At 46.8% G+C, this 60,948-nt stretch overlaps 1 protein-coding gene and 1 long non-coding RNA gene across 3 annotated transcripts; one reads left to right on the forward strand and one right to left on the reverse strand.

Moving 5' to 3' along the window:
* Window positions 1-10,706: 10,706 nt before the first annotated feature.
* Window positions 10,707-25,755, reverse strand: LOC128108326 (uncharacterized). 2 transcript variants are annotated; one of them, XR_008217430.1, is made up of 3 exons: window positions 25,541-25,755; window positions 25,067-25,328; window positions 10,707-16,043 (listed from the first exon to the last, which is right to left on the reverse strand). It is a non-coding gene; the product is annotated as an uncharacterized LOC128108326 (long non-coding RNA). The 2 variants fall into 2 exon arrangements; XR_008217431.1 differs by having other exon boundaries at window positions 10,707-13,177; window positions 13,454-16,043; window positions 25,067-25,755.
* Window positions 25,756-25,942: 187 nt separating this feature from the next.
* Window positions 25,943-59,921, forward strand: Slc1a4 (solute carrier family 1 member 4). The gene is made up of 8 exons (XM_052734749.1): window positions 25,943-26,706; window positions 39,773-39,815; window positions 42,294-42,356; window positions 47,713-47,879; window positions 52,402-52,635; window positions 52,981-53,175; window positions 55,035-55,169; window positions 57,516-59,921. The coding sequence occupies exons 1-8, from the start codon at window positions 26,180-26,182 to the stop codon at window positions 57,748-57,750; spliced, it is 1,599 nt and encodes a 532-aa protein (XP_052590709.1). The 5' UTR covers window positions 25,943-26,179; the 3' UTR covers window positions 57,751-59,921.
* Window positions 59,922-60,948: the final 1,027 nt, after the last annotated feature.

The following is a 60,948-nucleotide window of genomic DNA, read 5'->3' on the forward strand; positions in this document are numbered from 1 at the left end:
ATGCCACCAACCACCCAAGTCTCCACCTAAGCGCTCAGCTTTTGACTATACTTGGGTTCAAACCCATCTTGTGGCAGACACATCATCACCCCTTGCGTACAACCTATAAAACCTCCCTGCCTTAGCTCAGGTGCTTGACTTCACTGGCCTCATTCTCTGAGACCAGGGAACCTGTCCAGGAGTTGCTTTGCTCAATATACCTGCTGTTATACTTTTCCAGTTTGGCTTGATCTGGCTTACTGCATCATCAGAGAAACTTATTGGGTGGGGAGGTGAAAAACCTGTTATTTACCTTTGTCTGGTATTTTGTCATAGAAACAACGCAAGTAACTAATACCAAAAATTGGTACGAGAAGTGGGGCTATTGCTATGATAAACCTGACCATGTGGTTGTTAGGCAATTGAGAGGAATATGGATGAGTTTGGAAATTTGGCTTAAAGAAACCCTAGAGTGCTGTGAGCAATATTTAAGGTACCATTCTGGTGGGAGTTTGGAAGACCAGAATGCTTAGAGAAATGTGAACAGTGTAGCTAAAGCTGCAGACCCCTGGAGCAGAAAAAGCAGCTGGACTTGATAAAGAGATCAGCACCTTTGTCCTGGCTAGTTTTATGTCAACTTGACACAAGCTAAAGCCATCTGGGAAGAGGGACTCTCAATAGAGAAAATGTCTCCATAAGATCCACCTGTCGGCATTTTCTAACTAGGGATTGATGTGGGAGGGCCCAGCCCGTAGTAGGTGGTGCCATCTTTGGGCAGGTGGTCCTGGGGTGTGTAAGAAAGCTGGCTGAGCAAACCACTGAGAGTAAACCAATAAACAGCACTCCTCTGTGGCCTCCGCATCAGCTCCTGCCCTGGAATGACAGAGAAGGTGCCTGAGGGTAAGATGCCACCCACTAAACTCTCCATCTTTGAAAATCCAAATTGATTTGAAAAGAGGCTTAACAGGACAAGTGAACTAGATTTAGAGGTGCAGTTGCTAATTAATGCTTTGTTAAGAATCAATAACAACCAGCCAGGTAGTTATATTTAAACCCAAGTCACAGTTTCCTATATGGAAGACCCATTGAGAGCTCCCCCATTTCCCTTGGTACAGTCTGATAAAGTGCCGGGTGCTGTCCTGTGCTCAGTGGCCACCATTTGTTGCCCAGTCCACAGCCCTTCCCCACCCTCATTGGCATTTTCCTCCTGCTACAGGATTTGTTATCTTTCCTTCCAGTGGCCATGTGTAGATGTTTATGTCAAGTTTCAAACCCAGGACAAAGAGCTGAGGTGCCTATTTAACACACCCAAGAGGACCTGGCCTCCAGGTTCTCCCAGCATCCCTCAGTCTCTACCTGTTACTGGGTATGGCCAGCATGCCTTGCCCTCTAACCGGAACTCTCCAGCCCCGGGGCTGGGCTGCCCTTCCCCCAGCGGCTCTTCCCTATATAATCCAGATGTTGTGGTCACCCACCCTTTTGTACCTTTGGCCTCCTGGCTGCTGTATCAGGTTCCCCTCTCTCCCCTCCCCTTCTCTCCACATGGCCCAGCTCAGTCTGGTCATGTCCACTCTGGGCTCTCCCAGGCGGCTCTGCCTCTGGCTCTGCTCCCCCACATAATTACCATAAACTTTCCCCTCCACCATAGCTAGGAGCAATCACATCCTGTCCTTTCTTGTTTTCATTCAGTTGAAGGAAGTCAGAGGCTCTGGGTGACTTGAGCCTATATCCTGCTGACTCACTCCTGGCTCCTGAGTTCATTTTTTTTTTTTTTTAATTGACAAGAGCTCAGTCTGTAGCTAGGCCGGCCTGGGATTCGTTATGTAGCCCAGGCTGGCCTCAGACGAACAGCAATCTTCTTTCTGAGCCTCCCAGTGCTCAGTGCGCAGGAGTGAGCTGCCAGCCTCAGGTTCTACAGAGGTAATTCTGAAGACTTCGTCATTGAATAACATTGATTTAATGATTCCCCAGAAAAATGTTTCATTTTTCTACTGTAAGCTTCAAAGTTGGGTAAAACCTAAATTCCTGCAAATTCATTTCAACGTTAAAAGTCTGGAAACACTGTTTGGAGCGACTGGAGTCCCTTTCGTGGGATAACAGCAAATTCTGGATGGGATGGGGAAGGTCTCCGATGTGGGGGGACAGATCTGACAGAAACAAGCCAACATATGAGACTGTGTCTCCAAAGGCTTTAAATTGTTAGATATTTAACGTTATTATTGTGTGTGGACACACACATGACAGCACACATGCCCCTGACCATGTGTGGAGGGTAGAGGGACAACTTCTGGCAGGTAGCTCTGTCCTTCCTGCAGGTGGGTTCCGGGGACTGAACTCAGGCCGTCACGCTTGACAGAAAGTGCCGTTACTCACTAGGCGATCATGGCGCCCCCTCCAAGTGTCTTTCATTTATGGATTTATTTACTCAACATTTTAAAGTCTTACAAGGGAAGAGAAAAAAAAGATTTGAGAAATGAATGCTTATAAAACTCTTCTAAAACGAACAGGGGACAATATGACTGTCAGAAAGAACAGACCTGATGAATTAAACGTATATTGGAGAGGGCCAGTGAGATGACTCATTGGGTAAAGGCTGCATAATACTGGCGACCTGAGCGCAATCCCTGAATCACGCATAAAGACGGAAGGAAACAAACTCACAAAGCTGTCTCTGAGTTGCATGTGTGCACCATGGCACTTGTACCCACACTCACACACACTATACACTCTTGCATGCACACATAATAATAATTAAAAATGTTAAATGTATACTAGTGAGATGACCATCCAAAGGAAGTGTTACTGCAAATTAGCAAAATATAAGCACTTATATATTAATATGGAAAGATATACAGGATGTGTTACAGGGCAGAAATTGCAAAAGTGCCTGTTGATGTAGGGTTTCCAGAGATAAAAGAGTTATATAACTGATCTGACAGGAGAAAAGATATTTTAAACAAGGCACTTGCACTAGCAGACTTTTGAAACAATGGTTCCCAAAGAATTAAAATTTCCCCAGGAATCTCATTTTGGGGGAGGGAAAGGCTGAAGCCTGGTGGCAGCCAGAGAAGGAACGAGAGATTCCACACAGTTCTGACAACTTATTAGACCACTTTGCTGAAGAGGCCAGAGCTGAGACCCCTGAGCCACGACAGTGATGGGCAGGAGCCCCTCTTGACCGGAATACTTAGTTATGCACACCTCTCACACTCTGCTTAACAGGATACAGCTTATGTTCATAGTTAAACTATCTTTCTACCCTTTCTCTCCCTCTGTCCCTCCCTCCATCCCTCTGTGCTGTGGGATGTTCTGTATGGCAAATGTGTTGCTGATTGGTCAATAAATAAAACACTGATTGGCCAGTGGCCAGGCAGGAAGTATAGGCGGGACAAGGAGGAGAGTAAAGCTGGGAAGTAGAAGGCTGAGTCAGAGACACTGCCAGCTGCCATGATGAGAAACAGCATGTGAAGATGCCGGTAAGCCACGAGCCACGTGGCAAGGCATAGATTAATGGAAATGGATTAATTTAAGCTGTAAGAACAGTTAGCAAGAAGCCTGCCACGGCCATACAGTTTGTAAGCAATATAAGTCTCTGTGTTTGCTTGGTTGGGTCCGAGCGGCTGTGGGACTGGCAGGTGAGAGAGATTTGTCCTGACTGTGGGCCAGGCAGGAAAACTCCAGCTACACCTCTGTCCCTTCATTCATTCATTATTGTGTGTCCTGTGTATACGTGTTCATTGGGGGGGGGCGGGGGAGGATGCCTGTCTGCCTGCCGGCCATGCAAGTGTGTAAAGGTCAGAGCACAACTTTGAGGAGTCTGTTCTCTCCTTCCACAGTGGGTTCTGGGGATTGAACTCAGGTCCTCAGGCTTGGCCATCTTGTTGGCTCTTGACCTCTGTTTAAACTTAAACCTCATGTCAGTACCCCAAATATAGACTTGTGGGTGTAGGGAGTGAGTGAAGTCCCAGGTGAATGTGTATTGTTTTATATGGGTTGGCCATGTCAGGGACCCCAATACCTCAGACCCATGCAAGTGGCAAAGCTTTCCCTGGGTGAGGCGGAAACAAAGCCTCCCTCTGGTCTGAGTGTAAGTGTTGACTGCGTGGTCACTAAATGTCCTCTTAGGGCCTCCCCTACCTGTATTTACAGCCTGAAGACTGCTCCCCTGCAGAGACACCCCTAGAGCAGTGGTTTTCAACTCTTCTGTTACTGCTACAGTTCCTCAGGTCGTGGTGACCCCCAGCCATAAAATTATTCTTGTTGCTACTTCATAACTGTAATTTTGCTACTGTTATGAATCGTAATGTAAATGTCTGTTTTCTGATGGTCTTAGGCAATCCCCACAAAGGGTTTACAACCCACTTGTAAGAATCACTGCCCTAGAAAGATTAGTCTCCATGTTTATCTGCATTAATAACCCCCTCCTTGTTCAGCTATATGCAATAACTCCGTATCCTTGTCCAACTGTATAGTATAAACATGCCGAGCTTCTGGGGGTGCTGTGGCTTAGACCACCTGACTCCAGCTTTTCTGTGTATGTATCACTCTCAATTCTTCTTTTGCTTACTACCCTGGTTAGGTCAATCCCTGGAGCCTTCCCGTAGAGCATGGCGGGGGTCACTGGGCCTTTTCATTTTTTCCCCTTCCCAATGAGGCTACATTGATAAGCCTCTGTTCTCTGTTTCTTACTATATTTGTCTCTTTAGCTGGCCGATTGGTGTAGGTTTGCAAGCCTAGCTTGTTAGAGCAGTGAGGACCCAGGCTATAACCTAGTCTATTAACCACCCAGGAATGTTCAGTTTTAAGAACTGGAAAGTTCCATTCAACAAAGCAATCAACCTAGGCAATGAGATTAGACTTCTACACACACACACACACACACACACACACACACACACACACACACACACACACGTCAAGTTGTTGTCAGCTGCAGAACTAAGAAGATCATGGCTTACCGACATGAACAAACCATCTTCAACTACGTCCTTACAAAAAGTCTGTATCCAACAAGTCCGCTAGGTTTCCCATATAAACAGGATGCGGTTCAGATGAAGCAGCATCCAGTTGAGGACCAGTGACTGCTTCTCCTTTGTGGGATGAAGGTGATTTCCCAGAAGTTACTGGTGGACTTATTTTTAAGTCTCTTATTGACCAGAATTGCCTCATCTGCCTTTTCTTAAGCCAACCTGTGGTACACAAAGAGTAGTTTCCTAACAGTATGTGTTTTCAGATGTCATGGGTGGAGCTGGATTTTAAGAGACAGGGAGGGGATGTTATGTCAACAGTTGATAATCTTTATGTGTGCTTTTTTTAAAATGTATTATACATATATACACGAATTGATAAAATATGAGAACATAAGTAAGGTCATTCTTTTCTGTGTGAGTGGACCTGTGCAAGCTAAGATAAAAATGTTAGCAATGCTTTTTATATTTTTACAACAAGCATGTAGTATTTTTGTAAGTGACAGGCCCTATCTTTATATTTAAAAATAAATAATTTAATAGCTGAGATGGCTGAGAGGTTAAGAGTCCTGGCTGCTCTTACAGAAGACTTGGTTTCAATTCCCAGCACCCACATGGGGCTCACAACCATCTGTAATTACAGTTCCAGGGGAATCTGATGCCCTCTTCTGGCCTCTTCAGGCATTGCATTCATGTGGTGCACATACATGCAGGTAAAACATATACACATAAAAAGAAATTAACTAGTTAAGAAAGGAAATCATTTAGAAGTGAATGCAGGCAAAGAGGACTAACCCCCCTCAGGATGTGGACCAACACTGATACAAAGAGTAAAGGCTGTGACTGTGGAAGAAGTCTGGGTCTGTACTGAGGGAAAAATCTTTTCCAGGCTGGGGAAAGTTCGGTGGTAAAGCAATTTGTTACACACACACACACACACACACACACACACACACACACACACACACCCCTTTCCAAGAAGCCCTTCTAGGTCAGATCATATGTTGTTTAAAACAAAACGAAATGAAACTAAACTAAATATTGTGAAACCAGGTGTAATGGCCTAGCTAGCTTAGGGTACCACATTCAGAGGCTTAGGCAAGAGGATCATGAGTTTGAAGCCAGCCTGAGTCATATTGTGGGAAGAGTTATCCAGTAAGTGTGTAGTGTGTTTCTATTTATTTCCTGGGAATTTTGAAGTGAAAATTAGCAGTCTAAGCAGGAAGCAATAGATTCAAAACTGATATACATAGTGTTTACTATAAAATTTAAAATATTTACTCTAAAAAAAACCCAACAACAACAACCTCGAACTTACTTTTTGGGTTAGTTTCAGTTTGCTTTGTTTAAAGACAGGGTCTCACATGACCCAGGGTGGCCTTGAACTTCAGATCCTCTTGCCTCCGAATTGCAAGTGCCGGGATTACAGGGGTCCATTACTACATCCAGATCTTGTATGTTGTTTTTAATTCATAAAAGTCAGTTTATGAAAGTAGGTCATGTGTGTTGAAAGAAAGCCAGATACAGTAGAAGCATGTCCAATCCTCCCTGCAGGACAGAGCCTACCTATCTTTTCTACCCCTGTCTCTCTGCTCTGTCCTGTTGGCTGTTTTTGATCCTTTGGGTCTTTAGCTCTTTTGGGGGCCCACCACCCAGCTCCCAAATAAATCACACACACAGGCTTATCCTTAATTATAAATGCCTGGCCTTAGCTTGGCTTGTTTCTTGTCAGCTTTTCTTAAATTATCCCATCTACCTTTTGCCTCTGGGTTTATACCTTTTTTCACTTCTGTATATCTTACTTTCACTCTTACTCCATGGCTGGCTGGGTAGCTGGGTGACTGGCCCCTGGAGTCCTCCTCCTTCCTCTCTCATTCCTTGACCTTTTTTCTCCTCCCAGATTTCTCCTTCTATTTATTCTCTCTGCCTGCCAGCCCTACCCATCCTTTCTCCTGCCTTGCTATTGGCCATTCAGCTCTTTATTAGACCAATCAGGTGTGTTAGACAGGCAAAGTAACACAGCTTCACAGAGTTAAACAAATGCAACATAAACAAAAGTAACACACCTTAAAATAATATTCTACAACACTGTCCCACACCCATTAGGGGCTCAATAGGCCAGCTCTCAACCCTCACCTCCTTCCTCTTCCCAGTGACAACCACAGTCAACAGACCAAGGTGCTTCACTGTCAATTTCTCCTGGAGTTTTAAAAACAAGAATTTCAATTTTAGGATGCTCTTGGATTCATTTAAAATTTGCCAAAACTACAAAGAATTCCCATACTCCCACACTCACTTTCCCTGTCATCAGCATCTCATGTGGGTTTGATCTCCTTTTTAGTTAATGAGCCAGCAGTAACTATACATACTCTATTTGCATATCCTTCAATTATACTCAGTGTTCCTTCTGGCTCCAGGGTCCATTTTGGGATCCCACTCTATATTTGTTCACTCTATCTCCTTAGGCCTCCCTTGGCTGTGATGATTTCTCAGATTTCCCATGCTTTCGATGTCTTTGAGCACTGATTTTGCAGTTTGTACCCCCTCCGTTGGGATATGCCTGCTGTTTGACTCATGCTGAGACAGGAGTCATAGATTTAAAGAGGAAACTGTGGGACTAAAGGTCGTTCTTAGCTTATTAGGCTGAGGATACACATTTTCATCATGACTCCACACTACTGATGCAGACTTGGCCTCCCCTGCAGATGCATTGCTCTTTACACATGGCCAAATGACTTTCCTGTGCTTTTTCATGTTCAGGTAAGGATCTGGGGGCTGGGTGTGGCCCTGGGTTTGAGGCCCAACCAATGCACCATCCATCATTATCTTGTAGACATGGATATATACATGCACGAATAAAGACAAAGATTTGGTTTTAGCTCACAACAGTATCTTAGTCAGCATGACTTGGGAAGTCTAAACATGCAAGTGATTTAAAAGAGAGACCTGTGACCTTCCTGCTGGCTGTGGGCGTGGGAGGAGGATGTGGGGTAGAGTGGAATCAAGAGAACCTGCCTACATCCACCACATGCCAAACTCACAGGAGATGCTTGCCAAGGACCAAGGTCAGCTGCCAACAGGGCTAAACACCCAGACCTCTTCCTGATGAACAGCAATGACCTTCCATGGTAAAACTTGGAGTTTTGAGCTCCTGTCTCTTGCAAGTGCCTGCCTGTGCCTGGTGACTCATCCCCAGTGTTCACCAAGGCAGTGAGAGTTCAGAAAGACTCAGCTAAAACACAAGGAATTAGAAAAGAAAACAAGGAATTAGATCTAAAAAGTTCCTCATTACACGGTAAGGCTTGCGTGGATTCTTCCTTGCATTATTCAAATGAATTATGAACCAGAATTCAAATTATTTTTCTTTGAATAGAAGAATCAGGATAAGGGTCTCCCCACCCTTATACTAGCCAATTTGAAGTAACTCAAATAGATGACAGAAAATAATAATAAGAGCATAGAATTATTTAATACTTATTAAGCATTTTACCATATTAAAGGAGCATTGTCTGAGGCTATCTTGGACTATGTAACTACCCAGCCGGACCTTAATTTATAAGAAAAAAAGCGTGGTAATTAGTTTATGTGCCTGCCTCGTTTGATCCTCAACAATACAATGGAGTTGTTAGCCATATTTTGTAGATAAACAAGGCACCCAATGATTAAATTAACTGAAGATCACAGAGCACAGGTGTGGCGCAAAGGGCACAAACACATCTCCCTCCTCACTCCAGACTGTGCCCCATTCAACAAATCATCACTCCACACTGTGCCCCATTCAACAAATCGTCACTCCAGATTGCTGCCCCATTCAACAAATTGTCACTCCACACTGCTGCCCCATTCAAAAACCAGCCACACCACAGCTCCACTGGTCAATAAACTACCACACCCTCTAGGTACACAAGCAGCTATGGTCCCCACACTATCTACACAGGGGGTGGGACAGGAAGCCATTGTACAATTCTACTACACTGCCCAATCACTCCATGTCATAAAGTAGTGTCAACAATGCTCCCAACAGCTTTGCCAAGTGCTAAGAACTGGAGGCTGGATGGTCCCAGCAAAAGGACTCATTGTTGACTCACTTATGACCCAGAAGTACGGGAAACTCAAAAGTTCTTGAACATGAACAGCCCCACGGCTGTTAGAAGAGCACTGTCAAAAGGAGGCCTCGCTGACAAGGATAATAATCACTCCAAATGAATGGTGATTTGAAGCTAGAGAACTCAGCATAGGATATGACCATGATCCCAAATAGCCAATAATATCCAAAATGCTTAATTAGGTCAGTCTCAGTCCATCAGAAAAAGACCTCCACCCATCAGGACCCATCAGAACAGTGACTAACAACAAAGAGATGTCGAACAGCAACTCAGCCAGTCCCAGAGGCAGAGTAGCCCATGGGGCCCTGCTCCCCATAGATTGGCTAGTCGCTCTTCTGAGGCCGTCATGGTGGGGAGAGCGGTACTGGGTGAACTTCCAGGATCCATGGAGTACTCTCCATGGCAAAGAACACTTGATACTATTAGTCTTTGTAAAAGCCTTTATTTATTTATAGACCTAGTAATGTCTTGTGCTAAAATAAAGCATATTTCCACTTTATTTTTAGTTTATATTCAATAAGCTTGGATATTTGATAGATTTTTGCCCCTAAAATAGTCAACACATTTACAAACTTGATTAAATTCCTTTAGAGATTTTAAACCACAGGCACAAATGTAACATAACTAAATTATCTGAAAGAACTTCAAACATCAAAAGCAGACTTATAAATCTAGTGAGCAAAACCTCATGAATGTAGGAAAACTGATTTACAAATTTTATAAGTAAACCAGGTTATCTTAATAATTTAAAGCCTCATTAAAAACACAATAGCTGGGGGCTGGAGAAACGGCTCAGCGGCTAAGAGCATTTGCTCCAACTATTCGGACCAGAGTTCAGATCTCAGCACCCACATAACGAAGGGGTAATAGTCCTTCACAAACCTGTATCCCCAGTACTTGTGGGGAGCAAAGACAGAAGGGCCCATAGGCTTGCCAACTTACTTAGCCAAAAAACATGAGCTCTGGGTTCAAAGAGAGATCCTGCCTCAAGTAATAAAGTAGAAAGTAATAGAGGATACCCAATATCCCTTCTCTGGCTTCTGCACATACACACAGAAGCACGTACCTATGCATACACATGTACGTATATACCACATGAGAGAGAGAGAGAGAGAGAGAGAGAGAGAGAGAGAGAGAGAGAGAGAGAGAGATTCATATGAGTAACACAAAGATTAAAATGTTACTTACATAGCTTATCAATGTTTTGGGTTTATTGCTTCATCCTAGAGTTAAGATTATTTGTGTAACCAAAGGGAACAGAATGATTACTTTAAGCTTGTCATGTCAACTGAATTGATGGACTCTAGATAGTGAAGTTCCCTAAGGCTCTGTCCTCGAACTTTCTATTGTCTCTGTACTTCCTGTTCATCCCCACCAGTCCCATGACTTTACATGTAGTTGTTGATTTTTACTCTTACTCTTTTGGCTCTTTGTTCTTTTGGGGGGCCCTCCACCCAGCTCTCAAATAAATCACACACAGAGGCGTATTCTTTTTTTTTTTTTTTTTTTGGTTTTTCGAGACAGGGTTTCTCTGTGTAGCTTTGCGCCTTTCCTGGAACTCACTCTGTAGTCCAGGCTGGCCTCGAACTCACAGAGATCCGCCTGCCTCTGCCTCCCGAGTGCTGGGATTAAAGGCATGCGCCACCAACGCCCGGCAAGGCGTATTCTTAATTATAAATGCCCGGCCTTTAGCTTGACTTGTTTCTAGCCAGCTTTTCTTAACTTTAAATTATCCCATCTACCTTTTGCCTCTGGGCTTTTCTTACTTCCGTATATCTTGTTTTCACTCTTACTCTGTGGCTGGCTGGGTTGCTGGGTGGTTGGCCCCTAGCATCCTCCTCTCCTGTTCTCTTGCTTTTTTTCCTCCCAGATTTCTCCTTCTATTTATTCTCTCTGCCTGCCAGCCCTGCCTATCCATTCTCCTGCCTTGCTATTAGCCATTTATTAGACCATCAGGTGTTTTAAACAGGCAAAGTAACACAGCTTCCCAGAGTTAAACAAATGTAACATAAAAGAATGCAACACATCTTTACATCATTCAACAAATGTTCCAGAGCATAAACAAATATAACACATCTTAAAATAATATTCTGCAGCTGGGCGGGCGGCAGTGGCACATGCTTTTAATCCCAGCACTCGGGAGGCAGAGACAGGCAGATCTCTGTGAGTTTGAGGCCAGCCTGGTCTGCAGAGTGAGCTCCAGGACAGGCACCAAAACTACACAGAGAAACCCTGTCTGGAAAAAAAAATTAATTGATTAAAAAAGCATTCTACGACATTAATTCCTGTGTGGTGGTGATTCCCCATCACATATCTCCATATCCAGTAGATGCTAGTGTTATTTACCCACATTTCTGGTCCTTCTTTCCCAAACACCTAACAGAATAGCCCTTCCTCGTCCTCTTAAAATTCACTGTGACCACGTGTCTGACTTTGGCTAAGACCTGTATTTCATTACCAGGGTGTGACTGCACCTCTTCCTCTTGCCGTGGTTCAGGTAATAAAGCCCCTCTTAGTCTGCATCACAGAGGGGAACCAACACAGAGCAAACCCTCCTATGAGAAATAGTTAAGTGAGACCCCAGGGAAGACCTCTTCCTCTACAAAGACTTCAAATGCTAGCTCATCATCCCCAGCGAGATGACTAGATAGGCATTTCAGAACTAATAAGTTCATAGCTCAATTTCTATTCTCCCCTCCCACCTTCCAAAAATCCCTGCCACATTCAACCTCCCTGTATCCGCAGAATATCAGTTCCGTCTCTCTAAGGGCCCACGCTCCAATCAGTCATCCTTATCTCTAGACTTCCTCTCACACCCTATAACCAATCTTTTCCAAGTCCTGGTGGCTCTATCTTACAACTACATTCAGAGGTGAGTGGTGCATCACCATCTCCTATCTCCCTGACCCCAGGCTCCTCTCCCTTTGATAATCACAACACTTCCCGGCAGATCTCCTTGTTTCTACTCTTGTGTCCCTTACAGCCTAGTTCTTTAAGATCAGTCAAGAAGACTCCAAATTCTCAGATAGCTCTCTATGTCAGTCGTAGTGAAATCCAAAGTTCTTAGAAGATCTCTAACATCCTCTCCATATGTCTCTAACCACAGACATTTCCGAAATGCCCCTAGGAGGCAGAACTGCCCATATGAGGGTGGTTGGTGTACAGTGAGTAGACACGTGCCCATATGTTGAACAGCAGTGACCCCTGAGACTAAAACCCTCCTTGTTGGAGGGAAGTTTAAGACACAGAATGTTAAAGGGGAGGTGAAGCATTCCATCCTTCAGGGAAGCTCATTAAGTTCAAGAAGTAAATAATTGAATGACTTCAGGAAGTCCCTGAAACTGACCATATTCACTAGGCTCCTCCCTCCCCAACCATATATAAGCAGTAAGGACTGCGGAGAGACAAAGAGGCTCGGAATGACTGAGCCACCAGGAAAGGACACTCTCCAGCCTGTTGAGCTATCTACAGGCTGTGCAGGAAGCTTCAGGTCTCCAGCTTTTGTGAGGTTTCATCCATGCTGGGGTGGGGGTCAATTTGGGTGATGCAGCTGTTTTGAGTCATTTCTGTCCCTATAAGTAACCCCAATAAAACGCACTGGTTGCCTAAGTTGGATGTTGATTGTATTCACACTTTAGTCGGTTGTTAGCTCACTATCTGGGGTGAGTAGACATTTGTTTATGTCCTCAGGACATGATACCATGTCAGTGAAACCTTACCACAGAAATTCTGTCCAACTATAGCACCCATGGGAAAGCCAGTTAAATTGACCAACTAATGTCGCTGAGATCCATGGCCATGTGTGTGCCAAGGCCATGCTTCCCACAAGTTTCTCTCAACCGATAGCTGGGTGGGAAGGTGCTAAGATTCCCCTGTTCCTACGGCTTCTTTGACGCTGGCTTTTGACACTGACTGAGGCTTCCCAACAGCTGTCCCTCCCTTACGGCATGACGGTCTGGGATGTGTTTCTTCAGTTTTTCTTCCTGATTCCCTTCACTGGTTACAGCCAGACTTGTCCTGCCTTTTGACAGCTCTGCTTTCTTATAGCAACCTCTTCATTTTCTGTCACAGAGGTATTTCTCTCAGTAAATTTTTATACGTGTTCTGTGGCTGTAACCAAAATACCTGATGGAAACAGATTAAGGAAGAAGAGTTACTCATTTTTTAAAAGATTTTTAAAAAATTGTGTGTGTGTGTGCATGTGTGTGTGCGTACACATGTGTGCAGGTGCCCCCAGAGGCCTGAAGAGGGCGCCAGATCCCATAGAGCTGGAGTTGCAGGCAGATGTGAGCTGCCCAATGTGGGTCCCGGGAACCAAACTCTGGTCCTCTGAAAGAGCAGCAAGCGCTCTTAACTGCGGAGCCACCTCTGCAGCCCTGGGGAAGATTAACCTTGACTAACCGGTTCAGAAGTCTTCACACCATCACTTTGGGCAGGCATGGTGAAGTAGCTCAGATCAGTTCCTGGAGGCAGGAGAGAGTGGTGGAGGCTGTTCACATCACAGCAGACAGGGGAGTGGAAATCAAGGGCAGAACCAGAGCAGAAGGAACCTTCAAAAGCCTGCTCATCGTACCCCGCTCCTGCCAGATAGGCATCACCGCAAATGTTCCACAGCCACAGGGGGTGGGGGTGGGGTTAGACAGCCGTGCTTGCCCCACATCTGGAGGTGGACTGATGGACATCTGGCCTAGGAGGACCCACACTAAATGACTGGGGGACTCGCGTGTGCTCTGTGTGAGGAGGTGAGCCCAAGCCTGGTCTGATGCAATGGCAAAGGCAAATGATAGGCCATGGATAACCATTTGGAGACCTCCACCTCCCTCAGGTGAGCCCTACTCAGTGGTAGAGAAAACCCCATGGCTGGGACTAGATTCAGAACTGGACTTAGATAACTATTAACAACTTCCCATATCAGACCATCATTGAATCATTTTTTTCACAGAGTCTGAAATTACCAAAAGTCTCTGAATCACACACTATTTGAACCAGGAAGGATTTCCATCATAGTCACTCATGCATTAAAGATGTATTTTAGCTCTGTACAGTGACCCAGGACCATGGCTGCCTATATGTTACAGACAATAAAGAATCTGTATTTCATTGGGACATCAAAATTAGTTCTTGAATCTTCAAACCCATTGCACACAAAATTTAGGACATTCTTATTTTAAAAATAAATTCAGTGGATTCAGTTACCCCCATGATAACGTCACTTATTTTTAGGCCAATGTTCTTTATTAAGTGGAGGGAACATCTGCTATGTTCTGGGTTGGTAGCCAAGAATTAGCCTGTCGGCACCCACCTGTGGCCGTGAGGACTGTGTACAGCCTCCGTTTCCATGCCTAGCCTACCAGAAGGTAGGTGGAGAAGCACAGTCAGAGGCCAACAGTGACCTCTCTAGGATGGTCATTTGTGTCTCTCTGCTAAGGCCACCCATTGCTGTACCACCACAGGATCAAGCCTGAACCTATGCCGCATCATTTGTTTATTCTTACAAACAACCATTTTACAAGTCTGAAAATTTTTAACCTACAGATGAGTTTCCCGAATAAAGCAGTGGCCGCCAACACACTTGTCAGCTCGTTTCAGGAATTTTCACACCTCGCCTCTCCAAGTCACCACTCTACACCTGCCACCTCCCACTAAACATCGGGACTGGTGTGCAGATGCCGTGAACTTCACCCCCAAAGACTCCTCTACCCTCTCATGAGCAAGACCCCTGTTCCGCTACCCAGAGCACTGATGCCACACAAAAACCTCACCTTGAATTCCACATCTAGTTCATAAAACGTTTCCCAATTGTGTCCTGATTATGCTTTAGTTCTCTTTCGATCTAGATTTCTCTGCATTTGGTTACTGTATCTCTTTCCTTTATTAACTGAGAGAATATAAGCATATAAATGCAAGTAATTGCAGTGCTGTGTATTCATAACTGGTAACACAAGATCAAGCTAGCCCAAATCCCAGCATAAACGGGATAGACGGTCTCTGGGACCCACCCTTACGGAGCAACTATTGGCGTTGATAGGTTCTGGGGAAAGAGAATCATTCTTTGTACGAGTGAGGCCAATGACAGGATTCCCATGCTCCATCGGATGCCCTCACAGCCATGCATTTATAGGCAGCGTTATCTGGATTTAATGAGTATTAAAATAAAAGACATGAAGTTCATTGTGGGATGTGTTGGGAAGGAGTACATACAATCATGTTTCATAGTAGACATGTATGAAATTCTCAAAAATAAAAAATTTAAATTTACTTATTGATTTTATGTTTATGAATGTTCTGTGTATATGAATGTCTGTGCAGCACATTGACAATGTGTACAAGTACGGTTGTTTATGAACAACTGACCAGTGTGAAAAAATGAGTAACTGTAGCTTCCTCCTCCCTGACATTTACAGCCTGAAGACTGCTGCCTACCAAGACCTCCTGCCTAGACTAGCTAACTCTTCCCTCTGTGCTACAAACAGTAAACACACTGGGGTCCTAGGTTCCCATAGTCAGTGCAGCTCCACCCCAGTGTGCACAGCCGCCTGATCCCAGGTCCACCCCAGTGTGCACAGCCACCTGATCCCAGCCCTGTCCCAGTGTGCACAGCCACCTGATCCCAGCTCCACCCCAGTGTGCACAGCCGCCTGATCCCAGCTCCACCCCAGTGTGCACAGCCGCCTGATCCCAGCTGTCCCAGTGTGCACAGCCACCTGATCCCAGCTCCACCCCAGTGTGCACAGCCACCTGATCCCAGCTGTCCCAGTGTGCACAGCCACCTGATCCCAGCTGTCCCAGTGTGCACAGCCACCTGATCCCAGCTCCACCCCAGTGTGCACAGCCACCTGATCCCAGTTCCTCCCCAGTGTGCACAGCCGCCTGATCCCAGCTTTTCTTGTTTGTTCTTTCATCCCTTCCATGTCCCTAGTCAGGTCAAGTCTCAGCCAAGCAGGACAAGGTAATCAGCCAATGCTCTTAACTGATGAGTCATCTCTCCAGCCTGAAGGAAAGAAAAAGAAGAAAAATTATCTATAGATGGTCGGGTCCTACCCCAGGATTATACAAATATTAATAACATTTGTGTTTTGTTTTGTTTTTTTAAAACAGGATCTCATATATCCTAGGTTGGCCTCAGGCTTGCAGTGTAGCTAAGGCTAGCCTTGAACTCCTAATTCTCCTGCCTCCGCCTCCCAAGTGCTGGGAATACAGACAGGTGTGTAGCGAGCACCCTGGCTGGCTTTCCTCATGGGTAGCGTTTGCAATCTGTCCTTTTCAAATTCATTCTGCTGCAGTCAAGTTGGGGACCACTGGGTTCTCCTTGTAGCTGGTTAAAGGTATTCGTGTGTGCCTCTCCCAACAGGCCTCAATCTACTTCCGTGAATTATTGTGCCAAATTCTAATAAGACCTATGATTCACTCTAATAGAAATTCACTTCTTTCTGCCCTATCTGCCCAAGCCTCTCACCTTGCAGCCTTGCACTTAGAAAGAAGGATCTGATTAACAGGCTTGGAGCAGCTAGCCCTAAATCTTATTTGGGGCTTTGCATTAATTCTAATCTGTTAACTCAGAGCCCTTATAAAATACTCCTTATTTAAATAATGGAGTGAGGAGGGGGCAAGGCTCATCTGTTGAGATTTAGGGTCCTGAGCTCTGTTCTAGCCTCAGAATATGCATGTTAACCAACCATTCAAGCACTCCACCACCATCACCACCACTGCACCCCACCCCACCCCACCCCCAAAGGTGGGAGATTGAGGCCAGGTCTTCTTCCGTAGGCCAGGCAAGCCTGGAATTCTCTACATTCGGGCTGCCCTCAGACCCTCCGTTCTTTGTCATAGCTCCCAAGACCTGGGCTCACAGATCTGAGCCACTATGCCCGGCTCCAGACAAGTGATTCTTAGCTCCTTTTATAGATGGAGGGAGTGGGTTCTATCGGGGTTGGTTTTGGCTTGGTTCATGGTTGTTTTGAGACAAGGTCTCATTCTGCAGATCAGGACTTACTGTGTAAGTCCAGCTGGCCTTGAATTTAGTATCTAGTCCAGGCTGATGTTGAATATTCAATGATCCTTCTGCCTCCAACTCCTGAATGCTGGGATTTCAGGTATGATCCACCATCTCAGCTTTTACTCCCCTCTCCCAACCCCAACTCCATGGACCTTGTAGAATCATTGGCTTTCAGTAACTCCATAAACATCAAGTTGTATCATTGAATGAAATCTCCACATTCAAACATTTGCCCCACAGATCCTAGACACCAGACTAATTACATTCCCCTTGGTTAGCTCATTTTCTCCAATGCTTTACTAGCCTTCTCCAAGGAGAAGGCATCAGCTAGCATACTTTAGCTGTTTCCTAAAACTAGGGGCAAGTTTTCTGTTTTTGCTTCAGGCTGCCTTTTGCTCCATTCTGGCCAAATTCTCAGCCTCTGAATCATGCTTAAAAAAAAAACAACAAAAACAAAATTCCATATACAAGTGAAATCACACAATATTTGTCTGTTTTTCTTATTTCACTTTGCATAATGTGTTGGTTATGCCGCCGAGCTGCCCCTCGTGACTGGTCACCGCCCGCGGCGGCCATGCCTGCAGAGGAGCGTGCCTGCGGAGGAGCGTGCCCATTGAAAGACTCATAGCCACGGTTACCTTTTTAGAGCTTTATTGGGGGAGGGAGAGACAGAGAAAGACAGAGAGAGAGCGAGAGAGAGAGAGAGAGAGAGAGAGAGAGAGAGAGAGAGACAAGGGGGGGAAGGGAGAGAGGGGGACCGACGGGGGGAAGGAGCGCAAAGGAGAGGGGACAGAGAGAGCCCACAGAGGGCCCAACCGCTTTTTAGGCTGGGAAGCCGGCGAAGGCTGATGACGTAATTAAAGGACGTAAATAAGGACCAAAACCTTACATCCCAGACTTTCCCTTATTATAAAAAAAAAGCAGGTAGATGGGACTAGGGGCGTCGTTCCTCTCAAAAACTGCTTCCAGCTGACTTTTGGACGTTGGTTGGCTCTTGGGGGAATGGAGAAGGGGAGTCTTCCGAGGTAGACAGGCGTTGTGGGATGCTGTCTGTCATCCTTTTGCTCTGGAGACATGTATCCCTCTTGGCTGTGGCTGGGAACTTTCTGTTTGACAAGATGCTGGTGACACAGAAAAAACTTAGAGAGAGAAAAGAATCATTATTATTTTATGTTGACATTTATGTGAGGTAGATCCGGCCTGTCCCTATGGATTTTGAAACATGTTAAGCTTTATCAGAGACAGATTATTTTAAAGTACCTGTTTCCTTTACTGGTTCAGCATCTAGGAGACAGGTGATCAATTGTTAAAAGCATCTCATACTAATAGATGTTTACATTAAAGTCTTTTTGTAGCGCCCAGACGCTTTTGGGTCTGAGGGTGTAAATGCCTTTTAGCTGTTACAGTTTCTTATTTGATGATCTCTGGTCTCCGGTTCTGTGGTGGTCCTGTACCATTAGCTGAACAGTGAGTTAGAACAGGAAACTGGGAAGAGAAAAGCTTGTGGTACATGAGAAATTTTTTTTTTTTTTTTTTGGAATTAGGGACAAGGCAAAGATCAGGGCCCTGTCTGGATGCACATGAGAAACACAGGCAGTGGATCTGGAATGAAGCAATGAGCTCTTATTTTAGGTGGAAATCTTTTTTTATTAAGTAACTCTGAAAGTGCAATTAAATCAGGTGAGGTGGTAAGGCTGTCCTCTGTACCCGACAATAAAGGAGAGGTGGCATCCCAAAACTCCCAGGACTGAGTCAGTGGCTCTGGTGTCCAGAAGGAAAGAATCGGATCGCTTCCCTGCTGCGTTCTGGGTTCCCTGCCATGTCTGTAGCCAAGCCTAGGTCTGCTGAAGGTCTTAGCTTGATGTACCCATGCATCTTGGTGCCTGGGGGCAGTCAGCTGACTCTGTCTTTCTAGGTGGCACTTTTAACAAGGCTATTGATGGCCTGGCAGGGCATTCTCTAGCCCGTGGCCTTTTCCTCACTTAAAACAGGGACCCAACAGCTTTTGGGAGTCAGCGAGTGCCAGCACTTGGCAATTTTGTTTTCGGGCTTTTATCTCTTCCCTGGCACACCTTAAATGCCACAGATGACTCTTTTGCCTGTGGGGTCAGGAGCCTTGCTCTCCAGATGCTTAAGTTTTAGTCGGGGAGGTCTGGGGAACAAGAGACGGATTTTACTCTATGTCCTGAAATTTTTTTTTTTCCTGCTGATTGATGGCTTAAGGACAGCTTTTGGAAGATCTGCCAGTAGGCAGACTATAAACCGATCCTTTCCGGAAGACTTGTCTGAGGCTATAAGCTGTTTTTTTGGCTTAAGAGCCATCCTGACTACTGTAAACTTATTTGTATGGATCTTAGCCGCTTTTAGACCCGTCTGTGCTTCTCAAGGCAGTTTGAGAATGAGTGGGTGGAGTTAAGGTGAGTTAGGGCGAGTCCTAGAAGCCGCCCAAGCCCGCCCACTTGAGCCTGCCCACCGCCGACAGAAGTCAGACAGAAAAGGTTGCACGTGGAGACGCAGAAGTGGGGAAGGAGCAGGGTTTCAGAACTTTAGCAGAAAGCTTGGAGATCAAGTGACTCTTATTTGCCCGTTCTCTGGCAGAAGTTCCCACGACTCTGTTTTGCGGCCAGATTTACACTGTTATGAGACCAGGTTTACCGGTGCCCGCCCCTATCCACCAATATATCCGCCCTTTTGTCACATGGCTGTAGCCGAGAGAAAAAAAATAAAAATTAAAATAACAAACCGGGATCAGACTACAATCTTGGGCGTCCCCAAAGAGTGGAGAGAGATCCATGAATCAGCTCAAGTTCGCCATCCTCTTCGTCAAGGGATGCGAAGGGCTGCAGCTGCACCGCATTGATCCACCCGGTAGACCAAGACAGCATTTACTTTCTCGTCAGAAACGAAAATGTGCCGGTGCTGGTGCAACTCGAGGACACCCCCGGGGTGTCCGTCGCAAATAATATAGCTCAGACTACAACCGTGCGAGAACGGCGGACTTACTGTGGTGAAGAATCATGGCGGTGGTGGTGTGGGGGTCCAGCGGAGGCAGCGAGGGACACGCGCGCGCTCGCGGTCTCACGGTCTCGCTGGATGGGGGAAGAGGCGGCAAGCAGCAGCAGTCAGCAGGTCCTCGGTGTTTGGTGGTGTATCCGAGTCACAGCACCAATGTTGGTTATGCCTCCGAGCTGCCCCTCGTGGCTGGTCACCGCCCACGGCGGCCATGCCTGCAGAGGAGCATGCCTGCAGAGGAGCGTGCCCATTGAAAGACTCATAGCCATGGTTACCTTTTTAGAGCTTTATTGGGGAGGGGGGAGACAGAAAAAGACAGAGAGAGAGAGAGAGAGAGAGAGAGAGAGAGAGAGAGAGACAAGGGGGGGAGAGGGAGAGAGGGGGACCGACGGGGGGAAGGAGCGCAAAGGAGAGGGGACAGAGAGAGAGCCCACAGAGGGCCCAACCGCTTTTTAGGCTGGGAAGCCGGCGAAGGCTGATGACGTAATTAAAGGACGTAAATAAGGACCAAAACCTTACATAATGTCCTTCAGGTTCACATAGATTTAGGTTCCATTAGATCCAGCATTTGAAATGATCCCCTTCTCTATCCATTTGCTTCTCTCTCTTGGGTGTTGTGAGCAGGAGCACAGATGTCGGGCTGGTGAGATCACTCAGTGAGTAAAGGCACCTGCCACTGACAATCAGAGCTCCATCCCTGAATACTCATGGGGAGGAGAAAGCAACCATGAATTGTTGTTTGATATCCACAGGAAGTGCCTTAGCACTCCAGTGCCCATACCCAGAAAAAAATGTAAAATATTAAATACCAATTAATATTAATAAGCGAACTCAACATGCTGAGTTCACCTCTTTTGACTGTACCTGGGATTCCTGGATCAAATGGCTTTTAATTTTTTAAGGACCCACCACAGTGTTTTTTACAACTCTCTTCTGGCAGTTTTACAATTTCAGATCTTATGTTTAAAACCTTTGTCCATTTTGATAGATTTCTGTTGTGTGTAGGGTCTGATTTTATTCTCTGCATATGGATATCCTGTGGCGAGCCACAAGAATATGGTATAGGGAGTCCAGCTGTATATAATAAGCTATACCTTGACCAACCAAGGTTCCTTCAAGTGGGAAGCCATTTATCACGGAATATTTGATGTTATTCAGCTTTAATATTCAGCTGCTCCTCGTTATGAATTTCTTGTGCTCATAATTCCCATAGAACATGTATGTGTGAGCATCCTGCTCAGGCCAGTACTTGGATAAGGTCACGTAGGCAGGGCCTTCTGCCTCTGAGCTCCCTACTTCCTTTTTAGCATTTGAATTGGGTATCTGCCTTTTGCAAATTTCCCCTTTAGCTAGGGCCAGCCCCAAACAAAACATTGAAGGACTAGTGGGAACAGAATAGCTGAGACCATCCCTTGCCTTCAGGCCTAGTGGCATTCCAGAGCTGACTAGGAACAACAGGAGGTTTTTGCATATCCAGGTGGAGTGAAAGGTAGAACAGGATTCCTGAGAGACAGAGAAGAGAGAAAGGCAGAAATTCTGTAGATGATAAAGCAGATCTCTTGTAGAGTTTATCAGGGCCAGGAGTGAGGAGCTAGGAAGCATAGATGGAGGATGAAGGAACAGAGGACGAAGATGAGATCAAAATCTTAGGAGCTTACTAAAACTATGAGGACAGGAAAAGTGGGCACAGAGAGGAGCTGAATGTGAGGACAGGGCTGAATTTTGTCATAGGGGAATAAAGTCAACAGACAAAGAATGTGGTGTACGTAGATTCTTTTCCCTCAGATAACCCCACGCTGGACATAGTGTCTTCCCTGGGACTCTGGGAGGGATTTTCACAGGGCAGGTACTTGAGAAAATTCCGTTAATATCCAGTTTCCTAAGCACTGTCATTGAAGACTGTCCAAAGAAACTTTCTAATAGAGTTATTCAAAGAGGTACAAGGGCTTCCAAACTTCTAAAAGTGGTGATTCATACGCCCTAGAGCCCACAACACATGTACAGAGGCACAAGGCAAGAGAGTAAGATGTTACCAGGCCAGGAATGCCAGGATAAGAAACACGTTAATTCTGTGGGAGTCAATGAAAGCTTTTCAACATGGAGCATCTGTCTTCTATCATTCTCCGGTGCTTTTTGTTTGATTGATCAATTGATTGACAGGGTCTCACATACACAAGGCTGGCCTCAAACTGCCTATGTAGCTGAGGATGACCTTAACACTCTTGCCTCCACACTCCCATTCCCCCTCTCTCAACTTCTGGGATTACAGTCAATCATCACCATGTCTGGGGACTGAACCCAGGGCCCTGTGCATGCTAAGCCAGAACTCCACCAAATGAGCTACTGTAGCTGGAAGTTTTCCTGTGTCCTGCCTGGTCTGCAGCTGCTCAGACCCAAATAAACACACAGAGGCTTATATTAATTATGAACTATATGGCCATTAGCTCAGGTTCATTACTGACTGGTTCTTACACTTAAATTAACCCATAATTCTTATCTATGTTTAGCCACATGGCTTGGTACCTTTTCTCAGTTCTGCCTTGACATCTTGCTTCCTTTTTGTCTGGCTGGTCTTCCTCTTCCCAGAATTCTCCTTGTCTGCTTATCTCACCTATACTTCCTGCCTGGTTACTGACCAATCAGCACTTTATTTATCAACCAATCAGAGCAACACATATTCACAGCATACAGAAAGACATCCCACAGCAAGTTACAGACCAATGCCTTTTCCACACCTCCCATCTTTCACTGCGCAAAATAAAGATGCTATCTCTTGCAGCTCGCTGTGGTCATTTGGCTACGTTCTCATTAATGAACATAAATGAAATAATATGGGTTTTGTTGCCGTTTTTGTTTGTTTTTTTAAAACTCAAACTCTCACTACGTAGCCCTGGTTGGCCTGTGATGTCCTAAATAGACCAGGCTGGCCTCCAATTTATAGCACTCATCCTGCCTCTGCCTCCTAAATACTGGGATTACAAGGATGTGCCACCATGCCTGGTTTTTTATTTTCTCTTTTAAGATAAAGTAAGAATTCATGCCTTCATGGCTGCCATGTCTCCAGAAACATTACCCTGGAGCGAAGGTAAAACACAGGTGAGCTGCATAACCAGAATCACTGATGGTGCAGCCAGCTTAGAACAAGTCAGATGACCAGACAGGGGAGGAAATAATTGAGTATATTTGCTCACGCCTATAATCCCAGCACACAGGAGTCTTCAGGATCAAGAATTCGAGTCTAGTCCAGGCTCCAGGGTTGGTCTAGGCTACATAGAAAGACTCTCTCTTAAAAAGGGATAAGGGGTCTGGAGAGATGGGTCGGCAGTAAAGCACTTTACCACACAATCAGGAGGAACAGAGTTCAGATCCAAGCCCTATATCCAACAAATCAGAGTCCTGTGCTCTCCTAGAATTTCAGCTCTAAGGGTGACGGAGACAGGAGGATAATTGGGAGCTTGCTGACTTCTAGCCTAGTCAAGCAATTGTTGGCCCCGGGCTTAGGAAGAGACCCTGCCTCAAAGGAACAGTAGAAGCATACATAAAGTCCTGGGTTCAGCCAAGTCAGGTGACACACACCTATAATTCCAGCCTTTATGTGGTGGGACCAGGAGGATTAGTAATTCAAGGTCATCTTTAGCTACATAGAGAGTTCAAGATCAACCCCAAAAAGACAAACAAAAATACCACAAAATTTCAGAAGCCTTGATAAGGGGTTTGGAGAGATGGCTCTGTGGGTAAGAGTTCAGATCCCAGCACCTACTCAAAGAGTTGGATGTGTCCATACACTGATGTAACCCCAGGGCTGTAGTGCAGAGACAGGAGGATGGCTGTGACTTACTGGTCACCAGCCTAGCTCTAGGTTCAGTGAGAGGCCCTGTTTCAAAGGAATAAGGAAGAGAGTGATAGAACGGCACCCTCCTCTGGCCCCCACAGAGGTGCACATATACACATCAGAAAACAGATACACAAAAATAATAATTGTTTAATGCCTAGATTTAGAAGAATGGAAATAAACAAGGTGCAGTGACACCTGTAATCAGAATGTAGAGGCAGGGAGATTGTGAGTTCAAGGCCTGCTTGGGCTACATAGGAATAATCTGTTTAAAAAAATAATACTAAGGAATCAAGAACATAGCTGTTGGTAGCATCAGGAGTAGAGTGAGAAAGGGCCTGATAGACGTTACAAAAGGAGCACCTTTGGTCTTGACACTGATCAGATGAGAGAAGACCTAAACTTGAAGGTTCTCGGAGGCCAATCATAATGATGGTGGCCACAGAAAGAGGGGAGTCAAAGGGCTGAGCAGGCTGGAGGGAGGCAATCACAAATTCGGCTCTGAAAATGCTGAGCTGAGATGCCGCAGGTGTAAGTCGGACCGTTGGAAACCCATTTATGGAGCAGGACTTCGGTCCTTTGCATAGAAGTTACAGTCTAAGCAAAGGGAGGGAGAAAAACATGGAAAGGAAGAGCACGGGTCTGTAGAAATCACTCATCCTTGCCCACTGACAGACAAAGCATGTTCTGGGGAACAAGATTAAAAGTAGGTACAGGTCCTCTCTAATGTTCACACCACCCTCCCACCAACGAGCCGCTACTTCAGCAAGCCCTACAGGACAGCTGATGGCTTCAAGGAAGGGACTTTTCCCTTTCTCAAAAACTGGACAACCTCTGAAAGTTCCTCACGAGGACATCTTGATTTGCGCACACACAGCTGTCTGTTATGGCATGCTTTAAGATTACTTTTCTGCACATTGTCTTCGCCTTTAATTTAATTTAGCTACACGTTAAGACTTTCTCGGGCATCTGGGCGGGAGTGCGGTAGCTCCTTTCAAAAGCAGAATGAGGAAAATGTAAGAATAAATAAGACACACTAAATGACTGCAAAAGTTTTTCTTCTATCTGCTGTGGCCAAAGACGACACTAAAATGAATGATAGTAAATAAATGTATTTTTTTTTAAATCCATTGACTGTAACCACATGGAATTATCTTTCAGACTGGTCAAATACCTGGCTGTGCTATTGTTGTGCCAAGTCTGGAGCCCTGAGAAGAGGTGGTTAAAATCCTGTGACTTGTGCTTCTGCTGAGGTTACGTGGCACACACGCATGCCACCGAAAGTGGTGGCGTCAGAGCTCCGCTTTCCTGGGAGAGTTTTGCATCTTCAGCATACACCAGGCTGTTGCCCAGAGACCCGGGGACCCGCCCAGAGTGCGCTGGTGCGTTCAGTGGTGCAGCCTTGACGCTGGCGCCTACCCGGAGTCCCCGGTCACCTAAGAGTAAATAAATCTCTGCTAGAGTCCTGTGCGGGCACGCGATGAGACTTCCCTCATCCACCCATCCACCCACTCCTTTGTCTCTGCACCGAAACAAGTTCCACCTCACGGAAGCCCACAGGACCCTTGAAAGAAAGGATTTCCCGCAGAAGGGAGGGTGGACCGTCCCTGGCACAAAGCGGGAGGGCGGGCCCCTCTCGTCCACCCACCGGCAGAGGGGAAGAACACAGGGGCGTTCCACACACACCCCGAGGCCTGGACGGTGCACAGCACAGAGAGGCCCCGGAGGGTGCCTCTCGAGCGGCACCTCCGCCAGCACTGGAAGCCGCTCCCGTTAGCCAGGACGGAAAGCGACCGGGCGACAGGATTGGCCGACAGCCGCACGCCCCGCGGTATCGGGAGAGCTCCGCCTGCGGGTCTCACTCCCTTTGCTGTGCCCCAGGGAGGGTGGGAGAAGGGCGGGGCCTTGGAAAGGCGGGGCACGGATCTTCAGGGCTCTGATTGGTGGTAATCCCGGGGGCGGGGCGACATGGGCGGAGCGGGCTCCGGCCCCTCCCTCCTTCCTGGGCTGCAGCCTCCTGCGAGCCTCCTGCGTTGTTGCATCATCTCCAGCCAGCAGCCGCTCTGAAAGAAGGCTGGGCGCGGCACGGTCTGCTCTGCCTCGGCTCCAGCCCACAACCCACGTCTCTCTTCATCTTTCTGGAAATCGTTCCTGTAGGGATTCGCAGAGGTCCGGAGCCGCAGCTGGCGCAGGCCACTGTCTCCGCCTGATCCATTCATTGGAAGCCGCTTTTTTCCTCTGAGTCCAAGTTCCTTGCGTGCTGCAGCTTGGAGCGGCGGGCAGCGACATGGAGAAGAGCAGCGAGACCAACGGCTACCTCGACGGCACCCAGGCAGAGCCTGCGGCCGGGCCCCGCACGCCCGAGATGCCGGCTGGCAAAGCGCGGCGCTGCGCTGGCTTTTTCCGGCGCCACGCGCTGGTGCTGCTCACTGTGTCGGGGGTGTTGGTGGGCGCCGGCATGGGCGCGGCGCTGCGCGGGCTGCAGCTCACCCGCACTCAGGTCACCTACCTGGCCTTCCCCGGCGAGATGCTACTCCGCATGCTGCGCATGATCATCCTGCCGCTGGTGGTTTGCAGTCTGGTGTCGGGCGCCGCCTCCCTGGACGCCAGCTCCCTCGGGCGTCTGGGCGGCATTGCGGTCGCTTACTTTGGCCTCACCACGCTGAGTGCCTCTGCGCTCGCGGTCGCTTTGGCGTTCATCATCAAGCCAGGGGCGGGCGCGCAGACCCTCCAGTCCAGCAGCCTGGGGCTGGAGGACTCGGCGTCTCCTCCGGTCTCCAAAGAGACGGTGGATTCTTTCCTCGACTTACTCAGGTAATGAATGCTGTCCACCCTGCCAAAGGAACGGTGGGAGACGCCAAGTGTACTCATATCACCTAGAGTTAATTCAGCTACTGTTGGCCTTTAACGTTAAAATATCAAAATTAAGTCCAGGGTGCAAGCTGGCCACACCTTTAAAGACTGGAGGCCACAGCTTTCGGCTGGAACCAGTTTTCCGTTAGATGGGGCTATTAGTCTGCCGTCCCGCTGTGCTCTACTCCTTAGACGTGGGCTGCTCTCATTATGTTTTTTAAATTGTCCCCATCATGATTCTGAAATCTTCATTTTCTCCCCCTACAGTATCCCAAAGCTTCTAGCACATTGAATGACTTTTGTCCGTGGAGCCATCCAGCTTTGAGTCTGAGGCTTCTCAGCCTCTGGGCTGTGAAGGAAGTTGGCAGTTTTCCGCAGAATTGTGGATGTGTCCAATAATAATAAGCCTGGAGTTGGTTATGTGGGGCACGTTGCCCAGATACATAACTGTCCCTCAGGCTTGGGACAGGTTGCTGACTTCATCAGGACCACTGCCCAGCGGAGTTTCTCTGTAGGAAGGTGTGCGTCCTCGGGGGCTGAGAGACAAGGCTTCACTTAGGTTTGCTTGTTTTTTCACTCGGAGGTTGTATTTCATCCTCTGAGATGATACAGTGTCGTTTCCAGAGCTCACCTCTCCGTTTCTACACTAATCCAGAGTTCACAAATGGTGAAACAGCAACCTGCAGGCGTTTACTAATCTAACCCGGTTCACCAGAGGGAGGAGTCCAGCTGGCTCCCCTGCCAGCTTTCTGAGCCTCAGTGGTTTGTTTTGTCTTGAGTCACCGGGCAAAGCTCCTCATTGATGAGAGGGTAAAAACCAAAAAACTCTGGGCTAGTGACTTGCCTTTCTCCTGTTTCCATGTCTTCATTTGGAAAATGTGACAACTGTCTGCCACTTAAGAAAGAGATTGTTGATCTACAGCAAAATAAAAAACCTGAGACATGGTATTTGAAAAAAAATAAAAATCTGATGAGAAGGACCAAAAATTCTTACAAACAGAGCAAGTGGAGGTTGCTATGGGGACTTTAATGGGAGTGTAGCCTTTGGTCCCTGCCAGGCGGCTTGATGGTCTGAGAGTTTTAAGGTTTGAGAAATAACTGTAGATGGGTTCAGAGATGAGACTTATTGAAATCCAGAGAACCTTCGGCTTGTTCTATCAGGTCAGCTCCCTCAGGGAGGAAGGGCGATTAGGGTTCCAGGACTCTCTTTTTGGAGTGCTCTGTGGCCCAGGATATTCATCTGGGCATCTCTTGGTAACTCACTGGAGCCTTACTCGTGTTGTTCCATCTCTGCAAAGGGAACTGACCGGAGTTTGGGGGCTTGAGGCGTGAAGTACACTTCCGTGCTATCAGAGAACTCAACTACTGCTTTGTGGCTGTGGCTTTAGACCCGAACCCTTCAGCTCCTGCTTTCCAAGTGCATGGTGACCCAGTGTCATGGCTTACGGCTCAATGTACTTGTAACTTCTCAGTGACCAGGACCACACCCATCACATCTGCATGGAAGCGCTTTCTCTGGCCTGCTGGGTGGAATAGTGTTTTCTGAGCCTTCTCCCAGCTCACTTCACTTGATCTCACAGCTCACAGGTAAAGGCAGGGCAGGCAGTACAATCTCGCTTCCAACTGAGACAAAGATTGGGCATGAGAGGGTTTAGGACGCCCAGGAGGCAGAGGCTAGAGCATCTCCAGTTTGAGACCAGCCTGGGCTACTAGTGAAATCTTAACCAAGGGTGGGGTTTAGTTCAGTGGTAGGGTGCTTGTCCGGCATGCTTAAGGCACTGAGTTTGACTCTCATCACCAGGGACAGGGTGGGCTTAGGAGAACAGTATGTCTTCTGCCCCATGGTTCATGACTGTCTGCTCATTCCCCAAGGCAACATGTGTAATAATGGTATTCCATGGCTGGTCTGATGCCACTGTCTCAGAAATGTTTGCTGTGAGCAAAAGAGGAACTAAGAAGAGGAACTGCCATTCAGCCAGGTTGCTGCCCACTCCCCCGACCATGCGTTTGGATGAAGCGCTTCAGTGAAGGAGCATAGGCCCACGTCTGCTCAGATTTAGTTTGATTCCAGCAGCTTGACAGGAAACAGCCCAAGCCACCCGAAATGCTTCTGGGGCCTAGGGAGTCTCTAGGTCAATTTTTTTCTTTTCAGTTTTGTTTTGTTTTGTTTTTTAAAAAGACAAGATTTCACACTCTGGCCCTGGTTGTCTTGGAACTCACTCCATAGCTCAGGCTGGCCTGGAGCTTGAAAACACATGCATGCATGCATGCATACTATTATCAACAGCACCAGATCAGCAAGCCTCCCATCCCAGCCCTTCCTCAGCTTCCATCCTTATAGGGGTGCCAAGATCTGAAAGGGGAAATCTTTGTTAACTAGCTCTGAGACAATAAACACTAGAGCTGATAAATAGTTAGCAGCCATACATACCATTGCCTTATCCTGTTCTGGAGTCTTTGAAGTTCCTACAGACGTAGTAAAGAAGTTTTGAACTTAAATAAAAGGAAATCTTCTGAAGCAGCAACAACAAAAAGGAGCAAAGTTCACTATTTTATATCCTCCTATAGACCAGGAAATGCATGCCACCCTTGACAATAGATCAGAAGGACAAGCAGCAGCAGTGTATACAGAAGAAACGTTTTTGAAGTGTTTCACGCGGAGCTGTGGGTCTGAAGCACCCCAGCTGAGCGCTCCATTTGCCAGTCCAGATACGCCTCACACCTGTTTTCCTGTTTAAGTGACGTATCCAAAGATTCATACTGTACTGTGAAGGCTTGTCCGTCCACTCTGCCCAAGTTTGGTCAGAGTGACTGATCTGGATTGAATAGTATGCTCAGCATTTTTGTGTTTTCACTTTGGCCCATGGTAAAAGATACTTTTTATTTTATGGCATCTACATATACACATTCCCCGGACTCACATACACAGGTCACAGCAAGTTACAACAAACAGTTTTCAGTGTGGTACGTAATCACTTCTAAAATGCCGATAAAGCCAATAAATTGACTTTTGTGGCCAACTCATGTGTGAGACGCTTTGGTCTAATGCATAAACAGTGTTCAGTAATGCAAGTGAACTAGAATCTAGCAACAGGAAGAAGAGATAGACGGAAAACTAGATAAGGTGAAGAGTCCCAGGGTTAGAAACAGCTGGGCGTAATGGTGCACGCCTGTAACTCCAGCCCTTGGAAAGTAGAGACAGTAGGATTGGCTACATGAAACCATATCTCAAAAAGCCAAACACCCTCTGCTCAGGGAGCTCTAGTATGCCTAGAGATGGGTCCAGAAAGACTATTTGGTATTTCAGGTTCTGAGTCTCAGGACTGCATGTATGTGCTGCCCAGTAGTGATATACATTAATTGTGTGTAGTTATTTAAATGAAATTAGGGCCGGGGATATAGCTCAGCTGGTAGAGGGCTTGCCTGGAACACACATGGCCCTGGGTTTGATCCCTGCACTTGGGAGGAGCAAAAGTTCTAGGCCATCCTCAACTACATACTTGAAGCTAGCCTAGGATACATGAGATCCTGTCTCAAAATAGAGTAATAAATTTACTTTAAAAGTAAGTCAAAATTTCATTTCCTCAGTTGCATGGTTAACTGATTATCAATGTGTAGTCTAGGTGTTTCCAGGTTATTGGCCTCTTATTTGAGGAATTAAAATAAAGGGTTATACTGATCTACAAAGCAGCAAGGAAACTTTATTCAAAAGCCAAGTGATACTACCTATCAGAAGGAAAACAGGCCACATGAGTGAGGTCCTCAAGGGCCCGCTTACTATTTGAGACTTCCCTTGGTGGCATTAAAGAGAAAGAAGAGGGGCCAGAAAGAAATCTCAGCAGATCAGAGCACACTGAACTCTTGAAGAGTACCCAATTTGGTTCCCAGGATCCATATAGTAGCCTCCAGCCATCCGTTACTCCTGGTTTAGGGGATCCAATACCCTCTTCTGTCCTCTTCAGGTAACAGGCACACATATGGTACACAACATACAGACAAAACACCCATGCATGTAAAATATATTAATAAATAAAATAGAGGAGTTTGGTTGCTGAGGTGTGTAGCATGGGTGGTTCTGTTTTGACTGACAGTCTTTTCATTGACACTAATGGATGGCACTTGGGCCTGTTATGAATAATGCTATGTAAACCTTTGTTCACTGTGCATATTCTTTTTCTATACTGTATCTAATTTTAATCATATGCATTCCCAATTAAGCATAGATATAAGATGGTAAGTAGTTTTTCCCCTAAAAATTCATGCCGAGGACACAGCTGGTCTTATGCTCATGCACATAAGCTAGTTCCGGAGAGACTGGCCCTCTTACGCTCTTACAAGATGTGTTGAAAATACATTTGAATAGAACCTGTTTGTGTTGGATGTTCATGGAGAGGAGGAGAAACCTAGTCCATTGTTTGCGGTGGAATGTGGTGTAGTTTGATGCAGGTGGAAAGGGGCTCGGGTTGCTAACGGCTGCCAGGTGCATTGTTCAGAGAAGTGTGTGTACATGAGCTATGCAGGTAAAGGGCCTCGGCTGCCCAGTGCCTTCTTAGCAGATGGTAGTGTGCAGAGCCCACTCAGGTGGAGTTCCAGGTTGCAAAGCTATACTTGCCTGCTTCTGAAAGGGTCCAGTAGCCACAGTCACCACTGGGCTATACACATACTAATACTTCCACCGGACAGGGCTGGTCCAGGTAAAGGGAAGTGGGTCAACTTTATGATGCTGGACCCTGGGAAGGTGAAACATCACCTTCAGAATCCTTTCCCGCTCGGTGTCTCTATGTGGAAAGCCCACGAAGCTGAGAAAGTGCCTACAGGCAAAGCTCTGAAGGAAGCTGCTTGCCTGGCAAGCAGCTACCGCTGGAGTTCAGGAGTGCTCGGGCTAAGATAAGTATCTGTTGGAAAAATCAAAGGAGAGTCAGAGAATTGTGCTTTTCCCCTGCAGCCCCAGCTCTGTCCCTGGGAGGTCCCTGGTAGCCGGCCAGAGGGAGGCCCTCCAACCCCTGGGAGGTAGCAACCAGGGCACTGAATGAAAGAAGTAGATTTTAGGTGAGTCCTGTGGATGGTTAGTCTTGATTGTCAACTTAAGCTGGTTTAGAAAAACCTAGGAAGTGAGCGAGGCATGCTCCTAAATGTGGCTATAAGGATGTTTCTGGAGGTGGTTAGATCATGAGGCTTCTGACATAAGGAATGGTTTAATTCACCGATGGACTCGAAATCTGAATGGACTATTAGGGGCTGGGGGACCTGGAAGAACCTGGCTGGGGGAAGCAGATCACAGCAGTCAGTGTCCTTAGGGGCTGTATCCTGCCCCTGCCTGGAGCCCTTCCACTGCTTCCTGTCTGCTCTGATGTGGTTGCTCCCCCATGCCCTCCGTGCCGTGAAACACCGAGCCTTAGGGAACCTCGGCATCAGTAAATAACTCCTCCCTTCAAGTTCTTCTCTCGTATAGTGTAGACAGAGCTCCGAGGACGCTACCACACCTCCCGAGGGCTTGAGGTCTGTGCTGTCCCTGACCTCTGGCTGTCCTGTTGAGTGTGCGCATTCTTCCACTGTAGAATCTCTTTTCAGTTGTCACTGAGCCTTTTTGACTTTGTTTGACCACATTTGGCGTCAAATGTAACCCAGGATGACCTTGACTTTCTGATCCTCCACCACTACCTCCGGAGCACTAGAATTACAGGCCTTTATTTCTTTTCTTTTTTTTGACTGTTTATGAACAGTTTTAAGGTATGGTTTATATGCAGTGAAAGGTACCCATGGCAAGCATACAGTTTTGTGAACTTCGAGACGTGAATAGCCACCACCAAAATCCACACACTGAATGAAGTTGTCCTCACTGGCTCATATGTGTTCAGTGTTTTCCATCCTGGGCCTTGGACAGCTGACTTTTTAAAAAAAATAACGATTAGTTTTACTTTCTAGAGTGTCCTATCAGCGCGCCTGTTCAGTATGTATTTACTTTGACTTCGTTTGCTCAGGACAGTGCTGTTGAGATGCTCTGTGCTGTGTGTTTATCAGTCGGGTTTTTCGCTGCCAACTGCCGCTGCTCTGTATTGATTTACCACAGTCTGCTCATTCATCTGTGATGGACACGGTGCTTGGGCCTTTGTGAATGGTGCTGTCATGCGTACAGATCCTCTTGCAGATACATATTTCCGTTTCGCTCGGGCACATATCTAGGCATAGAAGAGTGCTGAATCATGGGGAATGTATTTTAACTTTTATCTCGGACTGCCAAAATACACCTCGTTCTTTTGAACGCTACCCTTTTTCTTTGGGGGGGGGTGGCGTCAGGAGTTGTTCTTTTGCCTTAGGTATTGTCTGCACCCCTTTGTTTTTGTTGAAGCTCGTTGATGGTCTTAAAATGCACTCCATGTTAGGATCCATTCTAGAGGAAATGATACAGGGTTAGGGCTCATGGTTAAGAGATTAGACAGGGAAGAGAGAAGGATTTAAACCACAAGTTGTACTCCATGTAAGAGAGTCTATTTCTAAGCTGTGAGTGAAAGACTGCGCACACCCTGGGGAAGCATCTAGCCCTGAGGATATGAAGCATTTACAGGGCAAATTATTCCCTATGGGGAAGATTTTCCTAGTTAGGGTTTCTATTGCTGTGATGGTACACCAGGACCAAAGCAACTTGGGGAGGAAAGGGTTTATGTGGCTTCCACTTCCACATCACTGTTCATCACTGAAGGAAGTCAGGACAGGAACTCAAACAGGGCAGGATCATAAACAGTGCAGGAACCTGGGGGCAGGAACTAACGCAGAGGTCATGGAGGATTTTCCTGGACCACCAGCCCATGCAACGGGCTGGGTCCTTCCCTATCACCCGCTAATGAAGAAAATGCCCTACGGCAGGATCTTAGGGAAGTGATTTCTAACTGAGGTGCCTCCTTTCAGATGATGCTACCTCAATGGTTCTCAGCCTTCCTGAGATCCTTTAATACAGTTCCTCATGCTGTAATAACTCCAACCATAAAAATGTTTTTACTGCTACTTTATAACTGCAATCTTGCTACTGTTAAGAATCGTGATGTCAGTGCCTATGGTTTCCAGCGGTCTTAGGCGACCCCTGTGAAAGGATGGGAACCGCTGGTCCAGCTTGTGTCAAGTTGACATAAAGCTAGTGTGGACTGAAGCTGGAGGGTTTCCAGCCTGGCAGTTTCCACTTCTCTGTCCTCACAGAAAGAGAACCCTCTGGCCAACTGGGTCTGGGAACTGAGAATTGGCAAGTGGTAGGTAAAGACGGGGAAGGCTGGCATGGGCACTCTTACTGCTCCTGAGGAGACGAGCAAACAGAAGCAGATGCCAGACCTAGTCTCAAGAGGGAGCTGGGATAGGAAGTTGTTTTGTAGTGGAAAGAAGGCAAATGTACTGCTAGTCACAGATACACCAAAGACTACCCAATTTAGATTGCTACCTTATCTTTCAAAAATTAAAAAAAAAAATGGGGTTTTATGTAACCCAGGCCAGTCTTAAACTCATGATATAGTCAATGATGACTTTGAACTTCTGATCCTCCTGCCTTCACCTCCCAAGGGCTTGGATTATAGGTATGTGCCTGGTTTAAGTGGTGCTGGAGACCAAATCCAGTTCATACATGCTATCAACTGAACCACACCTCCAATCCACATCTGCTTGCTTAAAGAAAATATGTCCATGGTGAGAATTTATCACAATTCTCAACAGTTAATTCGGCCAAGAATCACCATTTTTCTACTCTCGTGTAGGTATATACTTGCTGGTTGTTCTTAAGGATGCAGAAAGCAATTCAGGTTTCGTAGACCTGTAGGTGTGGGGAGGCTGTAAATGCTGGCTGCCGTCTGGAAGCACAGTGAGGGCTGACGGAGTTTGGGGGTTACTTTTCATCTCACTTGTACTCCTGGGCTGTGTATTAGCTATCTAGTACCACGTAACAAACGACTTGGATATAGCGGCTTCAACCCCCAGACAGGTATAATCGCAGGGATCTCAGGCAAGAATCTTGGCATTCGGCTCCCATCTGTTAGAGGACTGCAGTCAGGCCTCAGCCAGGGCTGGGCTCTCATCTGAAGGCTCATCTACAGAAGACTTACTTTGGAGGCTGTTGGCAGAAGTTAGCTCTCTGAGGTTTGGACTTGGAGCCATGGTTCCTACTTGGCTGTTGGCTCAGTTCCTCATCAAGTGGGGCTTCCCAGAATAGCTGCTTCCTTTGTTCAAGTGTGTGAGCCCAGACGACTGTCAGGAGAGCATGCTAACAGGACGGGAAGCTCCGGAGTTAGCTAACCAAACGTGGAAGGACTGACCCCTCGCTTTTGGAGCATTATAGCAATTATGAGCAAGTCATCAACCCAATCACACCAGGAAAGGGGATTGTGCAAAACCGAATACCAGGAGGCTATCTTAGATTGGGTTGTAACCACACCTGCCTATCTCAGAACCCCAGTGCTGTCTATTTTGTGTGTGTGTGTGCGTGCGTGTGTGTGTTGTTTGCTAGCTGAACAGTCTATCTTTGTTTCTTTTCCTGTTGCTGTGATGAAATACTCTAACAAAAGCAACTTACAGGAGACAGCGTTTGTTTTGGCTCACAGTTCAAGGTAGAGTCCACCAAGGTGGGAGGAGCTTGCAGCAGCCGGCAGCCGGGCACATTACATCCACATCAGAAAACAGAATGGTGAACTGTGTGTGTGTGTGTGTGTGTGTGTGTGTGTGTGTGTGTGTGTGTGTGTGTGTTGAGCTCACTTTCTCTTTCTACTCAATCCAGGTCCCCAAGCCCAGGGAATGGTTCTGTCCACTTTTAGGCTGTGTCTTCCCTCCCCAATTAACCAAATTAAGATAGTCCCTGAAAGCAGTGGCCAGAGACTTATCTCTCAGGTGCTCCTAGATTCCGCCAAGTTGATAATTAACTCACCGTCTCAACTACAGGGGTGTCTTAGTTAGGGTTACTATTGCTGTGAAGAGACATCGTGACCACGGCAGCTCTTATAAAGAAAAACATTTCATTGGAACTGGTTTACAGCTCAGAGGTTTTAGTCCATGATCATCACAGCAGGAAGCATGGTGGCATATAGACAAACATGGAGCTCAAGAAGGAGCTGAGAATCCTGCATCTTGAGCTGCAGGCAGCAAAGGGAGACTGTATCACACAGGGCACAGCTTGAGCATATGAGACCTCAAAGCCCTGGCGGGCTTTTGGGTCCCTACTCCTCAGACTGGGTTGCCTGGCCCAGCCTTAATACAAGGGAGGTGCTTAGTCTTACTGCAGCATGATAACGTGCTTTGTTGATACCCATGGGAGGCCTGTCCTTTTCTGAATAGAAATGGAGGAGGGGTGGAGGAGTGGGTGGGGGGTGGGGTTTGCAGAATGGAGATAGGGGAGGGAATGGGGTGGGAAACTGTGGTCAGGATGTAAAATAAATTAATTTAATTTAATATTTAGAAAAAAGACCTCAAGGGGCTGGGGATTTAGCTCAGTGGTAGAGCACTTGCCTAGCAAGCGCAAGGCCCTGGGTTCGGTCCTCAGGTCTGGAAAAAAAAAAAAAAGAAAAAGAAAAAAGACCTCAAAGCCCGCCTCCACAGCGACACACTTCTTCCAACACGGACACACCTCCTAATAGTGCCACTCCCTATGGGTTAAGTATTCAAACACGTGAGTCCATGGGGACCATTCCTACTCACACCACCACAGGAGTAAGAACTGGTGGGAAAGGCCAGCACCAGGGTCTGTGTAATGATGACCCTGAGCCTTTCATCCTTGCAGACTTCTTATTCCTGCTGGAAGTACACAGCTGGAGTGTAGCAGCTTGTGAATCAACACCAGCATCCTACACAGAGCCTGGCTCCAAAGAGGAGATTCCCAGCACTTGGGAGGCAGAGCCAGGTTGACCTCTGTGAGTTTAAGGCCAGCTTAGTCTATATGAGATGTCTTACCAAAAAAAAAAAAAAAAAAAAAGTCATCAATAAAAATTGTTTGCCTGAATAGATTTTGGACTTAGTTCTTTTGAAAACTCATTCATTTATTTAATCTATTTGTGTGTGTGTGTGTGTGTGTGTGTGTGTGTGGGTGTGTGGGTGTGTGTGTGAATGTACATGAACACCAGAAATCAACACCAGGCATCTTCCTCCTCAATCATGCTCCACTTTTTGTTTGTTTGTTTGTTTTGAGACAGGGTCCCTCTATGTAGCCCTGGCTGTCCTGGATCTTGTTCTGTAGACTAGGCTGGCCTCGAACTCACAGTGATCCACCTGCCTCTACCTCCCAGGTGCTGGGATCAAAGGCGTGTGCTACCAGGCCTGGCTACTCGGGTCTCAGGCCCCAGCTGCTCCCGGCTTTTATGTCGGTCCCTGGGATCTAAGTCAGGCTCTCGTGCTTCAGCCATGAGCACGTTACTAACTGAGCTGTCTTCCTCAACCTCAACTGCCATGTGGGTCCTGAGAAAGTCTGGATCCTCTGGAAGAGCACTTAGTGCTCTTAACCACTAAGCCATCTCTCCAGCCACCTAAAAATGTGTTTTACTCTATAAACGCAGGGCTGGAGAGATGGTCCATGGTTAAAGTGATTGTTGTATATCGTGAGGACCAGAGTTTGGTTCTCAGCACTCATGGAACAAACCAGGCACCCCCCATATGCCTTTAACCCCAGCTCGGAGGAGGAGGAGGAGGAGGAGGAGGAGGAGGAGGAGGAGGAGGAGGAGAGATAGAATTGCTCGAATTTGCTTGCTCCAGATTTAGTGAGAAGCCTTATCTTACAAAAATAAGGTGGTGAGTGATTGAGGAGGCCTGACTTCAGCCTCTGCTGTCAACATGCACGACCACAGTGAACATTCATACATGCAGGCTGAGTGAGCATGCACACAAACACAGTGCACATTCATACAAGTATGCCGAGTGAGCATGCACACTAACACAGTGCACACTCATACAAGCATGCCGAGTGAGCATGCACACAAACACAGTGCACATTCATACAAGTATGCCGAGTGAGCATGCACACAAACACAGTGCACATTCATACAAGTATGCCGAGTGAGCATGCACACAAACACAGTGCACACTCATACAAGCATGCCGAGTGAGCATGCACACAAACACAGTGCACACTCATACAAGCATGCTGAGTGAGCATGCACACAAACACAGTGCACATTCATACACGAATGCAGAGTGAGCATGCACACTAACACAGTGCACACTCATACAAGCATTCCGAGTGAGCATGCACACAAACACAGTGCACATTCATACACGAATGCAGAGTGAGCATATGCACACTAACAGTGCACACTCATACAAGCATGCAGAGTGAGCATGCACACAAACAGTGCACACTCATACAAGTATGCCGAGTGAGCATGCACACAAACACAGTGCACATTCATACAAGTATGCCGAGTGAGCATGCACACTAACACAGTGCACACTCATACAAGTATGCCGAGTGAGCATGCACACTAACACAGTGCACACTCATACAAGTATGCCGAGTGAGCATGCACACAGACACAGTGCACATTCATACAAGTATGCCTAGTGAGCATGCACACTAACACAGTGCACATTCATACACGAATGCAGAGTGAGCATGCACACTAACACAGTGCACACTCATACAAGCATGCTGAGTGAGCATGCACACAAACACAGTGCACATTCATACACGAATGCAGAGTGAGCATATGCACACTAACAGTGCACACTCATACAAGCATGCAGAGTGAGCATGCACACAAACAGTGCACACTCATACAAGCATGCCGAGTGAGCATGTACACAAACACAGTGCACATTCATACAAGCATGCCGAGTGAGCATGCACACTAACACAGATAACTAAATGAGTCTTTAAAGAACATGTAAATTCAAAACAGTAATATGTCAATTCTCTAAAACACAGAGGTTGGATCCTCCTTTCTGGCTTAGAGTCACTGCTGACCAGACGTGCTTGCACTTCAGGGGAGGTCTCCAATCTTAGATTTGCTATTGGTGCTGCAGTTTTTTAGCCAGATGAGTAATTCTTGGAAACTTTCAAAACAAAACAAACCATTAGCCCATAATTTACACAGTAGTTGTATTCCTGGAAATTTGAATGTGTGTTCAAATTGTTAAAAGAGAAAACAGTCTCTTGGTTGGAGTTAGTCCAGGCTCAGGTAGTTATAAATAAGACTATTGTCATGCTGAACACTGGGGACTCTAAGCGTTCCGAGAAAGTTAGTTATAGAGAATTTTGTTGTACTTGCCAGGACAAATTTCTGGACCCTGGTAGCCTCCCTTCCAAAATCTCTCAGTTCCATAAACGGATCTCAGTTACTGTCATAACAAAAAATGTGGGTTGAGCAGGTGTGGTGATGCACGCCTGTGATTCCAGCACTTGGGAAGCCCGGAAGGAAGATGGAGGGTGTAAAGTCAGCCTGGACTACACAGTAAACTTCGTTTCAAAATTAGTAAAAATCCCTGGCGCTGAAGAGATGGCTCAGCAGTTAGGAGTGTTGGCTATTGCCTAGGACTAGCGTTCAGTTCCCAGGCCCGCTCAGATGTCCCGCTGTGACAACAGCCTCCAGGATCCAAGCGTCCTTGTTTGACCTCCGAGAGTGCCTGCACACATGCATGCACGCCCGAGAGTGTGCACGAACACACACGAATAATAAAAGTAAATGTTGGTTTTGTTCTTTGAGACAGGGTTTCTCTGTGTAGCCCAGGCTGGTCTCAGACTCTCAAAGACCCACCTGCCTCTGCCTCCCAAGTGCTGGGATTAAAGGTGTGTGCCACCACCATCGTGGCATAAAAGGAAATCTTAAAACAACAAAAACCCAAGCTTGTGATGCATAGAAGTTCAACATCATATCTGCTCCATAGAGATACTATGAATTTTTAAAGAATGAGCTGGCGTATATCGCAATGATAGCACACTTGGCTACTATATGCAGAGCCCTGGATTATCAAACCTCAGTACTAAACAAAACAAAACAACAACCAAAAAAAGAAAAAGAAAAAAACAAAACAAACTTACAACCCAATTCTGACAAAATGCTTTCTTTTTCAACAGGAACCTGTTTCCTTCCAATCTTGTGGTTGCAGCGTTCTCCACGGTAAGGTTTGCTACTTTCCAAACACATGAGACTTGAATTGGAGAACTGTGTGAATCAGTGCCCCAGAGTTTGATAACGTCCAGTAAGGACAGATCCTAGTGTAGTCCATCCCCAAACCCCTCCAGGAATGAGGCTTGTTAGGAGAAATGGTCCTGAAATCAGGATCAGGCCTCGAAGTGAGGAGAGCATTAAAAAAAAAAAGGTACAGTATGTGTTAGAGCCAATGGGTGTGGCCGTGAAGGGAGGAGAGGCTTCCCTGGGAAACCTGGGGAAGAGCTCATTAATAGTGAGAATAAGAGAGATGGGGGGCACCATGAGGGTGAGCGGGGAGGCCAGAGGAGCCTCTTCATAGACGTTCCAGGGCAACCCAGAGGGATCTTGTTATAAACAAACATTAGAGTCGGTTTTTATAGATAGATACTTGGAACAAAATAAAAAAAAATGACAAAACCCTAAAATGTAGAAAGGGGGCTCCCAAATCTTCCTACAGCATTTAGAAAGCACCCTCAAACCATTGTTTGGAGAATGTCTCAAACAGTGTAGAATTATTACTAGAAATAATACTTTCATTTGGATGTACATGTTCCAAAAAAAAAAAAAAGTGGGGGAAAATCTTCCCACAGTTACTCCATAGAATTACCTCTCGGGGCTGGAGAGATGGCTCAGAGGTTAAGAGCACTGGCTGCTCTTCCAGAGGTCCTGAGTTCAATTCCCAGCAACCATATGGTGGCTCACAACCATCTGTAATGAGATCTGGTGCCCTCTTCTGGCCTGCAGGCATACATGCAGGCAGGACACTATATACATAATAAATAAATAAATCTTTAAAAAAAAAAAAAAAAAGAATTACCTCTCATTAACATTTTAGTGTACTTCCTTCAGATGTGTTCTTTTTTCTGTAAGTGTACAGACAGTATTTATTTATTTATTTTATTCTATGTGGACGAGTGTTCTTCTGCATGTTTATCTGTGCACCACATGCATGCCTGGTGCCCTTGGCAGGCCAGAAGAGGGCATTGGATCCCTTGGAGTTACAGATGATTGTGAGCTGCCATGTGGATGCTGGGAACTGAATCTGGAGCCTCTGGAAGAACAGCCAGTGCTCTGGCCATTTCTCTAGCCCCTGGGAATGCACAGTTTTTAAACATGATTATGCAAATATATTGCTACCATATATACATATACAGATATGCTTTGTGACCTGCTTTTTCTATGGCGGCATATTACCAACATTTTCCCATGTGGGTAAATTTCCTTTCACCTAGAAGTTGGTGGCTGTAAGAATGTAGCACACTTTTCTTCGGACTGTGCCCTGTTGATGGGTATTCAGGTTGGTTAGAGATTTCCCCCTTTTTAAGCAATGTGGAGAAGAAGCCCCTCCAGCCACTCCACACAGAACATGAGTAGACAGGTCTAGGTGTGTGATAGCTTTTTATGAGAAAAAAAAACTTACTTACAACAGTTTTTGTTTTGCATATTTTTTACACAGAAAAAAACTACCTATTTTGCATTTTTAACCCGCATGTACTCACAGGAGTGCCTTGTATATATAATGTGAGGTAGAGGGAAAAAAATAGTTACATAGAGCTTTTTGTGCTTGTCACAAAAGGGATGAGGTGAGGTTGGTTTCCTGCCACCCCATCATGGCACAGCTGAATAGATCTACCTCTCTGGAACTGTGATAAGGTTGAGAGGCGTCGTAGCTCATCAAACAGGGGCATAAGTCGGCGCTCAGGTCTGTACTGTGTGGACCCCTGACAGTTCTGGGGCCACACGACCTCGGTGGCTCCAGCAGAGCCCACTCGGCAGCAGGGACAGAGATGCGGCGCACACCATGCAAAGGTGTGTCTAGTCAACCAGCAGGAGGACCAAGGCCCCAGAGACTTGGCCAGCAGACACTGCCTTCCCTTGAGTCCCCTCCTCTAGAGATGACAGCTCAAGCCAGATTAGAAACATGCCAGAGAGCAGCCACACGAGTCATTCTGGAACGCAGTGGAGCATAAATAGATGAATGGGGGGGGAAATGTGATGGATTTTGACTTTCTGGAATTGGTGCCAAACTTCTTCAAATAATCTGAAGCATGAGCTGTTGGAGTACCAAACTATCAGCAGGAAACTGTGTGCATCTTCTCTAACCTTTTGCTCAAGGAACAGGTGGAAATTCTTGGGTCCCTAAATAACCCAGAGGTTTCTGGAAGGGCTTGCTGCCTTGGTGTTAACGTAACTTTGATGCAGGTTTCAGAGGTCAGCGTCAGGCCAGCCAAGTGCTGCCCGCCCAGCACACTCACTGAACAGCAGCAGTAGACTGAGGCCTCCCCCGCCCAGCACACTCACTGAACAGCAGCAGTAGACTGAGGCCTCCCCTGCCCAGCACACTCACTGAAGAGCAGCAGTAGACTGAGGCCTCCCCTGCCCCCGTGCCTCTGGGTGGGTCCTTAGACTTGTTCACTGATGATGGGTTGTCTTCCTTTTTATCAGTCTGCAACCAGTTACACGGTGGTGAGCCATAACACCAGCTCCGGGAACGTGACCTCTGAGAAGGTAAGGTTCCCCAGAAGATCACGGAAGTGTGTGGAAAGCAATCCAGCTGCCTTGATAAAGCTCGTCCACAACGTGTCTTTCACTTACTGCAGTCGGAGAGTGGGGCTTCTGAATGGAATGTTTAAAGCCTCCAGGTTAGGTTGGCTCCTTCTCACGATGGCCAAAAGCCAGAGTCTGGAGCATGGGAATCTTCAAAGGTCTGTAAGCTATTCCGTAACTCCTTCTCTCCTAATGCAATGGGAAGGTGACTCAGAATACACATAGAACTTGAAAAAAAAACTAACACAATAAAAGGGAGAAATAAAAATAACGTATAATAACCCAATGCACATTTTACCACGTTAATGGACAATTATAGAAGCTATAACCAAGTTTTCGCATATTTCCATCGACTTGGAATTAATAAATCTGGATTTAAAAAACAGTGAGGTCTGGTACTGATAGGGTACTGTTGTAATCCCAGCACTTTTGAGGCTGAAGCAAGAGAATCCCTGGAGCTCTAGGCTATACAGGAAGACTCTATCTATCTCAAAAGTAAGATTAAGTAGTAATCATTTTTAAAAAATAAGCATGGTGAGTCGGGCGGTGGTGGCGCACGCCTTTAATCCCAGCACTCCGGAGACAGAGGCAGGCGGATCTCTGTGAGTTTGAGGCCCGCCTGGGCTACAGAGTTCATTCCAAGAAAGGCACAAAGCTGCACAGTGAAACTCTGTCTCGAAAAACCAATAAATAAATAAATAAATAAGCATGATGGCATGTGCCTGTAGTTCCAACTACTTGAGGAGTCGAGGCAAGAGGATCACTTGAACCAAGGGCGCAGGGCAGGCAGCACAGCATAGTGACGCCCCATTGCTGTGAGTATAATAAAGTCTGTCTGCTGTAGACTCCTACAATCTCAGCACTAAGGAGGCTGAGACAGGAGTTTCAAGTCAGCCTGAGACACAGAGTTGAAATGCCCGTCTCAGAATAACAAAAGTGATCAATAAAAGCAGTAAGGCAGAATCCAACCTAATATTGTTAGTCCTTTTTTGCATATTTTGAAAAAAAAGTGCTAGGTAAATACTTTCACATCTGTCATATGTATAGTAACCCAGAATGCTGTGGCTGCGTCTGCAGGTTGACATGTTGTACCAGTGATTTGGATTTCAGTACTTTGTCTTGTCAACACACTTTCTAAAATGGTAAATGACACTTGGTAAAGTTAAAACAAAATAGTGTTTCTCTTGACTTTACATCAATTTGGTATCTTTAAAAAGTTCAGGTTCTTTGTGTATATAAAACAGAGTCAAGTCAGGTGTAGTGGTGCACACCTTTAATTTAGCACTTGGGAGACAGAGGCAGGTGGCTTTCTGAGTTTGAGGCCAACCTGGTCTACAGATGAAGTTCCAGGACAGTCAGAGCTACATAGTGAGATCTTGTCTCAAAACAAAACACCAGAGTCAACATTCTCCTTTGACGTGTCATTTGAACCTCAGGACAGTCTGGTCCCCATTGCAAACGGCTTGAAAGGGTATGCTAAGGCTCATCCCGACTGTCTGAGCCTTGAGCAATGCAGGTAACATAGAACATCACCTGGATACCTTCAAGTTCTGTCAAATATGGCATCCCTGGCTGCTCTGACTTCCCCGATGGAAGTGCAAGCACCCCATGGGTATCCCCCAGCTGATGTCCCCCTGTTCTCAAGGTAAATTCAAGAATGTCAGCTCTTTAGCAGAGGAGCTGTGTGGCCTTGTCAGTTCTGGGCTTCTTTTTTAAAGACACAAGTAGAGTTAGTCTTGTCCCCACGGGTAGGATGCTGCTGGCAGAATTAACCAGGAATCTAAGGACGACCAAGAGGCTCCAGCCCTCACCTGTGGCTCTCTGCCACACCTGCTTTGATCTCCTGTGATAACTTGTCATGGGTGCAAACCTAGCCTTTTATTGATTGAATCATTAATTCAGTAAACAGTGACATTTGGCAGCTGCTGGGTGCCAGACTCAGGTGGTACTCACCCTCAACAAAGCCGTGCCCTGGTAGAGCTCATTCTGATGAAAGGGACCATAGAACAAATGCATCTGCTTAGGAGAAAATAGAGACAGAGCGTGTAAACAGGCAGAGAAAGTACATGTGTGTGCTAGATGGTGATGGCGGCTTAGCCTTGGTGGGCAGGGAGTCCTTTCCATAAGCTGAAGGGGGAGATATAAGACAATCTGGAGAGAGAATGATGCAGGTAATGGGAACAGACTATGGAAAGACATAACACTACTTGGGGTGCAGCCCTGGCTGTGGCTGATTGTGTCTAGGCTTTCCTGACCCTGTCAATCCCAGCATGCTTCACACCACCTACCGCCAGCTTCCCTCCCCACCAGAAAAGACTCATCTCACTGGTTACTCTGGCAGGCCAGAAAGTCCGTTCCTTAGCTGGAATTACCTGATCTCAAATACCACATCTTTTACTGACAGGCCTTCTGAAACCAACATTTGACAATAGATGAATTCCCTGGTTGTATTGATTCTCCCATCAGTCCCGGCTAGGGCTCTGGACATGGACCAGAGAATGAGTTGGTACTCTCAGGTCAGTAACGGGTGCTTGCCAGGCAGCCCATAGGTCCTGGTAGTGTTGGCTTCTCCACAGAGTACCAAAGCTAGCAGTAGAGATGGCACTGCCATTCAAAATCTTTTTCTATAGCTCTTTAACCTTATTTCTTTAATAGGCCAAGTCCAGGATAGAACAGCAGTACTCAGAAATCTATGGTATTACAATGACATTGTAAGAACATACTCCAGGATGATCTCTAAGGCAATATCCATTAAAATAATAAGAGTGGTAGTCTCATCACTTGAGAGGTGGAGGCGGTAAAATTGTGTGTTCCAGGCCTGTTCTGGCTACACAGTGAGACCCTGTATCACAAAATTAAAAAATGCCTTCCTTTACTATATGCTCCCTGTCATGGTGAACCTAAAATATCCGAAACTGTAAACTAAAATCAATCTTTCCTCCAAAAACCAAACCAAACCAACAAACAACTTCTGGGGATATAGCGACACTGGTAGAATTGCCTCACATGCCCAAGCCCTGGGTTCTCTCCCCAGACCCACCTAAAGCCAGGTGCATGCCTGTGATTCTGATGCCCAGGATGTGGAAGCGGCTGGATCAGTTAAGGCCATCTTTAGCTACATAAGTGCGAGAGCAGCTTTGGCTGCAAGAAACCCTATCCCTCGCAAAACCAAACAATTACTAGTTTTGATTTTTCAGAAATAGCCTGAGTACTTCACACATATACTTCCCAACAGCTGCATATCAGCTGTTGTTTTTTATTATTTTGTAGGTAGAGAACTGATACACAGAGAGATTAAGTAATTCACCTAAATTCACTCAGCTAAGGCTCCACAGCGGGCTTCCTCACCTAGTACCACTACTAGAAATGTCCCCGGTAAATGTGTGTATATAGTATAAACAGTGTATGATGAGTGTCTTCCTGTCCTTCAGCATTACTAGTAGATTTGAGATGTTCCTTAATGAAAAATCAGGAGACGACACAGCAACCTCCTGTCCATCCTTACGACATGCTTGCATTCTTGGTCATTGACAAGCTTCATGTAAGTCATGCCTTTCACCCGGATTAATTCCCAGTTAACCTGGGAATTAGTGAAATCTATTGAAAGTATATTTATGGAAAATTTAGGTATCTATGTACCAGATGCTGGGCCACAGCCTTGCTTCTGTGACAGAGCTAGCAGGGATAAGGGGCCTGGGAACTGTGTAGCCCAGTAATTCCCTTACTGCCCTGGGCTGTCCCAGGAAAGAGGAGTGACCCAGCCCTCCACCCAACTCACACACCTTTTCATACATGGGCTGAAGGGCTCACACTCTACCAGCCTTTCTTTACAGGAAAAATTCTATTAAAAATAGTTGAGGGACTGGTGAGATGACCCCATGGGTTAAGTAAGTTGCTGCCAGGTTCTGATGACCCAAGTTTGATCTGTGGTACCCACTGTGCCTAGACACACAGGTACTGTGCCATGTGTGTGCACACAATCATGCATATAATAAATGAAGACATTTGAATTGCTTTTGTTTTTTTGTTTTCCAAGACAGGGTTTCTCTGTGTAACAGTCCTGGCTATCCTAGAACTCACTCTGTAGACCAGGCTGGCCTTGAACTTACAGAGATCTCTGCCTCCTGAATGCTGGGATTAAAGGTTTGTGCCACCACTGCCTGGCAAATAAATGTAATTTTTTTTTTTAAAAAAACAGCAGTTGAGAACTACTTAGTCTGATTCTTGCCTTGTACATGAAGAACCTGAGGTTCAGAGAGGCAGTTGTTTGCAGAACCGGAACTGATATCTGAGCTTGTTACAACGTTATATCACCACTTTTTAGTGGTTTTTCTTCTTGTTGTTTTTTTAAAGAGTTATTTTAGTTTTAGTTATTATGTGCATGTAGATGTGTCTGTGTGAGGGTTTTATGCCTGAGGACAGCCATCTGTGGACGCCAGAGAGGGTATTGGGTCCTCTGGAGTTACATGTCCTTGTGAGCTGTAGATACTGGGAACTGAACTCCAATCATCTGCACAAACAACACATGATCTAACCGCCGGGCCATCTTTCCAGTCCATTTGTGTTTGTTTGTTTGTTTTTGAGTTGGGGTCTCAGTGAGTGGCCTTGAACTTAGGATCCTGCTGCCCCGGCCTCCTAAGTGCTAGGTTCCAGGACCATCCTGCCGGGCTGTGGTGTTTGGATGGAATGAAATGCTTGTCTACTCCCTGCTGCAGCAGTGGGTCTCAGCATTGTTGAGGATACAAAGGCTCCGTTATGTCTACACGTCTTCAGTCTAGTCAGTGTTTAGCGAAGACCCTCTGGGGAAAGCCCGTGTGAGTCCTGAAAATCTCCTGAGACTTGGCAGCCAGGAGGTCAGTATAAGCCAACAGCAGATGTGCTGACATTGAGGAGTTGACGGTTACAGTCCTTGGGTCTCTGAAGGACCTTCCTAACAGCCAGATTTTCCTTTTTTCTTTTGTTTTATTTTGGTTTGGGGGTTTTATTTTGGTTTTGGTTTTGGTTTTTGAGGACAAGATTTTACTTTATAGCCCAGGCTAGCCTCAAAACTCCATTGATCTCCTTCCAAGTCTCCTGAGTACTATGATTCCAGGTGTGAGCTTTCGCTCCTGGCTAATAGGTAAACATTTTTTTTGGTTGACTTCGTGTGTCCCCCAACTCTATCTCCTGTGTTTTCTGCTACTCTGTTTTTGATTCACTAAAGGTTAAAGGAAATGGGAGTGTTTGATTGTTCTACACACAATGCGTCAGACACCAAGCATACCCACGCTGGTCACTCATCTGTTGTTGACTTGAGTCTCTGTCTTCTGATCTGCAGGTCCCCATCGTCACCGATATTGAAGGGATGAATATCTTAGGACTGGTCCTTTTTGCTCTGGTCTTAGGGGTGGCTCTAAAGAAGCTAGGCCCCGAGGGAGAAGAGCTCATCCGATTCTTCAATTCCTTCAATGAGGCAACGATGGTGCTGGTGTCCTGGATTATGTGGTGAGTGTCCCCATGCCATCGTCTTCCTCTGTCCCCCTCACGTCTAGGAAAGATTTCAATACTCTAGGTTACCCTGTGGGACACCTGGCCTCATGCCCGGTGTGCAGCTGATGAAATACAGGCCAGTCATGGTACAAGAGGTGATGGTTGGAACGATGAGATGACTCAGTGGGTAGGAGTAAGCCTGAAACCCCAGTTTGATCTCGGGAACCCACAGTGGGAGGAGCAAACAGATACCTAAAAGTTGTCTTCCAACTTTCATATGTACCCAGACATTATACACACACAGACACACACACACACACACACACACACACACACACACACACACACACACACCGTGATGATGGTGATGATGTTTTCAGTATTTCAAAAAGTGATGCTGGTGCAATTATCTCTCCTCTGGTCTGGATCTCCTAGAGAACATAGTTCTGTGTGGTGCACATAGTTCCTGTGTGGTGTCCACACGACTCCTTGACTCCTAGAGAGCTGGTGTGCACATAGTTCTGTGTGGTGTCCACAGCCTCCTTGACTCCTAGAGAGCTGGTGTGCACATAGTTCTGTGTGGTGTCCACACTGACTTCTTGACTCCTAGAGAGCTGGTGTGCACATAGTTCTGTGTGGTGTCCACACTGACTTCTTGACTCCTAGAGAGCTGGTGTACACATAGTTCTGTGTGGTGCCCACAGACTCCTTGACTCCTAGAGAGCTGGTGTGCACATAGTTCTGTGTGGTGTCCACAGACTCCTTGACTCCTAGAGAGCTGGTGTGCACATAGTTCTGTGTGGTGTCCACAGACTCCTTGACTCCTATCACCACCATCCATGCATGGGTTCCCATGTGGGCACATATGTTTGCCATGTCCTGTTTGCAGTGTGCTGCATAAAAGAAGGTTCTCTTATCTTCAAATGATAAACTTTAAGATTCAAGGAGGCTTGTCGGTGTGACCTTTAACAATAAAGAGGAGAAACTCATCTCACCCTGCTTAGGTAAAACGTAAAATGGTCATTTATGAAAGCTTTTAATTTGTAAGTGCTTCTTTGTGTGATGTTAATGGAAGGATGGTTGCTCAATAAAAATCACTAGCTTGATTCTTGGCTTCCTTCAAAGCAACTTCCCTGAAATCAGGCCAGTCCCAGACCTCATGTCTTCAAAGCTTTTCCTGGCATTTCATCTGCCTTAAACACCATGACCATAAACATCTTGCGGAGGAAAGGGTTTATTTTAGCTTACAGCTTCACATCCCAGCTGTCATGGAAGGAAGTCAGGGCAGGAACTCCAGCAGGGCAGGAACCTGGGGCAGGAACTAATGCAGAGGCCATGGAGGAGTGTTGCTTACCGGCTTGTCCTCATGGCTTGCTCAGCCTGCTTTCTTACAGCACCCAGGACCACCTACCTAAGATCATCTGGACCCTCCTCCATCAATCATCAGGCCAATGGGGTGGGGGTGGGGGCATTGTCTCAGTTAATGTTCCCTTCTCCCAAGTGACTTAGCTAGCCTGTGACAAGCTGACATTAAAAACAAGCTAACACATCCCCCAAGCAGACCTCTGGATCTTAGACCCCATCCATTAGTTGTTAAAAACTTGTTTATGCGCCGGGCGGTGGTGGCGCACGCCTTTAATCCCAGCACTCGGGAGGCAGAGCCAGGCGGATCTCTGTGAGTTCGAGGCCAGCCTGGGCTACCAAGTGAGTTCCAGGAAAAGGCGCAAAGCTACACAGAGAAACCCTGTCTCGAAAAACCAAAAAAAAAAAAAAAAAAAAAAAAAAAAAAAAAAAAAAACTTGTTTATGCTTTCAATTTCAATACAAAATAATTACAAAGTATTTCTTGTTGTCGACCACTAATAATGCAGCACTTTTCCCCCTCTGATGACGTAGGTCCTAACTGGACTGGTTTTAGGAGAAATTTGAAACTGACAAAAAATTTGAAACTAAAACAAATACAGACCCCATCAGTGGTATTTCTCTTGCTCAGTATAAAAATCATGTAGCCCAACTCTCTGCAAACACGCCACTTCAGTTGACTGTCGTTCTGGGGAGAGAACTGTGGTCTGTTGTTTGTTTGTCTGTTTGTTTTTGAGGTAGGGTCTCACGGAGCCCAGGCTGGCCTTGAACTTGTTATGCAGCCAAGGATGATCTAGAACTCCCAATCCCCACGTTTGAATCTCCCAAGTACTGGCAGACCTGTTTTTCCACATCCCACTGAAGTGTCCTTACTACTGAAAACCGCATGTTTAAACCGTTAGAGCAAGGACGGGTGTGGAAGCGGCCATTCACAGAGAGGAGAGCCAGCCTGAGCAGTAAACATTCTAAGGCGTGCCTGCCCGGGTTGAAAACCAAGTAACAGCAAGCTGGCTCTGTTTGGAGTTGGTGAGAATGAGAACAAGGTCCTTGACCCTGGTTCTTTCGACCTCTTGGCCTGGCCTTCAAAGCTGTGACTATGAAACTGTCTTCCTGACATCTCCAGACGTCCCCTAAGAGAGAAATGCCCCTGGGTGGCCACTGGTGCAGGAGCAGGGTGGACGGCTTCCCTCTGGACTGTCACTGGGGACAGGAATTGGCACAGACGTGTCAGAAAACATCCATTTACTGATGTTTAAAATGTGCACACCTTGGGGTTGGGGATTTAGCTCAGTGGTAGAGTGCTTGCCTAGCAAGCACAAGGGCCTGGGTTCGGTCCTCAGCTCTGGGGAAAAAAAAAAAAAAATGTGCACACCTCCAAATCAGCAGAGGCCCCACTTGGTGCCTTGACCTAGAGAACACGGCAGATGGGCACAGACAGTGTTTCCAAAGATGAGAACCTAGGAAGAAATCAGGACACTTCCATTCTGAGGAAATACTTAAGACAAGGCCGTAAGCTAGACACACCTGTTCTCCCAGCCCATGACAGGTGGAGGTAAGAGGATCCGGAGTTCAAGGACAGCCTTGACTAAATGTGACCCTGTCTCAAACCCAGCCTCCTTTGGGGAAAAAAAAAAGTGTGGTGAAGGATAGAAACAACCCAAATGTCCATCAGTAGTAGGCGGTGGATAAACAAAACGTGGTATGTATAAAATGGAGCATTATAAAAATGATATTCTGACGTACACTACAACATGGAGGACCCTTAAAGGCACTGGGCTAACGAAACAGGTCACAGAAGGACAAAATGTGTGTTCTGCTTTTGTGTGCCAGAGGCTGGTTGGGGTGGAGGGCATGGGAGCCACACTTCGGTGAGAACAGAGTTTCGCTCTGGAATGATGGGAAGACTCTTGGTCTGGGTGGTGGTGATGGCTGCCCGACAATCTGAATGTTCTTAGTGATAATCAACTCTAAGGATGATCTAAATGCTAAATTTTATGTGTATTTCATCACAAAAAAAGGTAGCTTTCTAAATACTGATATGAAAATATCTTGGTAGCGTAATGTGGAGTGTAAAATAAGTAAATTCAGATTTCAGTGCATCCCCGCACCTCTAGGGACACAGGAAGTGGAGTGCTTCTCTGAGGAGAGATCTGGCTTAAGTGTGGTGCTGAAGAACAGTGTTCTTGTCTAGAGGGGATGTATTCTTATTGAAGATGAGGCTTACATGTCCTAACACTGCGTAGAATGTCTCTAGAAAGAAAACTCAGGAGGCCCGCCACACTGGCCGTCTCCACTGGACGCTCAAGGGCTGATGCGGGAGACTTCCCACCACTCACCCTTGTATGCCTCTTGAAATCTTAACTAGCAGGCATTATTAAGCATAAATTAAAATTTATAAATTAAAACAACTGTAGAATTGTTACTGAATTGGTATTAAATTTACAGAACTGACTTTTGTTCCTTGTAGTTTCTACAGTTTATTCCTTTTCTCACACAAAAAAAACCTCTCCCTGTTTTGGCCATGTTCCCAGAACATCATTGTTAATGATTTCTTCCCACGGGATCGTGTCTTCCAAACCAAAAAGAATGTAAAACTTCACAGAAGCCCTGGGCTATGTTCCATTTTGTATCACAGCATTTCTGTGGAATTTTTGTCTTTCTGAGTTCTCAGGACAGGTCTGAGCAAAGCCAGAAGTCAAGTTTGTAGTCTCAAGGCCTTTACTTGCCATGAAGTTGGTAGCAATCAGTCACTTAGGGACATACGTAGAGTCAGGTCTAATGGCACATGCCTGTAAACCCATCACACAGGAAGTTGAAGCAGGAGGATTTCAAGCTCTGGGCTAACCTGGACTATGTGGTGAGACTTTGTCTGAAGGGAAGGAAAGGGGACAGAGAGGAGAAAAGAATGAAAGAAAGAAAGTATTTATCGAAGGGAAGCAGTCTACGTGTGCAGATGCACTCACCATGGAGTGACCGTCTTCACTTCACGGTCACACAACCTGTTTATTAAAAAAAAAGAAAAAAGAAAAAAAAAAGGCAGCCCATCTTTTTCTGTTTTAGAGTAACTCTATGCAGAGACGAGAACAGCCCAGTTGAAAGTTCCTGTTTTGGGAGGCCCAGCATCTCCCGGCCACCCCTCAGCGCCTCTCTGATGAGTATCTGTGCTTATAACCTAGGTACGTACCTATAGGCATCACGTTCCTGATTGGAAGCAAGATTGTGGAAATGAAGGACATCATCATGCTGGTGACCAGCCTCGGGAAATACATCTTCGCGTCTATCCTGGGCCACGTTATTCACGGAGGAATTGTCCTGCCTCTTGTCTATTTTGCTTTTACACGAAAAAACCCTTACAGGTTCCTCCTGGGCCTCCTCACACCATTTGCGACGGCTTTTGCCACCTGTTCCAGGTGAGTGAGCTGGGAGCTACCTTGGGAACTACCACACGGGTGCGGAGCCAGGTGAACAGACTGGTCCTCACGGGAACACTGTGTACTGGGGCACGATGTGGCTCTGGGCTGAATCTGCATGAATAATGGATTAAGTGGGTCCTGGAAATCCTGTCTGAATCCTGTGGGGCTTGATAAAGCCATGTGTTACTCTAGAAACTTTGAAAGAAGTCTGCCGTATTTCAAGGGAAGAGGGCCAGAAACGTGCTCGGGTGCCGCTCGCGATCTGTTCCGGGGTCTGAGTAAGTGGGGTCCGCCTGGCTGGGAAGGACTGTTTGCATGTCTGGTTGTTTGGTTCATCCCTAGCTCGGCGACCCTCCCATCTATGATAAAGTGCATCGAAGAAAACAACGGCGTAGACAAGAGGATCAGCAGGTTCATCCTCCCCATCGGGGCCACCGTGAACATGGACGGAGCCGCCATCTTCCAGTGTGTCGCGGCGGTGTTCATCGCTCAGCTCAACAACGTGGACCTGAATGCGGGCCAGATCTTCACCATCCTGTGAGCCTCTTATTCTTCCCTACATCTCTAGGCCTGGCTTAAAGCTTTGGATTTTTGTTTTCAGTTAGTGTTTGTTCTGATTTCCTTTGAGAAACCGGTTTCACCATCATTCAGTGTCTTCTTTGGAAGACAGTGAGAATTCGTCACGGTCATCCCTCAGTGTCTTGGGGCTGTATTCGTTTTCTTACTGCTGGGGCAGATTACCTGACAGGAAGCGGTGTGAGGGCGGAAAGCTGTATTTTGTCTTAGGGTTTGAGAGGACACAGTCCATTGTGGGAAAGGTATGGAAGCGTGAGCGTAAGACTGTTTGCTCACATCTGGGTGGATCAGGGTGCAGGGAGAGATGTGTGCTGGCATTCAGCTGCTATTCCCCTTTTCCTTTTTTATGCAGTTAGGGACTCCAGCCTATGGGTAGTGCTCCCCAACTTTAGGATGAGTCTTCCCAACCCAGTTAACCCTTTCTGGAAATGTCCCCACAAACATACCCAGAAGTATGTCTCACTAAGGCCCTAGGTATTTCCCAATTCAAGCAAACTGACAATCCAGATCATCTGTCACAGGAGCATTGGTCAGAGGACCTCCTTTTTCCCGCAGATGGTAGGTAGTTGCAGTAGTTAGTTTTTGCATTGCCATGACCAAATATTTGTCAGAAATAACTTAGAAGATGAAAGGTTTATTGGGATCATGGTTTAGAGGGATTTTAGACTATCGTGGTAGAGAAAGATAATGTCTTGTTTACATGGTGACAGATAGGAAGGATGTAGGTCAGGACAGGGGGCAGGTATAACCTTCAAGGGCCTTCCCTAGTGAACTACTTTGGACAGTCAAGCCCCACCTCCCAAAGACTCCACAGCCTTCAAAGTACAGCCACCAGCTGGGAAACAGGTGTTAAAACATGCACCTGTAGAGAACATTTCAGAGTCAAACCATATCACTAGTGTCTTGTATATAATTTGCACATATTTTCCTCGTTACTTTAAATCATTTCTAGATTACTTATACACTTAATATGACCTAAGTGCTATATGAGTGATTGTTATACTGTATCATTAAGAAAATAAGAAGAAAATGATCTACAGATGTTAAGTAGGGACAGTTTTGTTTTCACTGTTTTTGATCTGTGGTTGGTTTAATTTGTGAACACAGAACCTGAAGATGTGAAGTCTGAGGGTACTTGGAGAATGCATCATCTCTTAGACTCCCAGAGCAGTGGTTCTCAACCTGTGGGTCACAAGTGACCCTTTCTGTAGCTAAAAGTTTTCCTGTGTCCCACCCGGTCTGCAGTCACTCAGACCCAAGTAAACACACAGAGGCTTATATTAATTAATTAATATAAGCTCATTAGCTCAGGCCTACCACTGACTAGCTCTTACACTTAAACTCAGCCCATTTCTGTTAATCTATATGTCGCCACATGTTCTGTGGCTTTACCTGTGTGCCATTACATGCTGCTCCCTGGACAGCGGGCTGGTGTCTCCTGACTCAGTCTTCCTCTTCCAAGTTCTCCTTGTCTGTTTATCCCACCTATACATCCTGCCTGGCTACTGGCCAATCAGCGTTTTATTAAACCAGTGTACAAAACCATTATCCCACAGCACCTTTCACAGGAGTCACTGATATCGTACATTATGATTCATGGAAGTAGCAAAATTACAGTTATGAAGTAGTAACAAAAATAATTTTATGGTTGGGGGTCACTACAACATGAGGAACTGTATTAAAGGGTCGCAGTGTTAGGAAGGTTGAGAACCACTGTCCTGAGGTGTGTGGTTGTTTTTTATAAGTCCTGGCTGCAATGCTGTATGATTCTCTGGTCCTCTCTCTGATCTGTGTTCATGGCTGACTTTGCTGTACCCTAGAGTAACTGCCACGGCGTCCAGTGTTGGAGCAGCAGGTGTGCCCGCTGGAGGGGTCCTCACCATTGCCATTATCCTAGAGGCCATTGGATTGTCCACAGATTACCTCTCTCTGATCCTGGCTGTGGACTGGATTGTGTAAGTACCTGATACCAAGGACCCTGGAATAAAGAAAGTCTATTGAGGCCCCTGGGAACTTAATGTTCCACTAGGCCTGGAGCATGCAAGGAAACTTAAAACCATCCTTTCTTTGGAAGGAATCTATAGCTAAGCTGGCAAAACCAGATTTAGGACTATAAGAAGTCAACAGTTGCTGAGAGGTGGTGGTGCATGCCTTTAATCCCAGCACTCGGGAGGGAGAGGCAAACAGATCTTTATGAGTTTGAGGCCAGCCTGGTCTACAGAGCAAGTTCTAGGACAGGCTCCAAAGCTACACAGAGAAACCCTGTCAAAGAAGAAGAAGAAGAAGAAGAAGAAGAAGAAGAAGAAGAAGAAGAAGAAGAAGAAGAAGAAGAAGTAGTAGTCAACAGTATAACAGTCAAGAGCCTGTGAACATCCATGAATGGCCGGAGACGCAACCATCCAGAACTTGCTTGTGATACTCAGTAGGTTCGAGGGGCTGTGCAGGTGATGGCAGGGTGGAGTAATAAGTTGATTGGAGCAGTTGTTGGCCCTGGCCTGCAAATACCCAAGGAATGCTTCCTATGCAAGGAGAGCATGCAAACACCTTGTGCTTGGACTCAGGAGACCTTCAGTAAGTGTATGACCAGGCTGCTGTCCCTGGGGTTCCTTACAACACGAGAGTGTCTGGATATTGATTGCTTGAGCCTTGGGATACCCTTTGCAGGTGTAAGTCCACTGTCCTGTAGGAAAGTCGACGGAGGTAGTGATGCTGAAAGAGAGCCCACGGGTAAGCCAGGGAGGCTTTGAGCCCGGCCCTTCCGTGTATCTGCTCTTGTAATCACAGTAGAAGCCACGCCAGGCGTGGTAAGGACTGCATGAGGCCACATATGTGCAGTGCCCAGGACTGGGGCAGGTGGGACAGCTTTCAGTAAACATTAGTGAGGAGGACCATCCTGCTGGCCGCTCACAGCCGGCCTGAGAGGAGCCAATTTCAGGTGCCTGGCACTGTGGTGGGACTTGGAAACGGTAGTCTTTCCAACTTAAAATAGCTGTGTGGAGTTCTGAGGGCTCTTCGTGGAAATGGGGTGAAGCGTCCAATAGAGACGCCTGTGTTCCAGACACCCCATCAGAGGAAGCTCCCTCCCTGGGCTGGCCAGGACCAGAGCAATGGCAGGGATCATCTGTCTTGTCCTTCCGGCTGCCTCCTGTGCCTGGAGAATGTATCTCCGAGGTGCTCAGCTGAGAAGGGAAATCGCACCCTGCTGGATGCCCAGCAGAGGCCTTTGGGCGCACAAGCCACTCAAGGTTGGGACTTCAGGAAGACCACCATTTTTCTGTCTTCAAAATGGCTACAGGACCTTCTCTGAGCGCCAGTGACTGGGGTAGATGTTGAGCTAACCTGTGCTAAGCAGGCTGTGGGAAAGCTGGTGCTTTTTTTTTTTTTTTTTTTTTCCGTGATATGCTTATCCACAACTGTGGAATGCTCCTGCTGTGGCTTCGAGGATTGAAGCGGGATTGAAGTTCTAGTGTACCGTAGCACTGAGGGGAAGAAGAACTGAACACAAACCCATATCTACCCTCTTCTCCCAAATGCTTGCAGTGTTCTCAGAACTGGATTGCATTGCTCAGATCCACTCCCAGAGTTGTGCAGTATGCACAAGGGACTTGTCCGCTACCTTCAACTTCTCCCGTATTTTCTGCAATGAGAGTCTTACTGCTTTCCAGGAGTAAATACTGCTCAGAGAAAAGCAATTCGGAGCAGGTCTGTTAGTGGTGTGCCTGCCCTGCAAGAGCACACCCACATCGAGCAGGGACAAGCATACAGGCCCAGGGAGGCTGGGAGTGGCTGGACTACTCTCATGGATGGAGGGGCCGCAGCACCCAGGAGGTTCAGCATGTCAGTTAGATTCGGTTGGTCAGGGATGCAGAGTTTATGGTATAAAGAAGGCAAGTTTAGCTACCCTCAGTAGGAACAGTCTAAGAGAACAGTCTCCAGGCCGTGTGTGTGTGTGTGTGTGTGTGTGTGTGTGTGTGTGTGTGTGTGTGTGTGTGTTGCACTATAGTATATGTTTTCTCTCTATGTGTATGGCGTGTGCTACAGTGTACGGTTTTTGCACACTGTCAAAATCCTCTTAAGAACCAGGGGAAGGCTTTGCCATCCCTCTGAGGCTTCGTGTGGGGAAGGCAGGCTTTTTCACTCCCATGGCTCTGACATGGAGTCCTTGACAAGGCGGTGCCCATGTCACATTCACTGGCTCCCTACAAGTCAGCTTCCCTGTGGCCATCTGCCTGCTGCGACAGCGCCCTCCACTGGCCACTCTGGGTATAACGCCGGTCCTCTTTCCTCCCTGTTGCTCCCAGGGACCGGACGACCACCGTGGTGAATGTGGAAGGGGATGCCCTGGGCGCCGGAATCCTCAACCACCTGAACCGGAAGGCAGTGAGGAAAGGCGAGCAGGAGCTGCAGGAAGTGAAGGTGGAAGCCGTTCCCAATTGCAAGTCTGAGGAGGAGACGTCGCCTCTGGTGACGCACCAGAACCCAGCAGGCCCCGGGGCCGTTGCTCCAGAACTCGAATCCAAGGAGTCGGTTCTGTGATGGGGCTGGGCTTGGGCCCACCTGCTAGTTACCAGCAACCCACCCTGGTAGCCTGCCCCATTATTTAGACGTGGGCATGGCCCTCACAGACTCTTCATCTCCCAGGCGATGCTTTGGCCCAGTCACCAATTTGAGGGCCGGATCCTCAGCCCAGGCATTGGGCTCCCGGGCCAGGACTGATTACTGAGGACCAGAGCACTCTGGCATTTGTCTTGATCCATGTCTCGGTCGGGCTCTAGATACACCTTGGCTCTCTTTGGAAACCCCCTTGAGCTGCCAGGCCTGGGGAGGTTTCCAGGTTCTTGGAGGCCTGGGGGTAAAGGTCAGGGGAATGCAGATGTGTTCTTCAGTTGTCCCTGGCTAGCTCTGCATCTGGTGCTTTCTGGGCAAACCAGAGGGGTTTGTGATTGTCTGTCACACTGTCTCATCAGCAGTAGACGTCGAAGATGTTTCTGGACTCAGACTGGCTGGAGTCTGACGAGCCAGCACTCAGTACACAGTTGTACTCCACCTGTGTGGGTGGCCCCCGAGGGACCAGAGGTGCTGCCCAGTGTCAAGTGAGATATACTCCAAGTGGTGGTGAGCGCAGCTGGGGTCTCAGCGTGAGTAAAGCATTTCAATTCTGAGGTCAGGGGAAAGACTATGGAGCACCCTCATTAGGACAAGACAGAACTGGTCCCGTTCTAGACCTCCTTTTCGGCCTCCTCCTGAGGCGTGGGCCTCCGCCAGCGCGTCCCTGTTTCCATTCTGACTTGGCAGCAGACCCTAAGACCTCTTTCTCTGGAGGGGTGGGGTGGTCACTGCATCGCTGACCCATAGTGGTTGGTCAGTGTATTACTACAGTTTGACTAGGTCCTCCCTAAAGCACTGCAGAGCAGCAAAATCATATACTCCCCCAACAAACCCACGCACTAATCGAGGAGGGCTCTGCCCAGGGCTCTGCCCGGGCCCCTGCCTTTGGTTTCCATAGTGTATGGCCTGTGGTAAGTCCTGGGTCTGATGTTACCTGCCTCTTACCTGCTTCGTTGGGATCTGGTAAGGCGAACGGGAAAGCTGTGGAAATGGCCATTTTGCCTCTCGGAAGTCATGTTCAAACGTCTGTAAGTGCCCAGTTTACCCGGGAGACAGCTTTCTCCATGGAGGCTGCCTGCTGGTGTGAGCAGGTCTCCTGAACGGGGCCATGTTCTCGTCATACTTCAGAGCTTGCCTTCTGAAGAGTCGTGATAACATTCCATGCAGCCTCTGCGCTGGTACCCACCTTCTACCACGTTTCTGGGTGCCCGACTCCATTGCTACTTCTCAACCCACAGTTCTGTCCACCCTACTCGTAATAGGAGCTTAGGCCCCAGGCATCCTCTTGTTTTCCCTGGCCTGTGTATCACTGGGCCCCACGTACTTGGGACAGAGACCATTTTAAATGCGGCCTGTACTGAGTGAGGGGAGGGGAAGGTCCATGAGGAACAGAGCCCAAAGTGAGAAGGCCCAGCCCTTTAAACCCACGGAACCACTCCAACCTGCTGTGGGAGTGACCAGGGACTGAGTGGAGAGTGGCCAGACCTTGTTGCCAACACAGTTTTTTAATAGGGAATCAATCCTACCATTTGATTACAAATGAGCATTTGGTGTTTTTTAAGTTTCAGTGAATCTTTTCCTCGAGTATTTACACATACTTTATGTATGGTGTGTGTGTGTGTGTGTGTGTGTGTGTGTGTGTGTGTGTGTGTGTGTGTGTTACGTAGTTTTTAACTGCAAGCAAGTTTGTGTTTGAATAAGGGGGAATTAGACTACAAATTACGTCTTTGGCATTCTGATATTCTAAAGGACTTTATTAAGTAGGGATTGGAGCTGGTCAGTAAACTGGCTAGTCACTCGGGTCCCAACCTGAACCCACAGTAGAGAGTGCTGCCGTGGTCTGGAGGAAGGTGCTTCTCCGTGGGAAACACGGGACCTTCCTTTTGGAGGCCAGAGGAGGAGGCACTGCCGTGTCTCCGAGTTTCAGCTCCCAGAGGAGTTGATGGAGTTGGGTATCAAGGAAGATTCCACTGTAACTGTCTGAAATGCCTCTTTGCTATTTTTCTAACATGTTCTTCTCTTAATGTCTTGTGTATGTGTGACACTTGCCTTAAAACGTAGTTCAGCCGTCAAAAATGAGCACCATATTTTTACTGGCACCTGCCTGTCCTCGAGTCTTGTCTTATATTTGATGGCACTGTCTCTCCTCTAGGGGATGACCTGGGATGATCAAATACGGTTCTCCTTTCCCTGTTCAGCTAGCATGAGCCCCTGGGGTAAAGAGGATGCTAAGGCCTGGTCACTGGTGTGACTAGGTCCTCTGTAGCTGCCTGCCTGCCTGCAACTCGTGACCAGCAAGCCATGTATCGGTTTCCCGTTCCACACGATTGGGGCTCTGGCAGAGATGTGTGAGTTTGCCACAGACCTCTAACATGAAGTCAGAACAACCAGGTTGACAGGACTTCATTAGCATTCATGCTAAGCCAAGCGTTGGAGTAAGAACAAGCCCCGGGCCATATACGTTACTGGGCAAGTCCCTATTAGTGAAGTTGCCCATGCTTGCTCTAGGGTCGCCACCACACCCAGCTTAGTCTCTTACATAATCTTGTCTTCATTTTTGGAAAAAAATCTGGTTTTGTTTTTTGAGATAGGGCATTACTATGTAGCCTAAGTTGGCCTTGAACTGGTGAGACTCTAGCCTAAAACTTCACAAACACTGGGATTTCAGGCACGGAGCATCCTACATTGTCCTGTTTTCAGTGACGGCACGTTCCTGCACAACAAGGAACTGTAGAAGCTCCGGAGAGGAGGATTCTGCAAGCTCACACTGGAAGCTGTGGTTTCCGGACCCTGGGGCTCCAGAGAACAGATGCCTGTTCTGGCCTGGGCATCACCAGCTCTCCATACAGCATGGGAATTGGCTTTAATTCCAGGTCAACACAAAGGATAGAAGCGTTTGCCTAGATCAAAGGCCTGGTGGGAGGTGTGACAACAGTTTAGACCGCTTCCTGGAGCTTTGGGGTGCTCTGAGGTTTGATTAGTACCTGGTGACTCTGCTTTCCAAGGTAGCCAGAGCAAGAGCAGCTGGTGGCTCACGTCACCTCTGTCAGGGTGGTTGGGCAGAGGTCTGTTAGAGCTCACCTGCCCAAGGGAAATGTCCGTTTTCACCGTGACCAGCCTAAAGCA

This window comes from Peromyscus californicus, unplaced genomic scaffold (genome assembly GCF_007827085.1).
Source record: "Peromyscus californicus insignis strain IS unplaced genomic scaffold, ASM782708v3 Scaffold_13__1_contigs__length_99412109, whole genome shotgun sequence".
Lineage (NCBI taxonomy): Eukaryota > Metazoa > Chordata > Mammalia > Rodentia > Cricetidae > Peromyscus > Peromyscus californicus.

Bases quoted from the DNA above. Each gene is read 5' to 3' on its own strand.
- Slc1a4 (XM_052734749.1), top strand. From the start codon at position 26,180: ATGGAGAAGAGCAGCGAGACCAACGGCTACCTCGACGGCACCCAGGCA. The intron at 39,816-42,293 runs GTAAGGTTTGCT...CCTTTTTATCAG, and splicing joins TGGTTGCAGCGTTCTCCACG to TCTGCAACCAGTTACACGGT. The intron at 42,357-47,712 runs GTAAGGTTCCCC...TCTGATCTGCAG, and splicing joins GGAACGTGACCTCTGAGAAG to GTCCCCATCGTCACCGATAT.